This window comes from Elephas maximus, chromosome 1 (genome assembly GCF_024166365.1).
Source record: "Elephas maximus indicus isolate mEleMax1 chromosome 1, mEleMax1 primary haplotype, whole genome shotgun sequence".
Taxonomy (NCBI): Eukaryota; Metazoa; Chordata; class Mammalia; order Proboscidea; family Elephantidae; genus Elephas; species Elephas maximus.
This window is the reverse complement of record NC_064819.1, coordinates 115028145-115100233: the sequence shown is the minus strand read 5'-3', so window position 1 is coordinate 115100233 and position 72089 is coordinate 115028145. Positions and strand designations below refer to the sequence as shown.

The following is a 72089-nucleotide window of genomic DNA, read 5'->3' as shown; positions in this document are numbered from 1 at the left end:
CCGACCCATAGAGACACTATAGGACAGAATAGAACTGCCCCATAGGGCTTCCTAGGCTGTAATCTTTATGAAAGCAGATTACCATATCTTTCTTCCACAGAGTCACTGGGTGAGTTCAAACCACCGACCTTTCAGTTAATAGCTGAGCATGTAACCATTGTGCCACCAGGACACAGAATGATTTATTTATCTACACCCATTGCTAAACAGAAAGGAAAAAGAAAAGCAATCCTCATATATTTCTATACCCCAGTACATAGCCTGTTTCTGAGACCATGGTAGAAGCACAATATATGTTTATTCAGTAAACAAATCAAGGTGGAAGAAACTATATAGGGTAGCATATTTTTCCTGGAGCCCTTTAACTTATAGTTGTAGTAACTACCTAATTTACTTTCTACTACTTTCCTCAAAAGCTGGATCCACAAATTAAGGTATTTTTAAGCATTTATAGAGCAAAAAACCTGTCTTTTAATTTTTTGTGTTATTTTTATGCAATATACACCTAAGATTTTGGGGTTTGGGTTTAACATAATGCTATGAAACATTGATACTGAAATGGGCAGAGATCAACCATTTGTAATCCCAACTGTTTAAGGAAATTTGATGGTGAGAGTAAAGGGTCAGTTCTTAGAGGTCAGGGCCCTTATTCACGTTCAACTCTCTGTTAGAGCTCTCTAGTACCTAATATATGGTAGATGTGCAACCAAGTTTTGATGAACAAATGCATGCATGATGCATACATGAATGAGCTACAAATGAGAAATTAAACATTCTGAATAATGGGAGAGTTTCTTATAGGCTTACTTGACTACAGTTAGTTTTTGTTGCTTTGTTTTTTGTTTATTTGCTTGTTTCACATATAAGTACAGAGATAGCCTTAAACCCTCATTGCCAGGTTTGCAAAATAAGCATTTACAGAAGATAAATTTTCCTTTTACATTAAGGGATGTTGGATCATAACAAATTATGGGTAAAATTATGCAGAATGGGGATTCCAGAACACCTAATTGTGCTCACACAGAACTTGTACATGGATCAAGAGGCAGTCATTTGAACAGAGCAAGGGAATGTTGCATGGTTCAGAATTGGAAAAGGTGTGTGTTAGGGTTGTATCTTTTCATGTACTATTCAATCTGTTTGCTGAACAAATAATCTGAGAAGCTGGACTACAGTAAGAGGAGTAGGGCATCATGATTGGAGGAAGATTCATTTATAAACTGTGATATGCAGATGACACAACCTTGTTTGCTGAAAATGAGGATGACTTGAATGCGTGGTCAAAGTATGTATTCATGAACTTTGACTCAAGCCTCTAGAAGAGATCTTGGAACAATAAGTCTTTTCCTAAGTTTATGGGCCTGTTTTTGTATTATAAATATCTAACAAAATCCACGTGTTCACCAAAAACCACAAGCAAAATATTCGTGGCAGCATTTTTCATAGTAATAATACACTGGAAACAACCCATTTTTTTCCACAGTACAATTAACATATAAATGTATATACAGTGGTATATTCATACATATGAAAGTGTGAGTGACTAAACCATTGCTATATTTTTTATATACAATTTTTTTTTATATATAGACAACTATATGGTTAAATCTCACAAACATGATGTTGTATGAGAGAAGCCAGACCCTAAATCTTACATACTGTATAATTCTTCTTATATAAAATTAAGAAACCACAAAGCTAATCTATGGCAATAGAAATCAGATAGTAATTACCTTTTGGTGGAGATGGTTAAAGACTTGGATTTGGTAATTGTCTATCTCTTGATCTAGGTGCTGGTTACATGGGTTCATTTATCAAGATTTATACTTTGACCCTTCATTCAAAGACTAGACAGGCCCATAAAACAAAACGAGACTAAAGGGCCTAAGGGCAAGGACTAGAAGGCAGGAGGGGACAGGAAAGCTGGTAATAGGGAACCCAAGATCGAGAAGGGAGAGTGTTGACATATTGTGGGGCTGTTAACCGTTGTCGTAAAACAATATATGTGCTAACTGTTTAATGAAAAGCTAGTTTGCTCTGTAAACCTTCATCTAAATTACAATAAAAAAAGATTTATACTTCCAACTTGTGAACTTTTCTATATGTAGTTCTCCAACAAAGATTAACAGTAACAACAACCACCAAAAAAAACTCTTAAATATTCCCATGTTAACTATAAAATAAAATAGCTCTTTCAGATAGTTCTCCCATTCATGTATCTTCCTTTGAATCCTTCGCCTTTTATATTTTGTTGCATTTAGACTGGCATATGCCCATCTATTCTTCTCACATGAGATAATCATCCCTGCTTACAGCAACTTTGTGCTAATACTGTCATACATAGATCAGTCTGACTACCTTGCTACCAATGATCCTCTTTCACTCTTCTCTCTCTTGTTCTCTCTCTCATATAAACCCATACACAAACTGATAGAACATGAGAACATATATAAATATTTTGAAGTTTAAAAGAGGAAAAGAATTTTCTCAGTGTCCCTTACCAATATCTCGTCATTTCATGCATATGAATATAGCAACAGGAGCAATTCGATACATCATTTCTGAAAAATTAAAATTTGGAAACAGTTTTCAGATCAATACTTTATTTGTTGAAAACCGTAAATAATTTTAATGTCAATCTGAGTATCCTTTCTTGATTCCCAGTCAAAGGAAGGAGGGGCAATGAAGAGCAATATGTTAAAAATATGATAACAGAAGGGGTAGTGGGGAAAAGGGTAGAAGGAGCTTTTAGAATTGACAGAATATTTTGTGACGCCAAAATTATTCTAATGTCATTCAATTTTCAGTCAGGGTGAAGATTTGGGTCAGTTGCTCATTAATCCAATCTGGCTTTCGCTTCTAGGCTACTATTATTAACTTCTTTATTCAGATGTTATTCAAATGAGTCTCTCTATTAAAAGAAACGAACTGGTGCAGACAAAACATATTGTTAGTAAATCTTCCCCAGTTTGGCAACACATTAATGATAGATCTGGCATTCTCAGTGTCAAAAACTCCATTGGCATCTGTTAAAACAAAATCAAGATAAAGTGACTGAAATGAAAACAAGTGGAGGCAGGGAGGGAAGTGGTAAAAATTATTTGAAATGCTTCACTGATTCTTTGTCTCTACAGATTCTCTCATCTTTCATTAAATTGGTCAAGAATTTGATAACCAACATCATGTAGGTAATGTTACTAAGTAAATACAGATGAGTAAACATACAGCTGTGTGGGAAAACTGAGGGCAGACAGGTACAGCCATCTTAAAATATCAGAAAGGTGTCTTTGATGGACTCCTACTTCTCTTGCAACTCTCTTATCTCCATTTATATCCCTTGCACCAGGTATCTGCTGTCATCTTCTGCGCCTAGATGTTCAAGAGGTCTAGCAGACTGCTTGACCCAGTGCCTGGTCCAAGCATCAGAAAGGAGGCATTGTGCTATACCTTAGCTTCTTTGTTAAAGAAGCTATTAAAGTTCACCCGCCCTGAGTCCCTTTCTGGCAGAACCTTACCCTCCAAGCTCTTGTACTTAGCATGCCATCTAATTTGAATAAAGTAATTTTCATCCCAGTTAAGAAATTAGTAGTAGTCTAAATTAGTGGTTAGAATGTAGGCTCTGAAACCTGAAGATCTTGAGTAAGTTTCTTGACCACTCTTTCCTTAGTTTTCCTATTGTAAAAAGAGTGATTAAAAAAAGGTGGGTGGCGGGTTTGTTCTTATATGTAACTGCCAGTGTTATCTCTAATTTCATAGATGGGAAACTGAGCCTTTGTGCTGTTAGCTATTTTGCTAGTTTACAAAATAAGCAAGTAGCAGAGCCAGGATTGAACATAAAGTCTATCCCTAGCGCCTGTGTTCTTCATTATTTGACCCTAATACAACAATAAGAAATTCCCTCACTCCTTTATATAGGATCACTTAAATATTTCAAGATTTATATTGGCTTTTTATGCTCTATAGATTATATAAAGTAAATTTATAAAGACCTGGTCACAAAGTATGATTCAAGCCCTTCCTTGGAGCTCAATGTGTATATTCCCATCGACCACAAGAGGGCAGTCGTCATGTTTTTAGGGTGGATGAAGTCTAACTGGAAATGCTGACCTTGCAAAATAGGCAGCTACTTTTAGTTCTGAAAAGAAAATATAAAACCAATTTAATTATCTATGAATTCAACAAATATTTGTGTACGCCACATTGTGGACAAAGACAGAGACACTACTCAAGGAGTTTACAGTATATTCGGGGAGAGCTATGGTTGGAAGTTTGAGCCTACCCAGAGATAACTCAGAAGAAAGCCCTAGAGATCTGCTTGTACATATTCAGCCACTGAAAACCCTGGGCAGCACAGCTCTGCTCTGAAACACACCAGGTCGCTGTGAGTCAGTGTCAACTCCAGAACAACTGGTTTTTTATGAACATATAACAAATCTAAATAAGCGATGCAGACGGTAAGTTTTATAAGTTTAGAAAAGGAAATTATTATAGGCTAAAGAAATAATATTTCATGTTTATAGGGTGCTTTTAAGATTTCAAAATCTTCATTTCTGCTCACTTGATCCTCACCCCTTACCTGGACAAGTATAATGGCCTCCTCCTCATAGACGTGATCTCTGAGACATGGAGTTTAAGTGACTTGAGCCAGTCACAGGTTTGGAGATAACGTTGCTGCGACTCTTGAGAGTCTTCAAACCTCCTTTCAAGTCATTGTTCTCCTTGCCTTCACAGGACCTTAATGTGTGACTGATAAAAAATTGACCATTTCAATCAGCTTGGTGTTTTAGTAATTGCTCTTTTCTCCAATTCTTTCCATCTGTCTGGATTAGTTGAGTGTATTTCTTGTTGTTTGCAGAGTTTAAGCATAAAATGGCTGAATAGATTAAACATATGTGTGTGCTATTTTTTTTTTTTTTATTTCATTAAAAAAAAAAAATCAGTTGTATGCCTCAGACCTTGTTTGCCAAGTTTCAGCAAGGAGAGAATTTTTATGGTCAAATTATAAAACCCTGAAAATAGGACTTTATAATGGAAATGCTGATACAACCCCAACTATAGTATTGCAATTGCATCACTATAAGAAAATTGGTTTAGATAATATACCCTTCTGGAATGAATGCCATTCTAAATGATTGTGCATCTCCATAAATCTAAGCTAACTCAGTAATTCAAAATTACTAAGATTTAAGTTTAGTACCAATAAGCAATAAACTTATGGCTAGTGCTATAATAACTGTTGGTCGCTACACCCTTATTTCACAGCAGGTGGTCTGCTCCATGCTGGCTGCAGACTGAATGAAAGCAAGCAACTCTTCGAAACTAATTCCTGAAGTTGATGGAAGACTTCAGAGCCATTTCAACTGGTGAAATAGTGTTGTTGTTTTTGTGCACTTTTTTTTTTTCTTTTTAAATTACATGCTCTAAGACATTTGACCTTTCTGACAAAAGAAGGGCAAACACAGCTTTGTTCTCGTTTTGTGTCACAATTATGAGTCTCTGAGTCTCTAGATATTTGCAATTGCCTTGAGCAGACTGTTTTTAGTTCATAAGCCATTATTAACAAACCACCACTATTAAAAAGGGAAAACAACTCATTTGTCATTGAATGGATTTCCTTGAGTCAAAAATTTAAAAAGGGGTTAATTTAGTCCATCCTTATTTGACTTTAAGGAGCCCTGGTGGTACAGTGGTTAAGTACTCGGGTGCTTACCTATAAAGTCGGTGGTTCAAGCCCACAAGCACAAGCATTTCAAGAACTCTTGCTCCCTTATTCCTAATCATTTCATAAGGCCATCATACAAATTACTTAAAATATGTGCTCGGGGTCTCATGAATTAAAACGTCCAGTTGTAACTGATGAGATAGACATTTGGAGAAACCTTCCTTTTCAGTTTCTTAAACCTAGGAAATAAGAAAGAGTTCCATTTAAACAATAATAGGATTTAGCCCTCCTGGGTTTAGAATCTGAGGCTTTTTTTTTTTTTTTTTTGAATATTTACTGTTTTTCTGGGTTATATTTAAATTTATTAACTTTTTTTTTCTTTTAAACATCAGCAGTTTAGGGGAATTAGAGTTTGGCCTGATAACTGATGGCAGTTATTGAAATTAGTAAAGAACATAGGCTAAAACACTAAAGAAATACCAGTGTCAAATATGAAATAAAAATGTGTTTTATTTAGCATAAATTCCCATGAAACTGCAGGTATAGTGTGAAACAATTTTACAGAAAACTAGTTGAAAAGATGTTCCCTTAGCTAAGGTTTTACTTTAAATGCATATTTATATATTTTAATCAATTTAAATATAAAAATATTAAATGCATTATATAATTGCCCATATTCTTAAACTGGGAAGCATGTTCTTTTTTATATTTTGCTACCTTTGCCTTGAATATAATCGTCATAGAAGGGCCTAACAAGTGAACCCTCATAGACTTTTGAGCTATGTGTGGTTACAGGCACTTTTCAGAAAGTTCACATATTGCTGAGCTTGTTAACAGTTCATTGGTCTGCTTGTCGTTGTCTTATGAGGTCACACATTTATTTACACTGCACACACATATACAAGAGAATCTATTTTCTTTACATTTTGTGTAATGAATCCACTCTACTGGATAACAGAAAAATCTATTTCCCACTAATCTATTCAGATAACTCAGTACAAGATAATAATTTAGAATGTCCCTTTAGGTAAATGTTTAAACTTTCCGAGCAGCACCCATTTTGCCTATTCAATTCCAAGGTGGCATCTGAGCGCAGAGGCAAAGAGGGCTCATGTCACCCTATGTTGAAGAAGGGGTGGCCCTAGGATTCACAGTACCATCTTCTGTTCCCTCTGGTCTCTATAGTGATATCCTATGCCCACCTGGTCTGTTTGCCCTCTTGATTTTTGCATCTTAATTTGACTCCCATGGAACCGGTGGTTTGTTCTTTCTCGGCTTAGTGGAAGACCAATGGTCCTCTTCACTTGGCCCCACTAGGTTTCCACTGACACTGTGGATCCTCTGAGATAGCTGTGACTTCCATTTCATCTCTGGCAGCTCTTGAATTTGGGGTCAATTTGCTTCTATTAGGGCCATCTTTGAAAGGGGTTCTATTCTGTCCTATAAGGTCACTAAGAGTCAGAATCGATTCAACAGCAATGAGTTCATTTTTGTTTTGTTTTTGCTTTTTAGGGCTACCTTTTCTGGCAGCATCACAATCAGATTCCCAGCTCCCTTCTGTGCATCCCTCTTAGGTAAAAGGAATGCTGCGAGATGTGGTGTGCACATTTATCAGGCCCGGTTCATAACACGTCCAATACAACACTCTGCTTCTCTTCTCCTTTCTGCAGTGACCTTGGAACCCTCATGCTGAAGGTGACAGAATCCTAAAATGGAACAGGATCTGGGTCCCTGGATAAATGTTTGGAGGAGAGGCCCCTGTAGATCAGCAGTACCCATATTTGACATTACATGAACAAGAAATACATTTATATCATTTTTAAGGCATTATACATGCTTGGGTTGCTTTGTTATAACACTCGTTGTTCTTAGGTGCTGTAGAGTCTGTTTCAACTCATAGTAACCCTCTGTATAACATAAGGAAACACTGCCCAGTCCTGCACCATCCTCACAATTATTGATATACTTGAACCCACTGTTGCAGCAAATGTGTCAATCCATGTCATCGAGGGTCTTCCTCTTTTCCACCGACCGTCTACCTTACCAAGCATGATGTCCTTATAGCATGATGTCCTTATAGCGCTTAGCATACCCTAAACAATATGTCTTCTCTAAACTTAAGATTCCTTCTCTGTAAAACGGAGATAGCAGTAACCACCCGGCAAAGTTACATGGAATAGAGTGAAGTCTAAATGGCTAGTATAATACTAAGCATAGTGGTGCTCAGTAATATTTACCCTTTTTACTTTAGAAAGTCTTAGTACACGAAAGAGGCATTAGACTTCTTCCTACCTGATCTACCCCTTTACAATGAGAATATTGAGATGTATAGAGGATTATTGCGTATTTTTAACGTTGTTGTGTCCTGAGAGCAATAGTTTTTTCAATAGACTTACGTAACAACATTATGTTATAATTAAAAGAAAAATACAATTTTCATTAAGGCTTTTGATTGTCTCTCTGAAAGCAGCATGTATGAAAGGGAAAAAGGCTATCCTTTGGTTTCTTCCTTTTAGCCTTGAGTGGCACAGTTAAGGGAAAGGAAAAGGGAGTTGATCTTGCCTATTAATTTTTTTTTTTTAATTACTTTTCTGCTTCTACCCTGAACATTCTGGGACCTTACGCTGGTGAACAACTCCGATTGCTTGTGTCTTTGTGATCCCAAGCTGAGAGGAGCTGCAACATGTGGAGAATAAGGGTGATTCTTGGTGAAATATTAGCTGCACAAAGCAAAAATTTCAACAGTGCTCCCACTTATTCCGCAGTCAAATTCCTTCCACTTCTCGTATAAATTTTAATGGAATCTTTAAGTCAGAAAATGTTTCATAGCCCATAGGTTCAGGTCAGTTCCTACAGTTCTGTTTTCCTCTGTACCTTTGTGGTTTCACTGCTTCGATTTATCTCTCTCTCTCTCTTTTTTATCTTTCACAAAAACGTAACTTTCATTATTCCCACTATATAATAAAATTTTATCACTAATCTAATCACTATCGCTACTTAGAATATCAGTGGAGCATAGATTTGGATCAAAGGGAATTCAGCATTTTAATGAACAGTTTATTCTGAAATAGCCATATGGTCGGGTTGAAATGTTACACGTTGTTCGGTGGGAACTTTCCATCTCTCATTAATTTAGTTATCTGTGTTTGATATTACAAAGTGTTCTCAAGTCTTCAACCCCAGTAATTTCACCTTATGTTCTGCATGAGTATAATTTCCGATTTGGAGATCACAGGAAAGCATTGTTGCTTTAAGGTCACCTAAATGATACCTCTTTCTGCTGCATGAATTCTGGGAAAATTTTCCTTCATCTTCAACTTATTTCTCATTTGTTACTTTTTCCCTTAATTGCCTTATTATTGATGTACCTCCTTTTCTTTCTCCCAAATGATACCATATCTGTTCTAGCCTCTATCCAATGGAAGTTCTTCCTTCCCCATTTGCAGTATCTGTGAAGTTAGATAGAAGTCATGAATAGCTACTTATCAATTGACATTTGTATTTGCCAACACCCAATATGTACATCATATTCTTTTTTTTATTTTATTAATTTTGTTGTTGTTGTTGAGAATATCCATGACGAAAACATGCACCAATTCAACAGTTTCTACGTGTACTTTTTAGTGTCATTGATTACATTCTTCAAGTTGAGCAACCATTCTCACACATCGTATTCTTGATTGGTTATTTCCTTGAAAACTATTTCCTTCATTCAAATCTCAAAATCTGGCTCATAATTATTTTTCTACTTTTTCTGCCATCAACCTCAGAGGCTAGAAAACCCTGCAGATCATTTATAGAAATTTCAATTTCACAGATTTCCTCACTCTCATAGATTATGCCACCTTCCATTCTGCTTCCTGGGTTCCTTCTTAGAGAAATATAAGAACCTGAGCACCACAAGGCCCTTCCTCTCTGATAACAACATTCTCGCCCTTTTAATTCCTTTATTCCCATTGAAACTACATTTTCCTCTCACTGTGATTTTAATTTCAGAACTCATTGTCGTAGACTGAATTGTGTCACCCAAAAATGTGTGTCAATTTAGCTGGGCCATGATTCCCAGTATTGTGTGATTGTCCATCATTTTGTCACCTGATATGATTTTCCTAGGTGTTGTAAATTCTACCTTTATGATGTTAATGAGGTGGGATTAGAGGCAGTTATGTTAACCAGGCAGGACTCAATCTACAAGATTAGGCTGTGTCGTACGTAATTCAATCTCTTTTGAGATATAAAAGAGAGAAGTGAGCAGAGAGACAAGAGGAACTCACCACCAAGAATGCAGTGTGTCTTAGTCGTCTAGTGCTGCCATAACAGAAATACCATAAGTGGATGGCTTTAACAAAGAGAAATTTATTTCCTCACAGTAAAGTAGGCTAAAAGTCTAAATTCAGGGCATCAGCTCCAGGGGCAGGCTTTCTCTGTTGGCTCTGGAGGAAGGTCCTTGTCCTCAATCTTCCCATGGTCAAGGAGCTTCTCAGAGGCAGGGACCCCGGGTCCAAAGGATGCAGTCTGCTCCTGGTGCTGCTTTCTTGGTGGTATGAGGTTCCCCACTCTCTGCTTGCTTCCCTTTCCTTTTATCTCTTGAGAAATAAAAGGTGATGCAGGCCACACCCCAGGGAAACTCCCTTTACCTTGGATCAGGGAGGTGACCTGAGTGAGGGTGGTGTTACAATCCCACCCTAATCCTTTTAACATAAAATTACAATCACAAAATGGAGGACAACCACTCAATAGGGGGAAGCACAGCCTAACTGAGTTAATACACACATTTTTGGGGGGACATGATTCAATCTATGACACAGTGCCAGCAACATAATGCTTCCTTTGGAAGGGGGGTCCCTGTACTTCTCACTGAGAAGCTCCTCGACTGAGAAAGATTGATGACAAGGATCTTTCCCCAGAGCTGACAGAGAGAGAAAGCCTTCCCCCTGGAGTTAGCACCCTGAATTTGCACTTCTAGCCTCCTAGATTGTGAGAAAATAAATTTCTTTTTATTAAAGCCATCCACTTGTGGTGTTTCTGTTAGGACAACACTAGATAACTAAGACAATTTGGTACCGGGAGAGCAGGGTGTTGCTCTAACAGATATCTAAGTGTGGAAACAGTTTTGAAACTGTAAATGGTTAGAGGCTGGAAGAGTTTTAAAGTGCCTAATAGCCTAGATTACCTTGAAGAGACTGTTGGTGGAATTATGGACGTCAAAGACAATTCTGGTGAGGACTCAGAAGGAAATGAGGAAAACTGTTACACAGAAGATGGCGCAGATGGCAAAACAAAATGTAGCCCCAGAGAACTGTCAGTAGCAGAACCAGGAGACCAGTGAGAGACAGTGCTGGAACAGTGCCTTTGGCAGGAGGTTTCCTGGCAGAGTAGGGTGCCTTCAGGCACTTATCAGTGCTGCTAAAGAGCTTTGAAACACTCCAGCAGGGCAGACACAGGTGGTAAGGCCTGAGGGGCCGAGAGGCCAAGGAACCAGGAGGCTGAAGAGACAAGGAACTCAGGAAGCAGAGCTGCCTTGGTCTCAAAGGGTAGAGTTTCCACTCAGATGGACTAGAAGAATGGGGTTGCCCAAATTCAAGGGAGCAGAGTCGCCATTCCATGGGTCTGGAAGGTGGAGCTGAAGCCAGGGCCGTGGGGCCTCCACTCAAATACCAGAGAGTGTGACCAATACCTAGAATCTGGAGGGCAGGACCATTGTCTAAATGGTCTCAGAGAACAGAGTATTATTTTCAAGCCTTGAGGGCTAATGTAATGTGTTCTGCTGACTTGCTCTGTGCCTGTTATGTCTTCTTTCCCTTCAGTTTCTCCCGTTTGTAATGGAAATGTCTAGCTTGTGCCTGTTCTGCCATTATACTTTGGAAGCAGATAACTTGTATTCTTGGTTTTACAGATGAAGAGGAATTTTTGGATTTTAGACTTGGAGTTAATTTAAGAGTTTTGCTATAATGTGGTAGGGTGAATGTGTTTCACGTGTGTCAATGATGTGAATTTTGTGGGGCTAAAAGATGGAATATCATGGATTGAATTGTGTCTCCCCAAAATGTATGTCAACTTGGCTGGGCCATGATCCCCAGTATTATGTGATTGCCCACCATTTTGTCATCTGATGTGATTCTCCTAAGTGTTGTAAATCCTACCTCTATGATGTTAATGAGATGGGATTAGAGGCAGTTATGTTAGTGAGGCAGGACACAATCTACAAGATTAGGCTCTGTCTTAAATCAATCTTTTTTGAGATGTAAAGAGAGAAGCGAAGTGAGCAGAGAGACAGAGGACCTCATACCACCAAGAAAGCAGTACCAGGAGCATAGTGCTTCCTTTGGACCCTGGTGAGAAGCCCCTTGATTGGGAAAGATTGATGACAAGGACCTTCCCCCAGAGCTGACAGAGAGAGAAAGTCTTCCCCTGGAGTTGGCACCCTGAACTCAGACATCTAACCTACTAGACTGTGAGAGAATAAATTTCACTTTGTTAAAGCCACCCACTTGTGGTGTTTCTGTTATACAGCACTAGATAACTAAGGCACTCATCCATGTTATTAAGACCCATATCCCCTTTATAACCATTTTGTATTCCATGGTCAACTCATTCATGCTGCTTTTTCCAGTAATCTTAAACACTGTGGCCTTATGTTCTGCCACCAGATATGCTTGAGAGAAAATTATGCTGAACCAGAAAAGAGAGAGCATGTGCTTAAATTACCCCAGCTCCAAATAATAATCATATGCTATATTTGAATGGTGTTTTATGAATTACAAATTTTGACATATCCGTCCATCACCTACAAAATGCAAATAAAAATATTATCACAGCTTGGAAGTTGCAGAAACTGAAAGTTAAGCAAATTATTTAACTGTTTTCTTCATAAGGATATGCATGGCACATTTTAGCTTCTATTGCCTTTACTGCTGCACCTATATTTATTACTCCTGTTACAGAAAATGTTTAGAACTAAACAGAAATAACTGGGTAACAAGATCAAGTTCTCTAACATTCAGAGATGATGATTCTTTGGGGGCACTCATCACACTGGCTGTGTGAAACCTTGCCACACTCAAGCCTCTAACACATCAAGCCAGGTAGTGGCTTGATATGTTGCTTTCTGAGATGTATCTCCTTAAATCTTCCACTTTGGGACTCACTTCGTTCATATTGTGACCCCTTTTCTTAAAAGTTATTTAGCAACAAGTATCAGAGAACTGTTGTTCTAGTATATTACGATAGCATGCTCCTTTTTCCTTTCTTAAAATTTATGATCTAAGTTTATATCATAAGATAGTTTTCTCTTGAACGATACCAAAATTTGAATAGGATTCACTAGGTAAATGAGACTGTGATTATCACCTGGCCATCCGGAGCGGTACAAAGATCTAGGTACATCCTCTGAAGCCATTAAGCCTTTTTAGTATTTTAAAATAGTCATACTTGAATGGGATTCTGTTCTTGTTTCATTCATTAGTTAATTAGTTAATGTATTTATTCTGTACTTTCTCTAATCATCATTATGTCTTCAATCCTTAAAAATTGATTTAAACTCTTGGTTTAAACAAGGCCCAGTTTTATCCAGTTTTATGCACTGAAATATTTTCTGTTATAATTAAAATAAAATAAAGAGGCTAAATATATTTGATTAAACCTAGTTATACAGTACTCTCCATCAAGACCTAAATCTTCATTAAAGCAAATTATTTTTCTTTGTTTTATCTAGAATTACCAACATGTATTTTTTTTATTCATACTTATACCTGGCTACCTCTAAGAATTGTCGTTAGTGTTTTGTTACCCTGATAACTTTATTTTAATATTCTTTTCTTGGTGCCCCTGAATGAACTGCTACAACCTGTTGTTCATCTATTGGAATTATTATTACCTGACCATCTCTAAACACTGAGGCAGAAAGCTAAGTCATCTTGGACATGTGCTAATTTTACTCCCAGTGTTTTTTTTTTTTAAACTTTGCCTGCTTATTTGTAACTTTAAAATATTTTCAAAGAAAGAATAAAGGAAGATAGGAATTAAAGGCGATGAAAGGAGTGAAGAATGACGTTAATTGCTTTTAGTTGTTGCAGAGGTGGAGTAATTTTTCACACAAATTTTACACCTGATACTTTATTTAATCTTACAGCAGATTCATGAGGTCAGAAAAGCAGTGGTACCTTTCCCCACTTTTGAAAAACTAAGATCTATTGATTTTACCATCAAAAAGGTCCCCAAGTTCATTCAAACTTTTCTAGTCCCATTGTCTCTATGGTAATGCTGATCTACACAATTCCTTGCCTGGATTAAAGGAACAACCTTCTTAATTGATCTCTCTGTCTACAGGATCCTCCTCCACCACACCCCTATGGATCTCCAGGCTTTGCTGTTTTAATCTTGTTAAAGTGCAAAGCTCCTTGTTTAAGTTCCTTTGAAGGTTCTCTTCACTGCATAGGAAAAAAACCAAACTCTTTAGTATGGCGTGTAAGACTTATTATGATCTGGCCGAAGCCTAGCTCTCCAGTATCATCTGATATCACTTCTAAATTCATTAACTACATTCCAGCCACACTGGAAAAAAAAAAAAAAAAAAAAGACTGTTTTCTATATTTTAATCTCTTTTTTCTGTTTCTGAGTGAGAGTACAATTAAATGCTTTAGCTAGTTTAACTAATTCATGAAACGAGGAAGTGCGATTGATCTGCTAAGTCAGAGCTATCCACATATTCTTATATACTTCTGTACATACATGCTGCTTTCTCTTTCTAGTTCATTCTCTTCCTTACTCCTTCTTTTCCCGGCAAACTATCACTTCTGCACAACTCAGTCCATAGGTAATATTCCCTGGGAAGCTTTCTCTGATTTCTCTTCGGTTATATGCCCCTACTATGTGCTGCAATATTAACGTGAACTTGCTCTTATGTTGTTTATAGGAGCTATTACATGTCTTATTGCAATTATATGTTTACTTCTCTGCCCCCTCACTTGTCTGTAAGATTCTTGAGGATAGGGACTGTGTCTTTTATGTATTTTGTCAATGTCCTGTAGAATGGCAGAATGTATGGTGACAATAACCGGCACATAAAATTGCTTCCTCTAGGAAAGAAGCAAGAAACGAAGGATCAAGGGAGAAGAGATGGAGTAAAGGACGGGGAAAAAAGAACAATGTTATTAAATTTGTGTTTAATGGATTTATTTCAAAGATATTTCACATTTAATCTTGAAAAACCATCATGAGGTTAGAAGATCTTTGATTCTTTTCCTTTTTAACAAATTGAGGCTTACAGAGTTATCCATGTTCTTAGAGCTTGGAAGACACAGCTCTAGGACTAGAGTTTACAAATTTTTGACTCAATTTGGTATATTTTACACAATGTTGGTGAATGAAGTTAGGGGAATTAACATAAAACTCTTGGTACTTAATTAGCACCTGTTGATTATTTCTAGGTTTTGGGGACTTGTTGTTGTTATTGTTAGGTGCCATCAAGCTGGTTCGGACTCACGTACCACAGAATGAAACACTATTTGGTTCTGCATTATGCTCACAATCATTGTTATGCTTCAGCCTATTGTTGCAGCCACTGTGTCAATCCACATTGTTGAGGGTCTTCCTCTTTTTCACTGACCCTGTACTTTACCAAGCACAATGTCCTTCTCCAGGGACTGATCCCTCCTGACAACATGTCCAAAATATGTAAGATGCAGCCTCAGCATCCTTGCTTCTAAGGAGCATTCTGGTTGTACTTCTTCCGAGACAGATTTGTTCATTCTTTTGGCAGCCCATGGTATACTCAATATTCTTTGCCAACACCATAATTCAAAGTCAATTTGGGGACTTAGACTTCTCAAAATTTTCATGAATTTCCAAACCCAAGTCTAGAACATAGTGTTAGTATCATAAAGGAGTTGGCTGGTTGCATTTTTCTTTTATTATGTCAGCTAACGATACAATAATATTTTTATATCTTTTAAAGAAATTCTATCTGAATTAGGTTTCCATTGAACAACACTGGACATAAACTATGGACCACATCAAAAAAAAAACATTGCTGTTGAGTTGATTCTGACTTATGGCGACACTAAAGGACAGCGTAGAACTGCCCCATAGAATTTCCAAGGAGAGCCTGGTAAAGTCAAGCTGCCAGCCTTTTGGTTAGCAGCCTTAGCACTTAACCACTATGCCACCAGGGTTTCCAGTGGACAACATATACAGGTTTAGAGAGGCAGCAACATTCTGCAATACACAATGAGGAAGAGGGAAAGTAGTAATTGTGATTAAAAAAAAAAAAAAAAGTCAGATTACTTACTAGGTCTATTATTTTTCCCAAATCTCTTTACCTTTCTGAAGTTTTCCTCTATCTGTGAAAGCGGATATTAAAACCTACCATACAGGGTTATTTTAAGAACAAGCTAAGATAATGTACTTGGTAGGTGCATGTTGGTTTTCCACAAAAATACCTAGCAATAAAGTTGGAACTAATATGAAATCTGAACTGTCTCTCTTTCCTCTACACTATGTTTAGATAAAGAAGAAAACAAACCATTTCTTTTCTAAAAGGACATGCTTCCATTTTATACCTCGTATACTATGTATTGAATACGATTTTAATTCCAGTTATTCTTTTCTTATTTCATCCAGAAGTACAGAGTACCTTATTGTGGCTTGGACTTCAGTTCAGGAGGCTTTGCCATGATTCTGAACATCTTTATGTGTTTTGATAGCAGATACCTCTGTAAATAACATTCCTGTTGCTGTAGAATAAAGATGAGTAATATTCATTGGGACTCCTTTATACCCAGACTCTTGGTGCCCGCAGGGTATAGTAAGAGAGAATTCATGGACCATTTCTCTAGCATAGCTTATGGGGCTTGGAAACAATTTCAGCCCTTCTTCACTTATCTAAAAAAAAAAAAAAAATTTTTTTTCTCTTATCTACTCTAATAGACTATGAAAAACTTGCAGATTAATTTAGAAATAATGCTAAGCTACAAAGAAAAAACAAAATAAACAAAACTGGAGAAATGAAATCTGACTTTATAAAGTGGAATGTTTATGTATTGACAATTCATAAATTCTACTCGAGGCGAAAGGCCTGGACCTCAACATTTTTCAGAGTAAAATTAAATACTCTCAATGGTAATTTCAGCCTAAAAGTCTGTGATTTGGATTTCTCATTACATTGAAATTCATTGTTGATATTGGAGACATTAAAACAGTAAATGTAATTAAAGAAAAGACAGACTTCCAGACTATTGAGTGAATTGCAGCACCATTTTAACTTTGCTCACTCAGCAATTTAGACCTACCTTCCTGTAACTGTAAAATTTTATACTTACATTCTTGTAACTGTAAAATTGTCTTAAAGAATCTGCCTCTAGGAGAAATGGGCAGATGGCATTTTTGTGTGACAAGGCACCAGCTTTTTCTAGCCACCAGTTCTTTAAATGTGGCACTATTCAACCAAGCATAGAAATGGTCTTAATAAGCCTCAACAAGCAAAATACGCAGGAGAGTTCTATAAATGAAAGGGTTCTTTCTTTTTTTATTTCAATAACATCTGGCCTAAGGCAGAAGAGCTGAGGGTGATTTTCTCCTAAGAAATCATCTACCATGAAAATTCTTCTCTTTTTCTCTACCTTGCTCTTCACTGGTGTCCTAATGCCACGAGGTAACAGGAACGTTATTGCCGGGGTGGGGTGGGGAGAGGTGGGGAAGGGTCAGTGTTAAAGGAGGGAAGGGTCATGATTTTTTTAGTTATACTTTACATTGTAGGATGTACTAATATCACTATCCTCATCTCCAGCCCAGGTTTATTTAAAATGCTGTACTTCAGGACACAACTCCCAGCACTTTCATTGATCCCTGAAAGATGTGTTTATTCAATATTCAAATGCTGCTGAATTTCATATACTAACAGATTTGGGGGTAAAATGAGAAGGGATGAATTTATGTTTGGAAATCATTCATTCCCACGTTTATAGCAGAGGTTAAGTGAGGTAAAATGGCTTGGTAAAACTCTAATTTTATTATATTCATAACTGAAACTACTAGACACACATCCACCGACTCCCAATTAAAATCTTCTTCTTTATCTGGCTGCTGTCTCTGGATCACCAAAGTATCTGTCATTACTGAGATCAGAGGAGTCACTACGAAATAAATCTTCAGTGTCCCATTCTCTCACTACTACTCTAGCTTGACTGAAACATAAATTACTCTTTAACTGACATTTTCTCACCAAAAGAGGACAAGTAGATAAACTTCAAATTATTATGTAACACAAAGAGTTGGAGTTACTTTAAATAAGAGAATAATTTTCTCCATCATCTTCGCAAAAATTCATCAGAGCATGCTCTTTGAAATTCCCTCTCTTTCCAGAAAAGTCCTGATAGAAATTATTTAGAATTGGATAGGTTTTACTACATGCTGATGCTTTCTCTTTTTAATACTGATTTTAATAGCTTGTATTCTCTTCTGTCTTATACCTCCATTAATTTATTATTCCTTCCTACAGCCACGTGAGGTAACCCTATTAATAGCCAAGTCAGTCATTCATTTTATCCAACACAGTTTTAAAGAAATATGTATGTAGATTTATCATTTTTTTTAAAAGCCTCTAATACTGTAATGAGATATTGGATAATGATGAATGTGTTAGAATCCTTATATCTAGAAACATTTTTTTCTCATACTTTTGGAGTTTTTTTTTTTTTTTCTTCACAGTGGGCTCTGACCAACCTGTTAGCAATCCTGTGCCATTATTTACAACCATGTGTATATGGAAGTTTGAGAAACTATCCTCAAAGACACATAACTCTTCCACAGTATTTGACAAGGGACGCTATGAGACAGAGGAAAGGAACACAGGTAAAATAAAACAAGTAGAATTGTATCTTTCATATTTTAATCAGTATTTGCCAACTGAAATTTCCTAAGTATGTTCTCCTCCACCTCCTACTCTTCACTTATGTAACTGTTCTTATTCTTTGTCTTCTAGCTTTACGAAGGCTGCAATTCACACTCAAAATGAGAAAGAAGCCTTATTTTAAAGTTATAGGGATTGGCTTTTGATGGAACCCTGGCTAGATATATGTCCTTAATATTTCCATCTGGAGGAAATTCTCTGACCATTGTCTCCAGCATTGTTAGTTTTCTAAACATTGTTGGTGCCATTTTGCTTAGGAGTCATGCTATTGTCTCAGTTTCCTTTCTGTCAGACAGGTGGAAAAATTTCTCTTTGTTGGTCACTACTGTCCATAACCCTGATACCTTTTAGATGTAGAAAAATGTATTATTGGGTTGAAAGAGTGATTAAGATATTTGCTAAGATAACTTGAAAATGCAGTTGAGGGAAAAGTTGAGACTGCGATTTGAAAATTGGTTTAGGAAATAATTTTTTCCTGCTTTAGTCTTGATCAATAACTTAGAATATTGTTTAACAAAACATATTTTCAAGTTATAACATTATAAACACCATGTGAGTGATACATACGCTATGGAGGAAGGGGGTGGGCAAAAATAGGTAGTAAAAATTATGATGGTATTCAGAAAGAGACTTTAATGATGAGCTCTTTGGACAATTTAATATATACAGGAAACAGGAATCACTTCTTTTTTATTTTTTCCTTGTCCATCATATTATCCCTACAACCTAGCACAGTATCTACTATATAGGAGGTGCTCAATAAAAATTTAATGAATGAATGAATGAATGGGACCATGGATAGAGAGACAGAGGAGAACCAAAGCAATAGTCTTAAGGAATGTACATATTTAGAAAAAAAAAAAAGAAGACAAAGATATTTTGAGAACAAATGTGTACAGAACTATTTAAGAGATTGCCGATTTGTTGTACTCTAAAACCAAATATTGAGGAATATTCCCGGAAGGTGAGGTAGTATTAACTAAATAGGACATAACTCATATTTCTGAGCTTCAGAAGATTCCAAATGGGTTTGGTTAGAGGATACTGCAAGAATTCAGTCATAGTTATAAGAACTTATATTTAATATTTAGTGCCTAAACCACATAAAGAGATAATTTGTTCTTTTGTTATCATATTTGTTTAAGTTTTGTCATACAATGCAGTATGTCAGTTATGGAGTGAATCTCAATATTAAAAAAGAGAGGCAACCAGTTAAGTGCTTGGCTGCTAACCAAAAGGTTGGAGGTTTGAACCCACCCAGCAGCTCTGTGGGAGAAAGACCTGTTGATCTGCTTTCATTAAGATTATAACAAAGAAAACCCAATGAGGCAATTCTACTCTGTTACATGGGATCGCTCTGATCCCTAACAGCATCTAACACCAACATACTTTACCTCAGTTATCAACATCTAGTAATCACTTTTGCTTTGAGTCTTTTTTTTAAGTAAATACCACTAGTCACTATTTGTTGGCTACTAGATATGTTATCACCTGAAACCCTGGTGGTGTAGTGGTTAATATGTTATCACCTGAAACCCTGGTGGTGTAGTGGTTAAGTGCTACGGCTGCTAACCAAGAGGTTGGCAGTTCAAATACACCAGGCGCTCCTTACAAACTCTATGGGACAGTTTTACTCTGTCCTATAGGGTCGCCATGAGCTGGAATCGACTCGACAGCAGTGGGTTTGTTTGTTTTTTTTTTTTTTGGTTAGATATGTTATCAGAGTGTAAGTGGAAAGATCCAGCACTTAAGATACGAAACAACTGAAAACGGCACAGTCACTAAGACTAGCATTCAAAGGTTTGACTCTTCCCTTGGTCTGTAGTATGCAACTCTTAAGTTCTTTTCCCTAAACACACACACACACACACAAAATCTCTTCGTTATGCTATACCAAAAAAAACAAACCTGTTGCCGGTGAGTCAATTTCGACTCATAGCAACCCTACAGGACAGAGTAGAACCGCCCCATAGAGTTTCCAAGGAACGTGGTGTATTCAAACTGCTGACCTTTTGGTTAGCAGCTGTAGCTCTTAACCTTTACACCACCAGGGATATCTATATATCTGTCTTTCTTATTCATATTAATATTTTACTAATGTACATTATCTCTGGTAACCTTCACCCCAAGCCTAGGCTTCAAGACTCATAGCCTTCAACGGCCCTTCTGTCTTGGCAATGACACCACTTGACCAATAATAACCTCAAAGTGCAAAACTTTTTTTAGCTCTTGAATACAGCAAAGCCATAGAGTGGAATATAAAAATTGCAACACATGTAACTAGAATAGGGCTTATCTAGAATATATAAATGATTCAAATAAATCAATAAAAAGATAATTCAATAGAAACAATGAGGTAAAGGCTTAAAGATGTAATTTTAAAAATTAGATACACAAACATATTTAAAATGCTCATCCTAATTAGCAATCAGCAAAATGCAAATTTAAACCATAATGAGATACCACCACACATTCAACAGAATATTTAAAACTTTTAAAAGTTAGACAATAGAAAGTTTTGGAACACATATGGTGCAAAAGAGTTTCGTATACTGCTGAACACATTGAAACTGATATGGCTTTAGAATACAATTTGTCATAAAGTATTATAGTTGAAGATCGTTATATTCTATTACCTAGGATTTCCATCCTGTGTATATCTACCTATGTATATCTAGGAGCCCTCGTGGCAGCAGTTTGAAATCATCAGGGGCTCTGCGGGAGAAAGATGCGGCAGTCTTCTTCTGTAAAGATTTATAGCCTTGGAAGCCCTATGTGGTTCCTATGAGTCAGAATAAACTAGACAACCATGTTTTTTTTTTAAATCTACCTAACAGAAAATGGCATACAAGTCCTCTAAGAGACAGTAGAGAGTATATACAAAGACCCTAATAATAGATTTCAAATTCTGAAATCAAAGATGTGATGCAGTTAGAAATCTTCTGCTTTTCACTCTGGGAATGATAAAATGTTGATTGAAAAGGCAAAAATAAGTTCAATTAAGTGCAGTCCATCTGACTGCACTGGAAGGTAAAAAAAAAAAAAAGTACACTGGAAAATCAAGAACCTTCCTGCGTGTTCGCTGTGCCAACTTCCATTTATTGACTATTTCATTATATTAATGTCCCATATATGTCTGTTTTTAAGCAGAACTTTTCCTGGGGTTGGGTGAGGTTTCTAGATCCAAGGATATCTGAGGTATTTGGAGTAAATAACATAGCATCTTTCAACATGTTAGAACTTGTGAAATCAGACTACAATGAGAGACAAAATCTTGTGTAGTGGGAAAAAATTCCCCATAGGACAGCACTGAGTGTGAATAATACATGAGAGAAAAGATAGAGATGGACCCACACGTATTCAATGATTCTAGGGGATGAACAAGACATACAGAGGAGGATATTTAATAAATTACAACCCCTCCAGGTATCCTTTGTTGAGTCATAAGCTAATCAACTGAAAGGGGTAGGTGTGGGGGAACCATCTTAGGGATTGGATACTTGCTGATTTCCTTGATTTTCCCTGATACAGATAGAGACACAAAGATTCCTATGAAAGAAATAACTAAAAGAATTTTTTTTTCACCTCTGTTGTCAGGGGAGCTTGGCATGTCCAACCTGAATTATTACTTCCAGCTATTTTTTCCTTCTTCCAGACAGAAGTAAAGAACATCATGCTGTCTTTAACATGTGGGATGCATGTATAAAGCTCAGTGGTCAGTGTAAAAGACATTGTGGTGAAGATCAATATAGGATTGCGTATTGTGCAAGACATACAGTTGATTGCTGCATGAAAAGATGTAAACCTGTGGAGAAGTAATAAAAGAGAACCAAACACAAAGAGAGGACCCATCTTAACTAAGCCTTCTCGTTATTTCTTTACTTTTCATTTCTTCATACTTAGTCCGGGATTTCTATCCATGCATACAAATAATGAATAAAGAATTTAAAAAATATATTTTTAGGGGAAGTGTTCTTTTAAGCGGAACATTGTTCAGCTTGGAAGCAAGGGTCAAAAAACACAGTAGAGCTTAGATCTCCGTAATAGAAGGAGAACGAGAGAGAAAGTACATGGGTGCCTGAACTGCTACGTTAAATGAGATGCCGGGGCCAAGTCTATGATTAGTGTGAAAAGAATGTTGTAGCTTATTAGTGACTTGGAGGCCTGGTGGCATACTGGTTAAGAGCTCGGCTGCTAACCAAAAGGTCAGCAGTTTGAATTCACCAACCACTCCTTGGAAACCATATGGGACAGTTCTATTCTGTCCTATAGGTTGCCATGAGTTGGAATTGTCTCGACGACAGCAACAGGTTTGGCTTTTGGTTTTTATCGGTGACTTATGTTAAGCATTTTTTGGGGGAAAATCAACAGTAGGGGGAAGGGAATTGATAAAAAAATGAAAGGTATCTTTTGTCCCTGAACTAGTGAAAGTGCAAGAGCTTTGATGGGTTGGTTATACTGTTATACTATCATAGAACTCTTAAAACAAAAACTATCCAAGTGCATAGACATTTTTTGAGAAGAATAACTGCAAAAAGTGGAACAGAAGGAGACTACTTTGAGGAGGAAAAGGAAGTAGGATGAATTCCTGTAGCTTGTGGTATAAAAGAGAGAGAGAATGGAAAAAAAAGGCCTGTATGTAAGAGGGTATGTGTGGGTATGTAAGAATTAGCCTTATAGTTTAATATATGAAAAGACCCTAATAGATTTCCAACTCTAAAATTGAAGATGTGAAGCAGTTAAATATATTCCATTTTTCACTTTGGGGATGTTAAAAATGTTGATTGAAAAAGGCAAAAATAAGTCCAGAACTAAGTGCTGTACATCTGACAGTGCGGGATAAATTGGGTTCTCTCTCTCTTCAAATAATGACTGGATAATGAGAGTCTCTTGGGCTGTGGCCAATGACCTTGCTGTTAGATCAGCAATTCAGCCCCATATGATTGACAATTAAAAACACCTCCATGTTTACAATTACAGAAATTCCTACGAGAATTCTGAGGGAAAAGTAAAATGGGCTACAGTGGTTAAAGTGATTGACTGCTAACCAAAAGGTCAGCAAGTGGAAACGACCAGCAGCTCTGAGGGAAAAAAATGTGGCTCTCTGCTTTTACAAAGATTTACAGCCTGGGAAACCCTATGAGTTGGAATCAACTCAATGGCAGTGGGTTGGTGCATAAATGGCATGAAATACAAATACTATTGCCCTAGTTGGGACCCTAGAAACCCTGGTGGCGTATTGGTTAAGTGCTATGGCTGCTAATCAAAAAGTCAGCAGTTCGAATCCACCAGGCACTCCTTGGAAACTCTACAGGGCAGTCCTACTCTGTCCTAAAAGGTCGCTACGAGTCGGAATCAACTCGACGGCACTGAGTTTGGTTTTTTTTTGGAGTTGGGACCCTGAAGTTAGCCACTGTGCTGAGTATGTACAGAGCTGCTGAAGGATGAAACACCAGGCAGAATGATGGCATAGTCTACTTTTGCCTGTTGAAGCTACTAATGTGATAAACTGTGCTGAACACTAACAAGAATGAAATTTTCTTTAAAAAAGATGTCTTTGGATAAGATTTCCTGAAAACAGAAATCGTATCATTGACAGGTAGACTAAATCAGACCTCTACAGGTAGCCCCTGATACCTTCAAAAAGGTTCTGACTAGACTATTATTACGCTACTTTGGACCTTGTTTACTCCATAACTAAACCACTCTTGAAGATATTCTTAATGAACTGGGATAATGGATTTTATACAATTTTGTATTCCTTTGCTTCATTTCATGGATAAGGTAATCATTTCACCACAGCTAATATATATATATATATATAAAAAGCTAAAAACAGAATATTAACATATTTTTTTCCACCCTCAGATTAGTAGCTTACTTGAAAATTCGAAAGAAGTGGTAAAAGTGTGAAATATCAGCTCTCAAATGTTGCTGAATATTAACTAAAACTAAATAGGGGGACAAGAAAAGGAGAACTCCTATAGGATTTCTTGAAACTAGAAGTAGGAATGAGGAGGCAGCATGTAAAAGACATAATACCAGTACACTTTTTGCCTAATCAAGTGGTACAGGAACCAGGATTCTACAAGTGCTCTCCAACCAAGGGAGTAATCTCTTCATAGACATTATTTCATATCCTTCATATTTAATTGGAAACCGTAGTGGCATAGTGGTTAAGTGGTACAGCTGCTAACCAAAAGGTCAACAGTTCAAATCCACCAGGTGCCCCTTGAAAACCCTATGGGGGAATTCTACTCCATCCTATAGGGTTGCTATGACTCGATGGCAATGGGGATGGGAGTTATATTTAATTGCATATATTTTTATGGGAATAAAATACTAGAAAACATCTTATTCTGATGGCCAGAGTCTGCAGTGTCAGTACTGTTGCATTGGATTGCCCTTTATACCCCTATCGTCCTTCACATTCCTAAACCTGCTTTCTTTCCAGGAATGGACAAAAAGGAAAGCTCTTTCAAGTCTATTTTATGTCCTGTGGTTGGGCAGAGTGGCCCAACTTAAGATTTTCTCTTGAGGAGACCCAACATGAGCTAAGACTGGAAAGAAGGAAATGTTATGTATGGTAAACAGAATGGAAACATATAAATGGGTAATGACATCCGGGAAGATACCATCACTCTTAAAACAAGAGAATTATACTGTTGGCAATTTCTCTCAGATATGATGCTGAGTGATGGCTGATACTGGGAGAACCTGCAGCTTTGTTCTTTCAGGAAGGAAGAATTAGACTGACATCAGCTTACATTGACTATCTACAGACACTACATGGGAGATCTGAGGAAACGATATTAACTAACCAAGTACCCTCTACCCCTGTGCTTTACCTTAATGATTACAGGCTGAAATTTTCATTTGGGGTGCACTTCATTGTTGATGTTTGTTTGTTCTTTTGTCGATTTGAGAATGAAAGAGAGAGACATCCTACCATTGAATTAAATTGGCTTCATTGTGGCTGGCAGCGACAGCAGCTGCCCTGTGCCTCTGTAAATCGAGATGACCTTTTGCTGTGAAAACTAGGAGTATGTATGGGGAAATACATTGCTGCCTCCTGCCCATTTGCTCAAAGATTATTTTGGAATGCCATAGAAATAGGTATTTATGAAATCAAAACGATGTCCAAGCGGCTAACTACTGATGTGAAATAGAGGCTACATGTCACCGATGATTCCATTCTGCACATCGAAAACAATGGAATATTCATACCAAACTGGGCCTAGGTGTTGAGTATTTACAATTAACTATCTCCTATTTCTGAACGCACACAATACATTTGAATCCGTGCCGTAAGTACCAAGGGGCAATAGGTCTTGTGGTGACTTAATCCACATTTGCACGGATGAGTCAAAAGAGGCTCAGGAATCTTTGAAAAATGACTAAGTGTGCTGAATACAATGCACATGGCTTTCCTAAAGGCTAATCACAATGAAAAATATTTGCTAACCCAATTGGAACAGTAGAGGGAGATGTCGACCAAAAATCCTGCCACGACTTACACTCCATGTAGAAAGACAATAAAGCAGTCCAAACAACGACTGGGCATACCACCAGATTAATGGAGCATGGAGTTTAGGAGCAATATTGGGAAAATGTATGTATCCTGAAAGACATATAGACTTATTAATTACAATATAATCTGAAATATTTAAAAGGTAATGATGTAATGGAGATACAAGCTGGGTGGTGTAAATGGGTAACACATTCACGTGCTAACCAAAAGGTTAGCAACTTGAGTCCACTCAGAGCACCTCAGAAGAAACGCCTGACAATCTAGTCAAAATACCAGCCATGGATATAAACAGTATTATAGCGCAGTTCTACTCTGGTGCACACAGGGTTGCTGTGAGTTGGAATTGACTCTATAGCAACTAATTTTTTGGTTTGGATTGGGGCACTACTTCAAATATAAATTGTGGCAGGATGTCACCTGACAATGCGTTTTTCACTGTTCCTTCATGGTCAGCATCCCATGGATAAAAAAGATTAAGTTCCCCGTAGTACAACTGGTCAGGGTTATACAGATTAAAGATCAACGTTGTGCCATGCTCATGGAAGGTAGTTGATGAAGGAAGCTTGATCCTCATATATATTCTTATGCCACAAGGAGATAGAACCCAAATTTTACTGAGCAATGACTTCAAACAGCTATTGTTATTGTAAGTATATAGTATATATGAAAATAACATTTCTATTAGAAAGGGTAGAAATTGCTGCTATAATATTAACTGATGTGTGGCATGATAAACATTAGTTGCTATAGCTACAAGACTTCCAGATTTCAAATGTTGGCTCTTCCATTTATTAAGTGGTAACCCTAGGTAATTTGCTTAAATTATAATGCTTTTCGGTTGGCAGCCAAGCACTTTAAACCACTGTACCACCAGGGCTTCTTATAAAATGTGAAGAATTATAGTATTTACCACATAAAAATTGTATCTAAGAAGGGCATAGCATACATTACTTTTTCTATAAGCATCATCGCTGTTGTTGCTGGTGATGGTAGGTGTAGTGCTAGTGGTAATAGTATAAGCTCGTCTATACTTGAAATCATGAATAGATATGATGTCTTTAGTGTGGTTGGACGGCATAATAGCAATTAATTACTTGAATCAAATTAATAAATAAAATACAATAAGATTAATAAAAATCAAATAATAGAAGCCTTATACTCCTTGGAACCAAGATTTCTAATAATTATGAGTCAAGTTGAGGTAAATATGGAAAAATACATTTGGAAATACATTCCCCCAACACACACACATTGAATTGTTACTTTTTAAACTTATAGATAATAAATAGATGATCAGACAATGTAGCCATGTGTCAGCATTATGTTATCTATGAAGAAGAAGTCATTTGAAAGGGAGCATAGTATGAACACACACGTACACATAGTCACACATAGCTACACGTGGTGGAGGAGCACCAGCTATATATATATACACAGGATCAGGACCCACATCATCTCCTTAGGTTCTGCCACTTTTTATACTCACTTATTTGACAAATATCAATGAAAAAAACTGAGTGTTATCTCACCACAATATGCTATTGCTTTGCAAGAGCAGAGATGAAAATGACAGAGTCCCTAACTTTGGGAAGCTCACACTTTAGTGAGGGAAAAAAAAAATGAAAATTTTAAATATGTTGTAAATGATAATATTATATATGGTAACAAAAGAAAATAGACGAAGCCGGTAGTTGGAAGGTTCCACACATACTGCCAACTTTTATTTTGAAAAATATGGAACCTACAAAAAATTAAAAGACTAGTATAATAATGAATACCCATACACCCTTCATCTAAATATGCTAATTGGTAATATTTTGTCATTTTGGCATGTTTGTACATATGTATGTGTGTGTGCAGGCATGTCTGTGTTCTTCTTTTCTCTTGTTTCAAAATTATTTGAAGGTAAGTTGTTGATGTAATGACAATTTATTGAATACTTTGGCATGTATTCCTTAAGTTCAAGGATACCTTTTTTCGTGATCACAATACCATTACCATACAAAAAAAAATGAAATAGATGAACAGTATTATCTAAACATAGTCTGTATTAAAGTTTCACCAGTTTTTTCCATAATGTCCTTTAAGGCCGTGAGACTTTTACTTCTTGAAAAGTGGGAAAAATACAAAAGAAAGATAGTAGTTCGACCTTTTCTTTGTTTTCTGTACAAATTTTCCCAAGCCCTGGGCGTCAGTTTTCTGAGCTTCTGAGACATGACTCTAAAATTGTAAATAGTATGTTTCTGAATGTTTTTGTTACCAACTGAGTACAGACACTACGGTTGTGCCCAGAAACAAGGATATTTAATTTAACCTCTTAAGCCAACCTATAAAATAGGCGTGATTAAAGTATTCTTTTTTCTTACGTGTAAAACACTGAAATTCAAAACAGTTAAATAACTTTTCCAAGGCCACCCATTTAGTTAGTGAGTGAAATGTGGAACAAGATAGGACTGATTCTGAAGTCTCTTTCTTTTCTTTTTTGAAAACACTACATATCAAAATCTGTGGTGCTTCAAGGGAAATTTATACTATCAAAATGTTATATTTTGAAAAAGAAAAATAAAAGATAACGAGCTAAGTATCTAAATTAAAAAGTTAAAGAAACCGTGGAATAAACCAGGGAAGTAAAATGAAAAACAATGAAGATGTGAACTGTACTAATGAGATAACAAATAGACAAGATGCAATGGAGAGAGGATTAACAAAGCCAAGCAATGTTTTTTTTTTTTTTTAAAAGGACTAATACAATTTATAAATTCCTGGTAAGCCTGATGTCTTAGTCATCTATTGCTGCCATAACAGAAATACCACAAGTGGATGACTTTAACAAAGAGAAACTTATTTCCTCACAGTAAAGTAGACTAAAAGTCCTCATTCAAGGTGTCAGCTCCAGGGGAAGGTCTTCTGGCTCTGTCGGCTCTGGAAGAAGGTCTTTGTCCTCAATCTTCCCATGGTCAAGGAACTTGTCAGGTGCAGGGACCCCAAATCCAAAGGATGTGGTCTGCTCCTGGTGTTGCTTTCTTGGTGGTATGAGGTCCTCAAGTCTCTGCTTGCTTCACTTTCCTTTTATCTCTTGAGAGATAAAAGGTGGTGCAGGTCACACCCCAGAGAAACTCCCTTTTGGATCAGGGAGGTGACCTGAGTAATCTTTTTAACCACAGTCAGAGATTATGATTTATAACATATAGGAAAATCACAAAATGGTGGGCAACTACACATGGCCTAACCAAGTTGACACATATTTTGGAGGAACACAATTTAATCCATTACGCCCAATTTAAAAAAAAAGAAGAAGATGCATTTAGATATTAAATGTTCTTTGAGTCTGTGATTTTTATTCCTGTTACTACTTAGCAAAAAGGATACGGTTTGCTGAAAAAAGCATTTAGCTAAGGCTCTGAATTCTCTTTTAGAGTGCTAATTAGTGAAAATTAATGAACTATTGTTTTCAGTATCAGATTCTATTGGCTCAAAAATTTTAGTTCTTCATATGAGAATTTTGGGGACGATACCAAATTAATTTATTGAAAGAATGGTACAAATGCAAGAAAATATATGTGGATGACTTGGTAAACTTACAAAAAGGGGAACAGTAAGCCCAATATGCATGCACCGCACTTCAAAGTTATGCTAATGGCTATGGGACAACAACATAAGGATGAGTTCTTATTATTACCATCTCCCTGGGTATGCTTGCCAAAGAGACACTCTCCTATGACAGATTCCTGGTTTCCATCTTGAAAAATCAGTTATATGGCCACTCAGTTCTTTGACGGATTTCACGTGTTCTTTCAGGTAATAAGTCTCAAGGAGGTCATATAAGTGATTATCACTTTTACCAGTGGCTTGTTTGTACAGTTCCAGTAATATGTGATTTACATGGTTTTCCAAGTATAACGCATGCCATGTTGAGTGCTGTGGAGTTGAATTCAACTTATAGCAACGCTGTCAGACAGGGAGACCTGGTGATGCACTGCTGGAGCAGTGGTTAAGCATTTGGCTGCAGACCAAAAGACTGGGGTGGTTTGAACCCACCAGCTACTCAGAGGAAGAAAGATGTGGCAGTTTGCTTCTGTAAAGATTATAGCCTTGGAAACCCTCTAGGGCAGTTCTATACTGTTCTATAGGGCCACTGAGTCGAAATCTACTGGACAGCAGTGGGTATGAAATCTTTACAGAATCAGGCTGCCACATCTTTCTCCCACGTAGCAGTTAGAGCTGCCAACATTTAGTTAGCAGCTCAGTGCTTAACCGCTGAGCCACCAGAGCTCCTTGCATTCAGCCTACTCTCCTCAGGGTCATGGTCTGATTTCTTGATATTATGAAGTAGGATTTGACCACCTTGCTGGTTCTACAGCTTCTTCAATTTCTCAGCATGTTTTCTCCCCTTGTAACGTTGGTAAAGAAAACAGTTGCCCAGGTTCTTCCACACCACATGATTATGGTCAAAGTAGAAAGACAGACATGGGAAGCACAAAACGCCTGGTTGATATGGCAGTTGATGGTGGCCCCTGAGCCCTGTGATTAGTTCTCGTGTATTAGTTCCTGTATATTAGTTCTTAATCCAACAAAGGATAAACCATCATCCATCATCCTCTAATATGGATAATGGTTTATCTGCAGACTGGATCAGAAATACCTTTGAGATAATCCAATGAAAATCACAGCACAGTATTGAGCTTAATAAAATAAGATTTTTACGTTATGACATGGATAATCCTGCTTAAAAGGTACACATGATTTGGCTAGGATGACTTCTGGAGTTGTTAGTAAATCCTTATTCTTCTTGTTCATAAAAAAAAAAAAAACATTTTAAATTAATACACATAAAATCTGGACCCCAGTGTTTTTATCTGTAGAATAAAATAATATTTCTGGTAAATTCCAGCTTTAAATTTCTGCCTCCATTGATGTGGGTTTTCAGCTTCTGATTTTTTTTTAACTATTTGTAGCCATTCTATTAGATTTTACACATCCATACATTCCTCTTAAACTTGTAAGTAAAGGCACTTCTCTCCACTAGACAAGAAAATCAATTTTTAAAACACTCTCATACTCTGTACTTTTTGGCTTGCATTGCTATTTTTGCTAGACACAATCTCCTCATGCTAATCTATAACTAATATCATAAACAAAAAATAACTTAAAACTGGTCAGAGACCCAAAAATAAAAAGCTAAGCCCTAAAACTTCAGAAGGAAACATAGGTGAAAACCTTTACATCCTTAGCTATTCCATGGAGTTCCACAGAACAAACCACATTACTCTTCAAGACACCAATCCTCCTGCAAGAGTCAGAAAGCCATCATATCACATCTTTAGACTAAAACAAACTCAAGGTGGGACACTAGTAAGAAGTGCAAAAGTTTAAAATGATTGATATAAACAACAATGACATGATCTAGAAACTTGGATATCCTATTGCATAAAAACCACAACTTGATGTTTGATACATTTTGGAATGACCAAATAAGGAGAGTTTTGAAGAAAAGCAAGAGGCACATAAAAGAAAAAATTAAAAAAAAAAATTATCTTAACTAAGGTATCTTAGTTGACAGACTCAATGAGATGGATTAACCCAGTGACTGCAACAATGGGCTCAAGCATAACAACGATTGTGATGATGGCACAGGACTGGGCAATGTTTCATTCTGTTGTATGAATTGGAACCAACTTGACACACCTAACAACAACAACATAAGACATCTTATACTATCCTTCGAAGGACTTCTGTTCATGTGTTACTGTAACAAATATAAAATAAAACAAAATACTGTAGGCTGAACCATTCTACAGTAGCTCTCTATCACACTTAATGGAGTGTATTTAGAATGCAATTCTCATCAGACACGTGACTCCAGAAGTCAGACAAGGCTGACCCCATGGCAGTGCTTTCAGAGTACTTTTACCTGTTTATAAAATGTGACTATAGATAGATCAAAAAATTAGAGGGGCATAATTCTGAGCCAAGGTCCCTGGGTGGAGCAAATGATTGTGCTTGACTACTAACTTACAACAAGTGTACTGTAAAAGACCTCTTTAAAGTGTTACAAAGCAAAGATGTCATTCCGAAGACTAAGGTGAGACTGACCCAAGCCATGGTGTTTTCAGTCCTCTCATAAGCATGTAAAATCTGGACAATGAAAAGGGAAAACCAAGGAAGAATTGATGCCTTTGAATTATGGTGTTGCCAAAGAATATTGACCATACCATGGACTGCCAGAAGAGTGAACAAATCTGTCTTCAAAGAAGTACAGTCAGAATGCTCCTTAAAAGTGAAGATGGCGATGCTTCATCTCACTTATTTTGGACATGTTACCAGAGGGGACCAGCCCATAGAGAAAGACATCATGCTTGGTAAAGTAGACGGTCAGCGAAAAACAGGAAGACCTTCAACAAGAAAGGCTGACAAAGTGGCTGCAACAACGGGCTCACTTAAACATAGCAAGGATTGTGAGGATGGCACAGGATCAGACGACATTTTGTTCTGTTATGCATAAGGTAGCTACAAGTTGGAACAGACCAGACAGCATCCAACAACAAGAACTGACTTCAAAGTTGGCAGTTCAAATCCACCCAGCAGCACCACAAAAGTCCTGACGATCTGCTTCCAGAAGGATCACAACCAAGAATACCCTACGGAGCAATTCCACTCTGTAACACATGTGGTCATCATGAGTCAGAATCGACTTCATGACAACGGGTTTGATTTGGTTTTGGTTAATTATGAGCCACAGATGTTTAATAGAAATGTCATGATAATTGTTCTATTAAAAAAAAATAGTTAAAGTATTTTGGAAGCTCAAAGTAAAGTGCAGCTTATTCTATTGGAGGGATTTGGCAATATCTCCAAGGACAGTTAGGAGGTGGGTGAAGAAATATCTGGTTAGGCAAAATGTGCAACATATGGTGCAACAAGGTTTTGACAGAAAAAAATCTGATCAATAAGTCAATTAGAGTAAAAAAAGGTTTTATTGAGTGGAAAATATTCGATGACAGGGAGCACCCCTCTGAACAGGTGAATTCATAACATTACAATTTTGACAGGCTTATATAAGGTGCAAATCATTAGGAGATTTCCCAAAAGGGAAATTTAAAATGATTGGTTGTCATTCACTTAATTGGCAGGAGGCAGCTTGGACTGGTTTATTAAGTTTGCGTAATTGTACTCCATAGGCTAGTTATGGGTTATCTAAATATTTAAACGTTTCCCCAGAACTGTCTTTATCACAAATTTTTAGTTTCTCTGAAGGGTTAAGAATTAGCCCAAAGGACTAATGGAACACAACTACCACAGCCTCCAGCAGACTGAATCCAGCACAACTAGATGGTCCCCAGCTACCACCACCGAGCACTCTGGCAGGGATCACAAAAGAGGGTCCCAGACAGAGCTGGAGAAAAATGTAGAACAAAATTCAAACTCTCAGAAAAAGACCAGACTTACTGGTCTGACGGAGACTGAAGAAACTCCAAGAGTATGGCCCATGGACACCTTTTTACTTAACTCCCGAAGCCACTCCTGAGGCTCACCCTTCATCCAAAGATTAGACAGTCCCATAAAACAAACAATAATACAAGTAGCTCTACCATGTATATGAACTAAATGGGCACACCAGCCCAGGGGCAAGGATGAGAAGGTGGGAGGACACAGGAAAGCTGGACAAATGGAAATGGGGAACCCAACATCAAGATGGGGAGAATGTTGACACGTCACAGAGTTGGTGACCAATTTCACAAAACAATATGTATATTAATTGTTTAATGAGAAACTAATTTGCTTTGTAAACCTCCACCTAAAGCACAATAAATAATAATAATAAGTTTAAACAAGGTGAGGGGGGTATTTTCTTTAACAAAAGAATTATTAGAGGGCAGACAAAAAATAAAGAACTAATGAAAATAATTTTCAGCTAGGGCAGACAAAAAAATTAAAGAACTAAGGAAAATAATATAGCATGCATGAAGGGTCAGGTGATAAAACAGCCAAGGGCTTTAATTACTGAATATTCTATTGAGGAAAATGTACATACAAATGATATATTTGGAGAATGCGCAACAAAGATTCTTTTACTGATTTTACTAAATACCTTTTACAGAAAAAGATAAAAGAAACGAAAAGGAGTTGAGAAAAGGTTTAATCACTACAACGTTTGATACACAAGCAAAACATAAGATATATTAACTTTTTTAATCATGATGAAATATTCCTCATTTAATCCTGATGCTCATCTGGGTGAAAGAGGCAGACCAGGAACAAAAAAAGATGAAAATATGCATCTTTCTTTTTTCCAAAATGACCAAATAAATAAATAAAATAAAATAGATAACTTTGGGTGTAATGAAAAAAATGTTGTCGGGCATTGTTGGGGAAAAGGTACTACAAACCAAAACTACTCTCAACCCAGAAAAACTCTTCACAAAAATATGAGATTTATTGTTGAATAAGCATTAAATCAGAATGTGATACATCACAGACAATCAGCTAAAGAGACTGCAAAGATAAAAGGAATCTGACGCTTTATATAGCTAAGTGGGTACAACCCATTTCACTCACATTTCAAGATAAAATTGCTAATTTTTTAATATATTCATGGTAGGAGGTAGATTTGCAAACTCAAGCCTAGGCCACCTTAGGTTATGCTAATCTCCTTCTAGGAAACAGAAAGGTAGAGGATTACCTGAAAAAAAAAAAATATATTCATGGTAGGAGGTAGATTTGCAAACTCAAGCCTAGGCCACCTTAGGTTATGCTAATCTCCTTCTAGGAAACAGAAAGGTAGAGGATTACCTGAAGTCACATTTTAAAGAGGTGGCTGCTAGGTCCTTAAGGAAAAACCTTAGATTTACCTATTTTTCAGAGATGGAGAAAAAACTTTGCATTTTTCAGAAACCGGGAAAAAAATTTGCATTTATAAGTTTTCAGTAGTCAAGACTTCATCCTACCCAAGTTCTATAAATGAAAAATTTCTCCTAGTTACAAACTGCCCTAAGGATTTTCCTCTTTTAATTTATTCTGCCCTTCTTGGGAGCCGTAATTCCTCCAGGTAACAGCCATTTTTATGGGTGGGTTTATAACTTTTCATTGGAGAATATTCAGGATTTTCTTGTAAAAAGAAAAAATAATATTGTTGGCATTAAAAAAATACTTAGAGGGCAGGAAGAGAAAAAGAGAAGAGACAAAAAGATTTCAAAGACATAAAATAGGAAAAGGGATAGAAAACCACACACTAAATATGAAAGCGTGTCGGACAACATTTTCTAAGCAGTACAACAGTACTACTCAAAGTGTGGTCTTCAGAGCAGTAACATCAGTATCACCTGGGAACTTGATAAAAATGAAATTCCTTGGGTTTACCCCGGTCTGGAAAAATCAGAATCTTGTGGGGTGAACTCAGGAATCTGTGCTTAACAAGATCTTGAAGTGTTCCTTATGCACACTTGAGTTTGAGAAACAAGATAGAAACATATTTCTGCAAGATAGGGTGCTACTGGCATAATTCACATTTCTCTTTCTGAGAAAGTTTCAAGGGGCAAGGATGATTCTAGGTTCCTTCCAAACCTGAGTTACAGAACAGGTATTACATTAAATTCGTAAAGTTTGAACACACAAGTGAACAGTTTGTTTTGTGCTTTATTTCTTAAAATCTTTCTTATAATGTCTCACCTTAGTTATAGTGCGAAAGAAGGAAGCAACATTAGCTTTATTCATTTAACCATTAAAGACTAGTCTACTCAGATTTAGTATCAGACAACACAGTTTACTGTCAGTTACAGAAAATAATTATAGAGTCTAGTTGAAAGGGCTTGTCTTTTATAGTTATTGACTAGAAACTACAGAGTTAATGATAGAAAAAATTATGCGTGCCTTGGTTCAGGTAACTTGAAAATTTTGAATTCTCTCTCCCCCTCTTCTCAAGGCCAGCATTAAAATCATTTAATAATCACTTAGTCATGCATGACATTTTATAAAATACTGTTGTCGTTAGGTGCCATTGAATCACCTCTGACTCACAGAGACCCTATGTACAACAGAACGAAACACTGCCTGGTCCTGCACCATCCTCACAATCATTGTTTTGCTTGAGTGCATTGTTGCAGTCACTGTGTCAATCCATCTTGTTGAAGGTCTTCCTCTTTTTTACTGACCTTCTACTTTAGCAGGCATGATGTTCTTTTCCAGGCACTGATCCCTCCTGATTACACGTTAAAAGTACTCGAGACAAAGTCTCGCCATCGTCACTCCTAAGGAGCATTCTGGCTCTATTTCTTCCAACACAGATTTGTTCATCCTTCTGGCAGTCCATGGTTTATTCAATATTCTTCTCTAGTACCATAATCCAGAGACGTTAATTCGTCTTCTATCTTCCTTATTCATTGTCCAGCTCTTGCATGCATATGAGGCAACTGAAAACACCATGGCTTGAGTCAAATGTACCTTAGTCCTCAAAGTGGCGTCTTTGCTTTTCAACACTTTAAAGAGGTCTTTTGCAGCAGATTTGCCCAATGCAATATATCGTTTGATTTCTTGACTGCTGCTTCCGTGGCTGTTGATTGCAGATCCAAGTAAAATGAAATCCTTGACAACTTCAGTCTTTTCTCTGTTTATCATGATGTTGCTTATTAGTCCAGTTGTGAGGATTTTTGTTTTCTTTATGTTCAGGTACAATCCATAGTGAAGGCTGTAGTCTTTGATCTTCACCAGTAAGTGCTTCAAGTCCTCTTCACTTTTAGCAAGCATGTGAAAGACTAGACAGAACAAATTATGGCCATGGTCTTCGTACCTTTCAATTTTATATTCAGAATTGCATCTAAATCATAACCCGATGATATGGTAATGGTATAGTCAGGCAAATCCTTAGCATAGTCTCATAAAAATTAAAATAAAAATTTTGTATTGTAACCGCCGAAAAATTCTATTAATTGGTTATAAATCAACAGATCTTAAGAATAAATCTAATCTTTGGACACATTTCTCCCCTTTGATCATACGATTGCCTTTGTCAGGTTATTATTTATATTTTCAGAAAATAAAACTGGCTTCAGAAGTATCTCTGAGTCTTTTAGGCTTTACTATGCTGGGCATTTTTAGATTGCATGGTAGTCTAGAGTCTTTCCACCTAATTTTTTTTTTTCTCTGTGCCTCACGCAAGCCTGATGGCTCTTCCAACCTTGCATGGGTCCCTCCCTTGCTTCTCTCCTATAGATATTTCCCATAATAAAATCCTTGCACATTTAATTCTGTCTAGACATTTATTTTTTGAAAGTCCTGGACTGCACACTTTTCACAATACTGCACCCAGAACTGCTTCTGACTTTATAGTCTGTCTTAGTTACCTAGTGCTGCTATAACAGAAATAATACAAGCAGATGGTTTTAACAGAGAGTTTATTTATTCTTTTTTTTAGTAGGCTAGAAGTCCAAATTCAGGTGCCAGCTCCAGGGGAACTCCTGGTCTTTTTGGTCAATCTTTGCCTGGACTAGGAGCTTTTCTGCTCAGGAGGCCTGAGTCTAAAGCACACGTTCTACTCCCAGAGCTTCTTTCTTAGTGGTATGAGGTGCCTGTGTCTTTCGCTTGCCTCTCTCTTTTATGTCTCAAGAGATTGCCTCAAGACACAATCCAGTCTTGTAGTCCTGCCTCACTAACACAACTGCTGCTAATCCTCCCTCATTAACATTATAGAGGCAGGATTTACAACATATAGAAAAATCACACAATACCCAGAATGATGGCCCAGCCAAATTGATACACACATTTTTGGGGGCACATAATTCAGTCTATGACATAATCCATGAAGTTTATGTTCCTCTTAGAGAGGGATCGCTAAGGGTAAAGATGGAGACAAGGATTTTTTAAAAAATGTTGTTGATTAACTCTTTATAGAAAGTTCTTAGCTTACAAATGCCTTACTAATAAATGGATGAAGTGGACAAATAGCTATGTCTTTTCTTTGAACCTTTTTTTCATGGAAGAGGAAATTAAATGGAACATGACCATGAGCACACGTACACACGCACAAACACCTTATACAGAAACATACACAGTGACACCCATCTGCCTACTCACATGCAGCCATACACACAAACACACATGCGTGCACATACACTGAGTGAAGAAGAATCAGCTCCATATAAAACCATTACTTTTTCCAGGCTTCATTCCCTTCTTCCCTTTATCAAGCAATCGTTTATTGAGTACCATCCCTGTGCCATGTGTTAGACGGTATGAGATGCCCAGAGATAAATAAAATACATGCCCTGATATTAGAAGACTTAGAAACTATCATGGGAAATATATCTCAAAACAATGCTTAAGCTGTATTAATAATTGTCATGGAAGGTAAGAAAGGCATATTCAAATAATTTTGTAGTATGAAGAGCTTTATTCCCTGAAACAGAAGATGAAGTAAATAGTTTTACCCTCTCTTTGCTAACCATAAGCAATAACTCAGCATCAGCTCTCCTAAAATGAGAAATGTGAGCTTAATCTCAAAGATGACTACTGAAATTTGGTATTCAGGAAAGATAAAGAACCCAGAGCTGGTAGCCTCAAGGCAAAGGAGGTGAAGCCTTAGAGAAGGCTGCTGAGGGCCTGTTGCTATCCTCCTGCTTCCATGTGGAATGGTGTGACTCTTGGTTTAGCAAAAGTAAAGAGAAGATAAGTAACACCTGCCCCTGCCCTCTGACGAACAAACTGGACACTATAACCCTAAAGTAAACCATTACATTCTCTCCTTAAATATCTATCATTTCACAGCAGACATCCTGTTCTGAATATGTTATATCCTCTTACTGACTCCTCCATCTGCAAAGTTTGCTGAAACCTAAGGTTCATATTTTCAGGGGAGAGGGGATCAGAATAAAAACTTCTGAGGTGAAAATAAAATGGCAGTTTTGTGAACATGTGAATTTATTACCTGGATCCTCAATGTTGTTAAGTAATAACAAACCATGTCTCTGAATACACGTGTAGAACAGTTTTATTTCTATGTTTTAATAATTGAGCTAGTTTTGATAAGAAATAGCAAAGAAATATAAACATTTAAATAATCATAGAGGAGCTTATCTGACTTCAAGAACAGAACTAATATGCTAAATATTGTATAAAACAATACAGTATTATATACAAGTAAAGGATAAATTATGTTATTCTTTCAATAAGTGTCAGTTTAGTTTGGTGAAAAGTACAAAACTCAATGTTCTAGTATAATAAGAAAGTTCCATGAAAGAGGTAGATCCTGGAATGGATAATGACGAATTGGATAAACAGACAGAACAGGAATGTGCAGTGAGTAAAATAAAAGAAACTTCAATGTAAAGACAGAATAAATTGAATTTAGCAAGGTTTTATGATAGAACTCAATATGCAAAAATCAATTGTATTTCTATATACTAATAAAATAATGGAGACTTGGTGGCGCAGTGGTTAAGTGTTTGGCTCCTAACCAAAAGGCTGGCAATACAAATCCACCAGCCACTCGTTGAAAGCCCTATGGAACAGTTCTACTTTGGCCTATAGGGTTGCTCTGAGTCAGAAGCATCTCAACAGCAATGGGTTCAGGTTTTTTGTTTAATAAAGAATAACTGATAAATAAAATAAAAATAACACATTTAATATTAATAAAACATGAATTATATGAGAAAAATGTACAAAATATATGTAAGACGTGTATACTAAAAATTACAAAATAGTGACTTATTCCAAATTAATCTGTAGATATATCACAGCCTCACTCAAAATTCCAGCATAATTTTTTGTAGATGTCAGTAATACGATTTTCTAAAAACTTATATAGAAAGGCAAAGAACCTAGAATAGTTAACATAATTTTATGAAAGAACAAAGATGGAAGATCTACATGACCTGATTTGAAGACTTACCGTAAAGCTATGACACTTTAACTATTAAATTTATAGAAATAAACAAAAGAGGAAAATATTTACAAACTTCCAGTAGACAATGATTACTTAAACAGGACAAAAGAGAGATTATACATTGAGCTTCATTAAAATTAAAAACTTCTCTTTGAAAGTTATTATTATGAGAATAATAAGGCAAGTCATCAATTGGGAGAAAATGTCCATAACACATATATCTGGCAAAGAAATGATGTCTACAATATATATTTAAAAAATCCTTATAACTTAATAAGAAAAAGAGAGCAAAAGATTCAAACATCCGTTCACATAAGAAGTTTGATAAGGATGGCAAACAATCACAAAAAATATTCCAAACATCAGTCAGGTGACTTAGAAACCTGCAATGCAAAGTGCCAATTGACTCATAGTAATCATCCATGAAGCAGAGTAGATTTAATAACACTAGAAATATATATCTACCGCACCAAGGGGGTTGGGTGGGTTTGGAATGAGTATTAATTGAAGGAAACCATCTCAACTATACCATCCATCCAGGACCAGAATAATCTTTCCCCTCCAAAAAGCCTTTCCCAAAATTCATAGTTAGAATACTTCTGTAGTATATAAAATACGTATTTTCAGTATTAGTTTTCTACTTCCTCATAGATCTCTGTTTACACCCTTGTTGTAATTCCTAGAGCATTTTGTATTATACACACTTAGGTCCATGTCTGTCATTTTTATTAGGTTGCTTTTGAGGCATGTATGATAATTTTTCTTTATATTTTGCAAAGTGCCTTAGTCAAATATTTTAGACAAAACAAATATTAAAAATATTTTTTTCTTTCAACTTTATCATCAATGAGTGTTCCTTGAAGGAGCCTAGATGGTGCAACTGTTAAGTGCTCGGCTACAAACCCACCCAGAGCCTTGATGGGAAAAAGACCTGGAGATCATCTCCCACAAAGATTACAGTCAAGAAAACCCTATGGGGCAATTGTACTCTGTCACATGGGGCCACCAGTGTTAGAATCGACTCAATGGCACTCAATAAGTGTTTCTTAAATCACTGTATTTAAATATAATTTGTTGTTTCACATTTTTACAGACTGCCGTTGGTTTCTTGTTGGTGCTAAGCAGAATTATATATATATATATATATTTTTAAAGTATCATAGAATGTTAGAAGTATGGACAACCACTGAGATCATAGAAATCATCTTACTAATGCCTTATGCAATAAGTACTGTTTAAAAATAAAAGCCAAGCTACATAAAGATATAAAGATAATTTTCACAAAATTAGGATTTTTTTCTATATTTACTAATTTTGCCTTATATTCATGTTATCAACTTTTACCCTAAATTATTATCATAAAAAATAAACAACAATTAGCTTGATGAGTTCCTATGCATATACATAAGTCATTATAATATAGATTATTTTGTAAAAATAATATATTAATAATACACAGTGGCATTTTATGTATTAGTGAATATATAGCAAATACTTGAAAACGTGAACTTTTTTAGCAAAAATTCGATTCAAATTCTGGCTCTGTCATTTCCAGTTGTATAACCTTGAGGGCTGTATTTGATTTTTTTCTCTCTTAGTTTTTCCCCTACAAACAGGAATAGTAATACCACTACATTATATACTCCATAAAAATTTTTAAATCCCTGATAAAATAAATGATTAAATTAGATAAAATCTGCATATCTTAATTATCTAGTGCTGCTATAACAGAAATATCACAAATGGGTGGCTTTAACAAATAGAAATTTATTTTCTCACAGTTTAGGAGGTTAGAAGTCCAAATTCAGGATGCTAGCTGTAGGGGGGGTAAAGCTTTCTCTCTCTGTTGGCTCAGAAGAAAGGTTCTTGTCTCTTTAGCTTCTGTTCGTGGGTGATCTTCATGTGGCTTGTCATCTCGTCTTCTCTTTTCCCCCATCACTGCTTCCCTTGGTTGTTTGTTTAATCTCTTTTATATCTCAAGAGATTGATTTAAGATGCGCCTTACACTAATCCTGTCTTATAAACGTAACAAAGAAAACCCACTCCCAAATGGGATTATAATCACAGATACAGAGGTTAGGATTTACAATACATATTTTTTTGGGGGGGAACACAATTCACATACTATGTGGCCAACCAGTAGTGGTTACTTTAGGTAGTAGAATTTGAATTAGTATTAGCATCATTGTATTAAATAAGGTTCCAGAAAACTTAATTGAGCTCATGAGGAATCTTTACATAGATCAAGAGGCAGTTGTTCAGACAGAACAAGGGGATATTGATTGGTTTAAAGTCAGGAAAGGTGTGCGTCAGGGTTGTATTCTTTCACCATACCTATTTAATCTGTGTAAACTGAGCAAATAATCTGAGAAGCTGGACTACATGAAGAAGAGCGGGGCATCAGGATTGGAGGAAGACTCACTAACAACCTGTGTTATGCAGATGACACAATCTTGCTTGCTGAAAGTGAAGAGGTCTTGAAGCACTTATTAATGAAGATCAAAGACCACAGTCTTCAGTATGGATTGCATCTCAAAATAACGAAAACAAAAATCCTCACAACTGGACCAATGAGCAACATCATGATAAATGGAGAAAAGATTGAAGTTGTCAAGAATTTCATCTTATTTGGATCCGCAATCAACAGCCACGGAAGCAGCAGTCAAGAAATCAAAAGATGCGTTGCATTGGGTAAATCTGCTGCAAAGGACCTCTTCAAAGTGTTGAAGAGCAAAGATGTCACCCTGAAGACTAAGGTGCGCCTGACCCAAGCCATGGTATTTTCAGTCACATCATATGCATGTGAAAGTTGGAAAAAGAATAAGGAAGACTGAAGAAGAGTTGACACCTTTGAATTGTGGTGTTGGTGTAGAATATTGAATATACCATGGCCTTCCAAAAGAACGAACAAATCTGTCTTGGAAGAAGTGCAGCCAGAATGCTCCTTAGGGGCAAGGATGGCGAGACTGCGTCTTACATACTTTGGACATGTTGTCAGGAGGGATCAATCCCTGGAGAAGGACATCACGCTTGGCAAAGTATAGGCTCAGCGGAAAAGAGGAGGACCCTTAACGAGGTGGATCGACACAGTGGGTGTAACAATGAGCTCGAGCATAACAATCATTGTAAGGATGGCGCAGGACCCAGCAGTGTTTCAGTCTGTTGTACATAGGGTTGCTATGAGTCAGAACTGACTCGACAGCATCTAACAGCAACACAACAACATTAAATAAGGTAAGCTTCACACACTGTGCCAACTGATATTGGGAGTGGAAGATGAATAGAGGTCTGTCCCACAATCTTCCAAAGTTTGAGTCCAAAATACAAATAGAGGCCAACACATTATATTTGTTGGTATTTAAAAGTGATAAATCAAGTTACACCCATTAGCCAGCCCATGATTCTACCCAGGGCCCCACAGCCCATAGTCTCAGTGTTGCCTTCACTAACCAGAGGCTAAAGAAGCTATGTTTTCCCCAGGGCCAACCCTGCCACCCGATATCTGAATGGTAAAACAAATCTGCTGAGATGAGCAAAGGGTGGGAACTGGGCTCAGGCACAGGACCTTCTGAAGAGGACTGAAAATTCCTGAACTAATATGGATACTGACCCAGTCAAACTCCCCTAGAAGCCATGATGGACAGATAATCTCCCCATGTCTCACATTTATGATTTGGAAATTTTAGTAAGGCCATTCCAGAACCCTACCAACTAGCAGAGCATAGTGAAGGAGCACAAGTGTTTGAGGAACCCAGTCTGTATAGGCACCCTCTTTAGATAATTAGAGAGTCAGCTTTAGAGAAGAACAACTGCTTTTTCTGTGGTTTCCAGGGCTGAAGCTACACTCTCTCCCAGACACTTATGCTTGGCTTCCAGCCAGTTCGGCACAACCAGCTCCTAGACTTTCAAAGAACTTTCTGAGGCTGGACAAACAAACAAAAAATCCCAAGAGGTCTTTGCATTTCAGTGTGTGGTAGGCTAGGAATTCTAAACCCTGGGACCTAGTTTCAGAGCCATTCCTGCTAGGGTCTAGGGTTACTGCTGGGTGAGTAAGCTACACTCTCTGCCCTGTGGCAGTCACCAAAGTTCAGTGAGAGAAGATGCACGGAACAAGGTCCTAAATGTCCCAACAGACCAAGATGCTTGATTATGAGAACAGTTTCCCAGATAAGGAGCCACTTAAATTCAACCCCAGATAAAAACTGTGGCTGGTGTGGTAGATAAAACTCTGGGGGAGAAGGAGGCAGTATATGTTAATGCAAAGAGATGTGAAAGGACAGTATATTTTTGGTAACTAGTAAGAAGTTTGAGCTCTGAACTCCTCTGCTAACCAAAAAGTCAACAGTTTAAATCTACCAGTCACTCCTTAGAAACCGTATGGGGAAGTTTTACTCTGTCATATCAGGTCACTATGAGTTGGAATCAACTAAATGGCAATGATAGTAAGAAATTTACTTTAGGCTGCAGCAAGAAGGTCAAGGGGTAGATGAGCAGAAGAAAAACATATATTGCTAGAGGCCTTATTGTAGTTACTGGATTTTATTATAAGGTTCATCTAGGAGCCCTGGTGGTGCAGTGGTTAAGCACTCAGCTGTTAAGTGAAAAGTCGGTGATTGGAATCCACCAGCCACTCAGGGGGAGAAAGATTTACAGCCTTGGACAACCTGTGGGGCAGTTCTACTCTGTCCTATAGGGTTGTTATGAGTTAGAATCCACTTGATGGTAATGGGTTTCAGTTTGGTTTTTAAGGTTTATGTGTATTATAGAGACCAAAGGAAGGCCTGATAGGTTCTATAATAATCTATTTTGATTAATCATCTCAGATAGTAAGAATTCTTAAAGTGTTTGTGTCTAACCTTCCTCAATACAGTAAAAAAAGAACCAATGAATCAGATGTAAATACTGTAATCATTGCAAACCTCCATAATTAGCCACAATCATTGAAATAGTTAAATCTTCATTATGGCAAAATATGTATTTCTTCAATTCCAACATTCATCCAGATTAAATAGACTCATCAGTACCAGCAAAGAAAAAAAAAATTTCTTTTCAAAACTCTTTAATAAGTAAGAATGTTCATGTGTCAATTTATGGTTATGCTAGCATTTGGATAAGTTAATCCAATTTTAAACAGTTTTATTGGACATTTTAGATATTTACTATAGTTCACATACTGCAGGAGATAGAAAGAAATTTAAGGTCAGGTTTCTGGCTTTTACTAGCTACTATTGCATGGTAAGAAAACAGAAATACAAAGAAACAAGAAGATTTATTAAAACTCTAGTGATTCCCAACTCTATTACTACATGATATTGGGAGAATTATTTAAATCGTCTATTCTTCAGTTTTTTAATCTGTAAGTAGAGAAAATAACACCTCATTATAAGGTTCTTTTGAGTTTTAGAAGAGATAGTATATGTAAAAGTCACACCATCTGGCTATAACTTAACAATAGATAATTACAAGTATTATTATTTATAATCAACTGACACTAAAACTCATGCTAGTTTTTCAGAATAAAGGGTAGCTAGAGAATGCACCAAGGTTGAGAGCTACTTCTGCTAACCAAAAGGTTAACAGTTCAAATCCATCAGTTGCTCCTTGGAAACCCTATGGGGCAATTCTATTCTGTCCTACAGGGTCCCTATGGGTCAGAATCAACTCGACAACAATGAGTTTTGTTTTGGGTTTTACAGAGTGTTGTAGCAGAACATGAAGACTTGAAAATTTGGTCAAGCACCAGCCAATCTTTACATTCAATTTAGGGAGAAATTTCTAAATTATTTGCGAATTAAGCCAGTCACAAATATTCTGAGTCACTGAATAGATGTGCTATATTTTGTTTATCATTTTATCAGATGATGGTCATTTGTGTTGTTTCCATGTTTTACTTATTATGAATAACATTACTATTAACATTCATAAGTAAGTTTTTTTTTTTTTTAAATATATGATCTCATTCTTTTGGGTGTGTTTACCTAGATATTGAATTGAGTTATAACATAGCTTTGTATTTAACTTTTGAGGAACATAACCCCTTACTGCAACAAGATACCTGTGTCTGGTCCAATCACCCCTGTGTAGCTCTGCCCATCTAGGACGGTAGGTGAGAGCCTCCACCAAGCACTTGGTGACCAACAACCTGGAATCCACATAAGAAAAGTAAAAGGATTCCTAGGCTTACATACCTAGTAAAACTTCTAACTACCTGGTGCCAGAAGGTGAGAGCTTCAAAGATGCCAATAATCGAAGCAGCTCACAAAACCAGCCTATTTGGGCGTATTGAAACAAAACAAAACAAAATGCTAGGACACAGTAAGAAAACATAAAATAAGTACATGTAATAACTTATTCATGGCTCAGAAACAATAGTCAGTGTCAAATCACATAAAGATGCAGACCACAATGGCTTCAGCAAGCAACCAAAGCAAAGATTCAGGACACCTCCCAGAGGAAGAGAATGTCTCAGAATTACTGGAGGTAGAATTCAAAAGATTAATATACAGAGCTCTTCAAGAGATCAGGAAGGAGATAAGGCAAAATGCAGAACAAGCCAAAGAACACACAGACAAAGCAACAGAGGAAATCATGAAAGTTATACAGGAGCAAAATGACAAATTTAACAAGCTGCAAAAATCCATAGAGAGATCCATTAAAAAACCAAACCCGTTGCTATCAAGTTGATTCCTACTCATAGCGACTCTATAGGACAGAGTAGAACACTCCCATAGAGTTTCCAAGGAGTGCCTGGCAGATTTGAACTGCTGATCTTTTGATTAGCAGCTGTAGCTCTTAACCACTAAGCCACCAGGGTTTCTAATAAAGAGACAGCAAACAGAAATCCAAAAGACTACTGATAAACTTTCAGAAATAGACAACTTAGTAGAAAGTCACAGGAGCAGAATTGAGGCAATGGAAGTCAGAATTAGTGAGACTGAAGATAAAGTACTTGACACCAATTTATTTGAGGAAAAGTCAAATAAAAGAATTAAAAAAAAATGAAGAAATCCTAAGAATTATGTGGGACTCCATCAAGAGGAATAATCTTTGAGTGATTTGAGTACCAGAATCAGGGCAGGGGGAGGCAGGCTGATTAACAGAAAATACAGAGAGAATTGTTGAAGATTTGTTGGCAGAAAATTTTCCTAATATAGTGGAAGATGAGAAGACATCTATCCAAAAAGCTTTTCAAACCCCACACAGGGTAGATCCCAAAAGAAAGTCACCAAGATGTATTATAATCAAACTTGCCAAAGCCAAAGTTAAAGACAAAATGTTAAGAGTGGTTAGGGATAAAGGAAAAGTCATCTACAAAGGAGAGTCAGTAAGACTAAACTCTGACTACTTGGCAGAAGTCATGCAGGCAAGAAGGCAATGCAAAAATATAAAGTCTTGAAGAAAAAAAATTGCAAGCCAAGAATTATATACCCAGCAAAACTCTCTCTCAAATATGAAGGTGAAATTAGGGCATTTCCAGACAAACACAAGTTAAGGGAATTAGTAAAAACCAAACCAAAATTACAGGAAATACTAAACGGATCCCTCTGGTTAGAGAATCAATAGTACCAGATAACAACCGAAAACTAGAACACGAGACAGAACAAACAGATACCATCCCAGACAGGGAAGTCAAAAAAATAAGTCAAAGCTAAAACACTAAAAATAGGGAAACAGAGACTTTGATATGTAAAAGCTGACAACATTAAAACAAAAAAAAAGAGGGACTAAATAATGTAGTCATAGAACTTTTGCATGGAGAGGAAGCTAAGGTGGGATCAAGAAATAAAAGATTGGTTTAAACTTAGAAAAATAGAGGTAAATTTTAGAGTAACCATGAAGGAAACTAACAATTCTACACATCAAAATGAAGAAGAAGAACATGAAGACTCAGCAAATACAAAACCAACAACAATGAAAAAGATGAAAAGAAAATAAATAAATAAAAATGACTCAGCACAGAAAATTAAGTGGAACAAAGAAATTGTCAGCAGAAGAAAGGGCTAAAATCAAAACACTGACCCTACAACTCAAGGAAATAGAAAGCAGCAAAAGAAGTCCTCAGGCATCAGAGGAAAGGAAATAATAAAAATTAGAGCAGAAATAAATGAAATAAACAAACGAAAAACCGAACCTATTGCCATCAAGTCAAATCTGATTCATAGCGACCATAAAGAACTGCCCCATACAGTTTCTATGGAGTGCCTGGTGGATTCAAATTGCCAAATTCTTAACCACTATGCCACCAGGGTTTCCATAAATAAAATAGAGAATAGAAAAACAATTGAAAGAGTTAACAAGACCAAAAGCTGGTTCTTTGAAAAGATCAACAAAATTAATAAACCATTGGCCAAACTGACAAAAGAAAAAACAGGAGAGGAAGCAAATAACCTAAGTAAGAAATGAGTTGGGTGATATCACAACAGACCCATCTGAAAGAAAAAGAATCTTAACAGAATGCTATGAAAAATTGTACTCCAACAAATTTGAAAACTTAGAGGAAATGGACAAATTTCTAGAAACACACTACCTACCTAAACTAACACAAACAGAGGTAGAAAAACTAAATAAACCCATAACAAAAGAAGAGATTGAAGAGGTAACTAAACCTCCCCCCCCCCAAAAAAAAGCCCTGACCCTGATGGCTTCACTGGAGAATTCTACCAAACTTTCAAAGAAGAGTAAACACCACTACTACTAAAGGTATTTCAGAGCATGGAAAAGGATGCAATACTTCTGAACTTATTCTATGAAGCCAGCATAACCTTGATACCAAAACCAGGTAAAGACACCACAAAAAAAGAAAACTACAGACCAATACCCTTCATGAACATAGATGTAAAAAATCTTCAACAAAATTCTAGCCAATAGAATTCAGCAACATATCAAAAAAAATAACTCACCCATGACCAAGTGGGATTCATACCAAGTAAGCAGGATGGTTCAACATTAGAAAAACAATTAATGTAATCCATCATATAAATAATGCAAAAGATGAGAACCATGTGATCTTATCAATTGATGCAGAAAAGACATTTGACAAAGTTCAACACCTATTCATGATAAAAACTCCCAGCAAAATAGGAATAGATGGGAAATTCCTCAACATAATAAAGGGCATTTATACAAAGCCAAAAGCCAACTTCATCCTAAATGGAGAAAGTCTGAAATCATTCCCTTTGAGAACAGAAATCAGACAAGGATGTCCTTTATCACCACACTTACTCAACATTGTATTGCAGGTCCTAGCCAGAGCAATAAAGCAAGAAAAAGGAATAAAGGGCATCCAAGTTGGTAAGGAAGAAATAAAAGTATCCCTATCTGCAGATGATATGGCCTTATACAGGGAAAACCCCAAAGAATTCACAAGAAAACTACTGGAACTGATAGAAGTTTCCAGCAAAGTATCATGATACAAGATAAACATACAAAAATCAGTTGGGTTCCTCTACACCAACAAAGAAAACTTTGAAGAGGAAATCACCAAATCAATACCATTTACGATAGCCCCCAAAAAGATAAAATACTTAGGAATAAATCTAAACAAAGATGCACAATACTTATACAAAGAAAACTACAAGATGCTACTGCAAGAAACCAAAAAAGGCCTACATACGTGGAAAAATTTACCTTGCTCATGGATAGGAAAACTCAACATTGTGAAAATGTCAATTCTACCCAAAACAATCTACAGATACAATGCAATCTTGACCCAAATTCCAACGACTTTTTAACAAGGTGGAGAAACAAATCACCAACTTCATATGGAAAGGGAAGAGGCCCTGGATAAACAAAGCATTACTGAAGAAGAAGAACAAAGTGGGAGGTTTCACACAACCTGATTTTAGAACCTATTATACTACCGTGGTAGTCAGAACAGCCTGGTACTGGTACAGCAACAGATACACAGACCAATGGAACAGAATTGAGAATCCAGATGTAAATTCATTCACCTATGAGCAGCTGATATTTGACAAAGGCCCAAAGTCCGTTAAACGGGGGAAAAACTGTCTCTTTAACAAATGGTACTGGCATAACTGGATATCTATTTGCCAAAAAAAAAAAAAATTGAAACAAGACCCATACCTCACACCATGTATAAAAACTAACTCAAAACGTAAAATCTAAAACAGTAAAGATTATGGAAGAAAAAATACCGACAACTCTAGCAGCCCTAATACATGGCATAAATAGAATACAAACCATAACTAACAATGCATAAACACCAGAAGAGAAACTAGATAACTGGGAGCTCCTAAAAATCAAACACTTATGCCCATCAAAAGACTTCACCAAAAGAGCAAAAAGACAGCTACAGAGTGGGAAAAAATTTTTGGCTACAACAAGACCGATAAGGGTCTGATTTCTCACATCTACAAGATACTGCAAAACCTCAATAACAAAAGACATATAACCCTACTGAAAAATGGACAAAGGATATGAACATATGCTTCACCAAAGAAGACATTCAGGTGGCTAACATACATGAGGAAAGGCTCACGATCATTAGCTATTAGAGAAATGCAAATCAAAACTACAATGAGATACCATCTCACCCCAACAAGGCTAGCATTAATCCAAAACAATAAATATTGGATAGGTTATGGAGAGACTGGAACACTTATACACGGCTGGTTGTTGTTGTTGTTAGGTGCCGTTGAGATGGTTCCGACTCATAGCAACCCTATGCACAACAGAATGAAACACTGCCAGGTCCTGAGCCATCCTTACAATCGTTTTTATGCTTGAGCTCATTGTTGCAGCCACTGTGTCAACCCACCTCATTAAGGGTCTTCCTCTTTTCCGCTGACCCTGTACCCTACCAAGCATGATGTCCTTCTTCAGGGACTGATCCCTCCCCTCCTGACAACATGTCCAAAGTATGTAAGATTCACTCTTGCCATCCTTGCTTCTAAGGAGCATTCTGCTTGTACTTCTTCCGAGAAAGATTTGTTTGTTCTTTTGGCAGTCCATGCTATATTCAATACCCTTCGCCAACACCCCAATTCAAAGGTATCAATTCTTCTTCGGTCTTCCTTATTCATTGTCCAGCTTTCACATGCATATGATGTGATTGAAAATACCATGGCTTGGGCCAGGTGCACCTTATTCTTCATGGAGACATCTTTGCTCTTCCATGCTTTGAAGAGGTCCTTTGCAGCTGATTTGCCCAATGCAATGCGTCTTTTGATTTCTTGACTGCTGCTTCCGTGGCTGTTGATTGTGGATCCAAATAAAATGAAATTCTTGACAACTTCAATCTTTTCTCTGTTTATCATGATGTTGCTCATTTGTCCAGTTGTGAGGATTTTTGTTTTCTTTATGTTGAGGTGCAATCCATACTGAAGGCTGTGGTCTTTGATCTTCATTAGTAAGTGCTTCAAGACCTCTTCACTTTCAGCAAGCAAGATTGTGTCATCTGCATAACACAGGTTGTTAATGAGTTTTCCTCCAATCCTGATACCCCATTCTTCTTCATATAGTCCAGCTTCTCAGATGATTTGCTCAGCATACAGATTAAATAGGTATGGTGAAAGAATACAACCCTGATGCACACCTTTCCTGACTTTAAACCAATCCGTATCCTCTTGTTCTGTCCGAACAACTGCCTCTTGATCTGTATAAAAGTTCCTCATGAGCACAATTAAGTGTTCTGGAATTCCCATTTTTCGCAGTGTTATCCATAGTTTGTTATGATCCACACAGTCGAATCCTTTGCATAGTCAATAAAACACAGGTAAACATCCTTCTGGTATTCTCTGCTTTCAGCCAGGATCCATCTGACATCAGCAATGATATCCCTGGTTCCACGTCCTCTTCTGAAACCAGCCTGAATTTCTGGCACTTCCCTGTCGATATACTGCTGCAGCCATTTTTGAATGATCTTCAAAATTTTGCTTGTGTGTGATATTAATGATATTGTTCTATAATTTCCACATTTGGTTGGATCACCTTTCTTGGGAATAGGCATAAATATGGATCTCTTCCAGTCAGTTGGTCAGGAAGCTGTCTTCCATATTTCTTGGCATAGATGAGTGAGCACCTCCACCACTGGATCTGTTTGTTGAAACATCTCAATTGATATTCCATCAATTCCTGGAGCCTTGTTTTTCACCAATGCCTTCAGAGCAGCTTGGACTTCTTCCTTCAGTACTATCAGCTCCTGATCATATGCCACCTTTTGAAATGGTTGAACATTGACTAATTCTTTTTGGTATAATGACTCTGTGTATTCCTTTCATCTTTTTTTAATGCTTCCTGCCTCATTTAATATTTTCCCCATAGAACCTTTCACTATTGCAACTTGAGGCTTGAATTTTTTCTTCAGTTCTTTCAGCTTGAGAAACACCGAGTGTGTTCTTCCCTTTTGGTTTTCCATCTCCAGCTCTTTGCACATGTTATTATAATACATTATAATATTATTATACATGGCTGGTAAGTATGTAAAATGGTACAACCAGTTTGGAAATTGATTTGGCACTTCCTTAAGACGTTAGAAATAAAAGTACCATAGGATCCAGCAATCCCACTCCTTGGAATATATCCTAGAGAAATAAAAGCTGTCACAGGAATAGATACATGCATACCCATGTTCATTGCAGCACTGTTCACAATAGCAAAAAATGGAAAGAACCTAGGTGTGCATCAGCAGATGAATGGATAAATAAATTATGTTACATACACACAATGGAATACTACCCAACAATAAAGGACAATGACAAATCTGGAGAATATCTCACAACAGGGTTGAATCTGGAAGGCATTATGCTGAGTGAAATTAGTCAGTCACAAAAGGGCAAATATTGTATGAGATTACTAGTATAAAAACTCAAGGAAAGATATAAACACAGAAGAAAAAATTCTTTGATAATTACAAGGGTAGGGAGGGAAGGTGAAGGGAATTCACTAATTAGATAGTAGATAAGAATTATCTTAGGTGAAGGGAAGGACAGCGCACAATACAGGTGAGGTCAGTGCAACTGAACTAAACCAAAAGCTAAGAAGTTTCCTGAACACAATCAAACACCTCAAGGGACAGAGTAGCAGGGGCTCGGGTCCAGGGACCATTGTTTTGGGGGACATCTGGGTCAATTGGCCTAACAAAGTTTATTGAGAAACTATTCTGGGGGGCCAAGATGGCTGACTAGGTAGAAGCTACCTCGGATCCCTGTTGCAACAAAGACTCAGAAAAACAAGTGAATCGATCACATACAGGACAATCTACAAGCCCTGACCATCAAACACAGATCTAAAGAGTTGACCTTAGTGACAGGGGAGTGAAAAGCTGTGATCTGAAGCAGCAACTGTTTCTGGAACCGGTGTCCGGCTCCACAGTCTTGAGCCTTCGCAGTTCCTGGGTGCCGAGTGGCGGGGCTGATTGCGGCTTGCTAAGGTGGGGCAGGCACGGGACACAGCTCTGGCCCCTAGCCCCCTGGGGTAACCTCGGTAGAGACTCAGCCAGTGCAAGCAGGCTGCACACTGACGCGGCTAACAAGAGAACGAGCAACCACGAGGAAGGATCGACTGTTTTCAGAGCCTGGAGCCAGCATCCCAGTCAGAAAACCTTGGTGCTGGGCTTTGAACTGGGCACAGGGTTGCTGAGCATGGCTTCCTGAGATGGTGCAAACCAAGGACACAGCCCTAGCCCCCTGAAGTGACCTCAGGGGAAGCCTAGCCAGCTCATGCAGGCAGTACAATGACATGGCTTACAGGAGGAGAAGTCACTGGGAGGCAGCAGCCGGTTTTGGAGCCTGGAGAGTGGCATCCCAGCCGGGGAACCTTGGTGCTGGGCTTTGGACAGGGAGCGGAGGAGCTGACCACAGCTTCTGAGACAGCACAAGCACGGGACAAGGGTCTGACCCTCGGGGGCAATCTGAACCCAGCAGGCACACACAGGCTACACGCCCCTTGGGAATCTCAGATAAAACATCCATCACCAAGCAAGATAAGTAACTTTGTCTATATTGCTGGGTGCCTCTCTCTCCTATCTGATCCCTCCCCTCCCTGCCCCAGGTGGCTTCATTAACATTGGAATTTCCTGGGCCAGGGAGTGAAGTGCTCTGTGGTTTTTTGTTTGTTTGTTTGTTTTCTTTTCCTAACCTCTTCTCCTGACCTGAGAGAAGCAGCTACTAAAAACCCAGGAACGAGAAATCCTTCCCTGACTTCACTAAACTGGAATAACAATACAGAACCAGCTCCAGCCAAGTATATAAGATCCACAGTCTTTGGCTTTCATCCCTACAGGGAACAAGGTGGCTATTATAATGCAAATGCAATTCTGATAGAGATCTGACTGTAATTGTTTTAGCAGAGCACTGGAAAAACAAGTTTTCCGGGTCTGATATCTCTACCTATTTAACAGAGCCCTCACTGATCCACAACGGGGAACTGAGGGCTGAAGTTCCTCCCAAACCACCTAGCCACCTGCCAAAGGGGTCTGAGGATACTGACACCTACCAATCTTTAGAGGTACATGCATTGGGTGCCTAAGGTACAGCTGCAGAGCCCACCCACCAAAGTGCCTTAGGAATAGAGACACACCTTCCTCACTGGCACGTGCGGGAAGACAGACAGCATCCTGCCATCCCTGGAGTGTGACCCCCTGCTGCTACTAGAATCTGGTGCACACAAGTATCACTACTACTCCTCTAAGTGAATAGGTGACAATCTACACCACACACTTGGTGACCCAAAATCAGAACACCTAAGCTGATTCTATTCAAGAACAGTGAATGGACTCTTAGGCTTATATATTTGATAATAGCCTAAACCAGCTGGTGATAGGACATAAGTGATTCGAAGGCTACAACAATCAAGACAGCACAATCTAGTAGCCCATCTGCATATATTGAAAGAAAACAAAACAAGATAAGACTCAGTGAGCAAATATGAAATAAATCATTACAATATCTTACAGATGGCTCGGAGACAACAGTTGATATCAAACCACATAAAGAAGCAGACCATGATTGCTTCCACAAATCCCCAAATTAAAGAATAAAAATCTTTCCCAAATGAAGATGCAATCCTGGAATTGCCAGATGCAGAATATAAAAAACTAATACACAGAATGCTTCAAGATATCAGGGATGACCTCAGAAATGAAATAAGGCAATCTACAGAAAAAGCCAAGTAACACACTTATAAAGCAGTTGAAGAACTCAAAAAGATTATTCAAGAACATAGTGGAAAAAATAATAAGCTACAAGAATCCATAGAGAGACAGCATTCAGAAATCCAAAAGATTAACAGTAAAATTACAGAATTAGACAACTCAATAGGAAGTCAGTGGAGCAGAATCAATGGAATTGGAATGCAGAGTGGGGGAGTTGAAGGATAAAGCAATTGACACAAATATAGTTGAAGAAAAATCAGATAAAAGAATTAAAAAAAAATGAAGAGACCCTAAGAATCATGTGGGACTCTATCAAGAAGAATAACTTGCGTGTGATTGGAGTTGCAGAACAGGGAGGGATAACAGAAAATACAGAGAGAATAGATGAAGATTTGTTGGCAGAAAACTTCCCTGGTATCATGAAAGATGAAAGGATATCCATCCAAGATGCTCGTCGAACCCCATATAAGATTGATCCAAAAAGAAAATCACCAAGGCATATTATCATCAAACTTGCCAAAACCAAAGAAAAAGAGAAAATTTTAAAAGCAGCTGGGGATAAAAGAAAAGTCTCCTACAAAGGAGAATAAATAAGAATAAGTTCAGGCTACTCAGCAGAAACCATGCCGTCAAGAAGGCAATGGGATGACATATATAGAGCCCTGAAAGAGAAAAACTGCCAGCCAAGGATCATATATATAGCAAAACTCTCTCTCAAGTATGAAGGTGAAATTAAAACATTTACAGATAAACACAAGCTTAGAGAATTTGCAAAAACCAAACCAAAGCTACAAGAATTACTAAGGAAACTGGTCAGAAAATCAATAATATCAGATACCAGCACAACACAAGGTCACAGAACAGAGCATCTCGATAACAACTCAAATAGGGAAATTACAAAAATAAAATAAGATTAATTTTAAAAAGAAAAAAATGCTCAAAACAGGGAATCATTGAAGTCATGTCAAAGATCACAATGATCAAAAAGTACTAAATACAAGAGGCATAGATCTTCCATATGGAAAGGAAAGCAAGGCAATATAGGACGATACAAGTTAGGTTTTTACTTAGAAAAATAGGGGTAAACATTAAGGTAACCACAAAGAGGTCTAACAATTCCATAATTCAAAATAAAAACCAAGAAAAACATAAGACTCAGCAAAAATAAATTCAACTACTATGAAAATGAGGAACACACAATTTACAAAGAAAAACATCTCAGCACAAAAAAGTAAGTGGAAAAATGAAATTGTCAACAACACACACAAAAAGGCATCAAAATGACAGAACAAAACTCATACTTATCTATAATTACACTGAATGTAAATGGACTAAATGCAGCAATAAAGAGACAGAGAGTCTCAGACTGGATAAAGAAACATGACCTGTCTATATGCTGCCTACAAGAGACAGACACACCTTAGACTTAGAGACACAAAAAAACTAAAATGCAAAGGATGGAAAAAAATATATCAAGCAAACAACAATCAAAAAAGAGCAGGAGTGGCAATATTAATTTCTGACAAAATAGACTTTAAAGTTAAATCCACCACAAAGGATAAAGAAGGACACTACATAATGATTAAAGAGATAATTTACCATGAAGATATAACCATATTAAATATTTATGCACCCAATGACAGGGCTGCGAGATACATAAAACAAACTTTAACAGAACTGAAAAGTGAGATAGACACCTCCACAATTATAGTAGGAGACTTCAACACACCACTTTCGGAGAAGGACAGGACATCCAGTAAGAAGCTCAACAGAGACACCGAAGACCTAATTGCTACGATCAACCAACTTGACCTCATAGACTTATACAGAACACTCCACCCAACAGCTGCAAAGTATACTTTTTTTCTATTGCACATGGAACATTCTCTAGAATAGATCACATATGGTCATAAAACAAACCTTTGCGGAATCCAAAGCATCAAAATATTACAAAGCATCTTCTCAGACCACAAGGCCATAAAAGTAGAAATCAATAAGAGAAAAATCAGGGAAAAGAAATCAAATACTTGGAAACTGAACAATACCCTGCTCCAAAAAGACTGGGTTACAGAAGACATTAAGGAGGGAACAAAGAAATTCATAGAATGCAACAAGAATGGAAATACTTTCTATCAAAACCTCTGGGACACAGCAAAAGCAGTGCTCAGAGGTCAATTTATATCGATAAACACACACATACATAAAGAAGAAAGAGCCAAAATCACAGAACTGTTCCTACAACTTGAACAAATAGGAAGCGAGCAACAAAAGGATCCATCAGGCACCAGAAGAAAACAAATAATAAAATAAAAATTAGAGCTGAACTAAGAACAGAAAAACAATTGAAAGAATTAACCAAGCCAAAAGCTGTTTCTTTGAAAAAATCAACAAAATTGATAAACCGTTAGACTGACTAAAGAAATACAGGAAAGGAAACAAATAACTCAAATAAGAAATGAGATTGGCCATATCACAACAGACCCAATGAAAATTAAAAGAATCATATCAGATTATTACAAAAAATTGTACCCTAACAAATTTGCAAACCTAGAAGAAATGGAAGAATTCCAAGAAAAACACTACCTACCTAAACTAACACAATCAGAAGTAGAACAACTAAATAGACCCATAACAACAAAAAAAAGAGATTGAAAAGGTAATCAAAAAATTCCCAACAAAAAAAAACCCTGGCCCGGACAGCTTCACTGCAGAGTTCTACCAAACTTTCAGAGAAGAGTTAACACCACTACTACTAAAGGTATTTCAAAGCATAGAAAATGATGGAATACTACCTAACTCATTCTATGAGGCCACCATCTCCCTGATACCAAAACCAGGTAAAGACATCAAAAATAAAGAAATTTACATACCTATATCCTTCATAAACATAGATGCAAATATCCTCCACAAAATTCTAGCCAATAGAATTCAACAATATGTCAAAAAAATAATCCACCACGACCAAGTGGGATTTACACCAGGTATAACAAAAAAAAAAAAGGTATATATATATATATATATATATATATATATATATATATATATATATTTTATGCAAGGTTGGTTCAATATACAAAAACCATTAATGTAATCCACCATATAAATAAAACATGAGACAAAAAAACACATGATCTTATCAATTGATGCAGAAAAGGCATTTGACAAAGTCCAACACCCATTCATCATAAAAACTCTCAGCAAAATAGGAATTGAAGGAAAATTCCTCAACATAATAAAGGGCATCTATACAAAGCCAACAGCTAACATCATTCTAAATGGAGAGAGAGTGAAAGCATTTCCCTTGAGAATGGGAACCAGACAAGGATGCCCTTTATCACCGCTCTTATTCAACATTGTGCTGGAGGTCCTAGCCAGAGCAATTAGGCTAGACAAAGAAATAAAGGGCATCCGGATTGGCAAGAAAGAAGTCAAATTATCTCTATTTGCAGATGACATGATCTTATACACAGAAAACCCTAAGGAATCCTCCAGAAAACTACTAAAACTAATAAGAGTTTGGCAGAGTTTCAGGTTACAAGATAAACATACAGAAATCACTTGGATTCCTCTACATCAACAAAAAGAACATCGAAGAGGAAATCACCAGATCAATACCATTCACAGTAGCCCCCAAGAAGATAAAATACTTAGGAATAAATCTCACCAAAGATGTAAAAGACCTATACAAAGAAAACTACAAAGTACTAGTGCAGGAAACTAAAAGGGACCTACATAAGTGGAAAAACATACCTTGCTCATGGATAGGAAGACTTAACACAGTAAAAATGCACTTCTGATCCAAATTCCAATGACATTTTTTAAAGTGTTGGAAAAACAAATCACCAACTTCATATGGAAGGGAAAGAAGCCTCGGATAAGTAAAGCATTACTGCAAAAGAAGAAGAAAATGGGAGGCCTCACTCTTCCTAGTTTTAGAACATATTATACAGCCACAGTAGTCAAAACATCCTGGTGCTGGTACAACAGGCACATAGACCAATGGAACAGATTTGAGAACCCAGATATAAATCCATCCACATATGAGCAGCTGATATTTGACAAAGGCCCGGAGTCAGTTAATTGGGGAAAAGATAGTCTTTTTAACAAATGGTGCTGGCATAGCTGGATATCCATTTGCAAAAAAATGAAACAGGACCCATACCTCACACCATGCACAAAAACTAACTCCAAGTGGATCAAAGACCTAAACATAAAGACTAATATAAATATAAAGATCATGGAAGAAAAAATAGGGACAACGTTAGGAGCCCTTACACAAGGCATAAACAGAATACAAAACGTTACTAAAAATGACGAAGAGAAACCAGGTAACTGGGAGCTCCTAAAAATCAAACACCTATGCTCATCTAAAGACTTCACTAAAAGAGTAAAAAAGACCACCTACAGATTGGGAAAGAATTTTCAGCTATGACATCTCTGACCAGTGCCTGGTCTCTAAAATCTGTATGATTCTGTTAAAACTCAACCACAAAAAGACAAACAACCCAATCAAGAAGTGGGCAAAGGATATGAACACACGCTTCACTAAAGAAGATATTCAGGCAGCTAACAGATACATGAGAAAATGCTCTCGATCATTAGCCATTAGAGAAATGCAAATTAAAACTATGTTGAGATTCCATTTCACGCCAACAAGGCTGGCATTAATCCAAAAAACACAAAATAGTAAATGTTGGGGAGGCTGGGGAGAGATTGGAACTCTTATATACTGCTGGTGGGAACGTAAAATTGTACAACCACTTTGAAAATCTGTCTGGCGTTTCCTTAAAAAGTTAGAAAAAAACAAACAAAAAAGCACAACCCAGAAATCCCACTCCTCGGAATATATCCTAGAGAAATAAGAGCCTTTACACAAACAGATATACGCATGCCCATGTTTATTGCAGCACTGTTTACAATAGCAAAAAGCTGGAAGCAACCAAGGTGTCCATCAACTGATGAATGGATAAATAAATTATGGTATATTCACACAATGGAATAGTACGCATTGATAAAGAACAGTGACAAATCTGTGAAACATTTCATAACATGGAGGAACCTGGAAGGCATTATGCTCAGTGAAATTAGTCAGTTGCAAAAGGACAAATATTGTATAATACCACTATTATGAGATCTTGAGAAATAGTTTAAACTGAGAAGAACACATACTTTTGTGGTTACGAGACGGGGGAGGGAGGGAGGGAGGGTGGGAGAGGGTTATTTGCTGATTAGATAGTAGATAAGAACTACTTTAGGTGAAGGGAAGGACAATACTCAATGCAGGGAAGGTCAGCTCAACTGGACGGGACCAAAAGCAAAGAAGTTTCCGGGATAAACTGAATGCTTCAAAGGTCAGCGGAGCAAGGGCAGGGGTTTGGGGACTATGGCTTAAGGGGACTTCTAAGTCCATTGGCAAAATAAATTCTATTAAGAAAACATTTTGATTCCACTTTGAAGTGTGGCGTCTGGGGTCTTAAATGCTAACAAGCGGCCATCTAAGATGCATCAATTAGTCTCAACCCACCTGGATCAAAGGAGAATGAAGAACACCAAGATCACACGATAACTATGAGCCCAAGAAACAGAAAGGGCCACATGAACTAGAGACTTCCATTATCCTGAGACCAGAAGAACTAGATGGTGCCCGGCCACAACCGATGACTGCCCTGACAGGGAGCACAATGGAGAACCCCTGAGGGAGCAGGAGATCAGTGGGATGCTGACCCCAAATTCTCATAAAAAGACCAGACTTAATGGTCTGACTGAGACTAGAGGAATCCCGGCGGTCATGGTCCCCACACCTTCTGTTGGCCCAGGACAGGAACCATTCCCGAAGACAACTCATCAGACATGGAAGGGACTGGACAATGGGTTGGAGAGACATGCTGATGAAGAGTGAGCTACTTGTTTCAGGTGGACACTTGAGACTGTGTTGGCATCTCCTGTCTGGAGGGGAGATAGGAGGGTAGAGAGGGTTAGAAACTGGCAAAACAGTCACGAAAGGAGAGACTGGAAGGAGGGAGTGGGCTGACTCATTAGGGGGAGAGTAAATGGGAGCATGTAGTAAGGTGTATATAAGTTTATATGTGAGAGATTGACTTGATTTGTAAACTTTCACTTAAAGCACAATAAAAATTATTTAAAAAAAAACTACTCTGTATTCCAATTTGGTGAGTGACATCTGGGGTCTTAAAAGTTTGCAAGCGGCCATCTAAGATGCTTGAATTTGTCCCAACCCACCTGGACAAAGGAGAATGAAGAATACCAATGACAAAAGGAAAATATTAACCCAAGAGACAAAATGGCCACATAAGCTACAGACTCCATCAGCCTGAGACAGGAAGAACTAGATGGTACCTGACTACTACCAATGACTGCCATGACAGGGAACACAACAGAGAGTCCCCGATGGAGGAGGAGAAAAGTGTGGTGCAGAATTCAAATTCATGTAAAAAGACTAGACTTAATGGTCTGACTGAGACTAGAGAAACCCCAGAAGACATAGCCCCTGGACTCTCTGTTAACCCAGAACTGAAAACTTTCTCGAAGCCACGTCTTCAGACAAAGATTAGACTGGGCTATTAACCATGAAATAATACTCATGAAGAGTGTGCTTCTAAGTTCTAGTAGATAAAGGAGACTAAATGGACAATTCCTATAGGGAGGCAGGATGAGAAGGCAGAAAGGGATAGGAACTGGTTGGATGGACACCGAAAAGGCAGGGTGGCAAGGGGGACTGTGCTGTCACATTTTAAGGATTGTAGCTAGGGTCACATAATAATATGTGTATAAATTTTTGTTTGAGAAATTAACTTGAGCTGTAAGCTTTCATCTAAACTCAATAATAAATAAATATTTGATTACACATGTATGGGTTTATTTCTGGACTCTCAATTCATTTCCATTAATTAATGTCTCCTTTTTTTTTTTTTTCTTATGCCAGACAACACTGTCCTGATCACCGTTGCTTTGTAGCAAGTTTTGGAATAAGTTAGTCCTCTGACTTTTTTCTTTTTTAAGATCATTTTAGGTATTTGGTGTCCCTTGTATTCTTCTGCTGCATTTCATAAATTTGGATTTGTTGTGTTTTTATTTTTGTTGACCCGAAGTGTTTTCTTTCTTTTGAATCATTGATTATTTAGGTAAGTATTGCATAATTTCCACATATTTGTGAAATTTCCCTGTTACTGATTTCCAGTTTGATCCCATTGTAGTGAGAGAGAGCACTCTATATGATTTCAATCTTTTAAAATATATTGACATTTGTGTTTTAGCCTAATGTGTGGTTTATCCTGGAGAATGTTCCATGTTTACTTGGGAAGAATGTGTATTATGCTTTTGATAGATGAGCTGTTCTATAGATAACTATTAAGTCTAGTTCATTTATAGTGTTCAATTTTTCTCTTTCCTTACTGAGTCTCTTTCTCGTTGGTATATCCATTATCAAAAGTGGAGTATTGACATCTCCAACTATTATTGTTAAATGTTACAATTCTGCCTTCACCTTCACTTCCAGCTTGTGCAGCCTCAAGGTCAGCCAGGGGTTAGTGCTTAGGTCTTTCTCAGGTCTTTCCTATGCATGTGAACATCCCTGGGCCTGCACAGAGCCCTGTATCTGAGTATGCATGTGACCTTCTAGTAGCGTGTAAGTTTTTCAAAGTCCCTGTGGACATCTCATTCTCCAACCTTTCTGTCCACGCTCTTTGGTTAATCTATTATTTGTTCCAGTTGTTATTCATGCCACAGGCAAATGGCTAAAAGCATTTGTGTGTAAATGTTTTCAACAAAACCCCACTGTAGAGCATCTTTAGCCCTGGGAGAGCTCCTCATCCCTTTGGTGAAACAAAGGCAAAACATTCAAGTGGGATCCTCCAGGAAACCTCAAGACAGTTTAAATAACGATTGCCCTTTGGGGAAGAGGCTTTGAAAGAGTTCGAGCCCTCTCTGCTCATTCTAGTACCAGGAACATAAGGTTTATTTTTCAAGGCTTTTTTTTCTCCTGAGCTGAAGACCAGGGGATGGGACTGGGGTAAGTTAAAACACCACAAAGCTCACTGTTCTTAATGTGATTCATTGATTTTTTTTGAATTAGCACTCCCTGTGTTGTTGCAGGAAACTCTGGTGGCATAGTGGTTAATTACTACGGCTACTAACCAAAAGTTCGGCAGTTCAAATCTGCCAGGCGCTCTTTGGAAACTCTATGGGGCAGTTATACCCTTCCCTGTTGAGTTGCTATGAGTCGGAATCGACTCGACCGCAACAGGTTTAACGGTGTTGTTGCAAGTCTTTGGTTACCAATTTTCAGGTTTCTGAAAAAGTTGATTGTGACAATTTTTTTCTAGTTTAATCATTACTTTTACGATAGGGCAGATCTTCAAAAGTCCCTACTCTACCATTTTACTGACATCACCCTCCAGATTGAGGATTTAAATACTCTGTTTTATTCCCTGATGTCCCATCAGTTTCTAGCAAATGCCAACTTGATCGAATTTTGGTACTTAAAAAATATTTGTTGAATAAATATTATAGAGTGATGTCTTGAAGTGGTCTTCCTTTCAGCTGATGATGAATTCTCCATTTTTTTCTTTCCCAGGGAGTCAGTGTAGCTGAATCAAGTTTCCCACATTTGATTTTATCCACAGTTTCCATTTGTACTTAATAATTTGAAGCCTTTGTTCTAAAGGATACAATCATTAGTCAGCTAAGTTTATCATCTTTGGTCTCACTTTCTTCTTTCATAACATGAGGGTATTTGATTAGCATCTCTAAGCATTCTCACATGCTTTATTAATCTGTATCATAGATTGTATCACTCTATAATTCATTTTTTTTTGCTGTTTTGTAGAATGAATGAGTCAAGTTTCCTAAGCAGAGTGTAATTCCCCTTTCAGCATTATTAGTATTCCAGAATCTTTTTATAAATACAAATTCTTAAGCTTACTTAAATCTTAAAACCTACTGAGTCAGATAACTGAAGGTGGGGCCAGCAATCTGTTTTTTACAAGTCTTCTATAAAGCCATTGTGGTCAAGTCGATTCCAACTCGTAGCAATTCTATAGGACAGAGTAGAACTACCCCACTGGGTTTCTAAGGAGTCCCTGGCAGATCTGAACTGCTGACCTTTGGGTTAGTAGCCGTAGCACTGAACCTTCTATGCCACCAGGGTTTCCAAGTCCTCTGTAGGACCCTGGTATATCTAAAATTTGAGAAACACTGCCCTAGAAGTTCTCTTGATTCTGTGGTAGGAGAGAGAATAGATTAATTGTTCTCTGTCTAAACCATCAGGTTTTGGGCTCTTCCTTATGCGTCTGAAAAAAATAGCCTTTGCAAGGATGAAAATGGATCAGAAATCCCTTTGTTACATAAGCAGAATTAAAATCATAGTACCTAGAATTGTGAAATAAGATGGTTAATTATAGGAAATTAGTAAATCATACTTGAAAACCTGTTTGTAGATTCATTTATGTTATTTATTTATGTCTACGATCTTTCCCATATTCAATGAATGTAGACTTTTCAGATCATGTTACATTTAAATAACGACAAACTATGTAAATTGGAATAAATCATTTAAACTCCCTGGCTCTCATTGTTTTCATCTGTAAAACAAAGTAAGTGGAAACTCAGTGGAAACTTCTAGCAGTAAAATACTATAACTCAGTCATTCAACAATTTAATACTAGGGACATTAGAATATTTAGCATTACATTTAAAACATAATAGAGGATCTGGTTACTATAACAACATTTTCAACCTAATGTGTTAGCAGTTCGAATACATATCCCCTATAAACTATGAAGTCCCTCAAAGGTAATGTCTTCATGAGAGTCTATCTAAGGTAATGCAAGCAGATTTTGACTTTTATGAAAAAAATTTAATAACCTTTTTGTGACCACCGCATCAGTATTCAACGAAGCATAGAAATGTTCTCACTTTTGATAAGCCTCAGTAGTTAAAACCACTTCCCAGGAGAATCTATAAATAAAAGCGTTCTCTGTTTCCTTATTTCAAAACTCCTGACTTGGGAAGGAAGATCTGTTGGCACTTTTTCCCTAAGACACTCTCTACCATGAAGATTCATCTCTTTTTATTTATTCTACTCTTCTTTGGGGTCACAATTATACCAGGTAACATGAAAATATTTATGGGACATTTTATACGACTGAATTTGAAGAAACATCAGGTATTTCTTGCTAAGATTATGATAATATGTAGGAATTTAAAGATCATAACACTAAATGCAATGTCATATTCTGGATTGGACCCTAGAACAGAAAAAAGACAATGGTGAGATGCAAATAAAGTTTGTAGTTTAGTTAATACTATTGCACCAATATTAATTTATTAATTTTGATAAATATACCATGGTTATGTGAGATATTGACATTGGAGGAAGCTGGGTGAAGGGTATATCAAACTCTATTATCTTTGCAAATCTTTGTAAAGCTAAAGTTATTTCAGAATGAAAAGTTTTTGAAAAGATCATAAAGCCATTGCCACGGAGTCGACTCCAACTCATAGTGACTCAATAGGACTGACTAGAACTACCCTATAGGGTTTCCATAGCTATAATCTTTATGGAAGCAGGCTGCCGCATCTTTCTTCTGTGGAGCTGCTGGTGCATTTGAACTGCTGACCTTTTGATTAGCAGCCGAGCTCTGGACCACTGCACCACCAAAAAAAAAAAAAGTATGTGTTAAATAGTCCCACCACCTTCATCCGGAACAATTATTTATAATCTGTTCTTGCTGAATGTTAGATCTTGCTAGGAAAAACAAATAAACAAACAAACAAACAAACAATTTAACACCATCAACTGGTATGGGGTAGATGACTCTGTTTTAGAGAGTGATCTCTTTACCTTTTCCTTCCCTTTAGCCTATGCAGTGGGCTACTTCCCATTACATTCCTAGAATTCTGTTCTCAGTACTGCAGGCAAATGATGCACATTGATGGTCTTTATTTAAATATGTCTGGTCACTACCCTTCTGTCTTTGAGTGCCACAGATCACATGAACAATGAGCCTTGTACATAAACTATATTTTTGGTGAGATTTTTCCCGCCTTCACATCAGATGTGTAACAAGATTCTCTCACCCTGAATTAGTGGGTAAGTATCAGTTGTACAGAGTTAGAATAACAAGTTTTAGAGATGGAGAGACTACTGTGTTCAGTTTCTTATCCTTAAAAAGCTTGAGGCGAAACGACTAGTTCAAGTCTACCCAGTTTATTATAAAACCCCAAAACTCATTGCCATCCAGTAGATTCTGACCATCCCATAGGGTTTCAAAGGAACAGCTGGTGAATTTGAACTTCCAGTCTTTTGGTTAGCTGTCGTAGCTCTTAATCTCTATGCTACTAAGGCTTCTAAAAAAAGAAAAAGTCCCATTGTGTCCAATCTATTCCAGCTCATAACAACCCTATAGGGTTTCCAAAGAGCATCTGAGGAATTCGAACTGCCGATCTTTTGGTTAGCAGCTGATTGCTTAACCACTGCACCATGGATTGAAATCATGACAATTCTCTTTTTCAGAACCTGGCTGATGTTTCTTGGAGGTAAAAATATAGGCCCAACAGAAATCATGGCAAAGGCCTAAGAGAATAAATTAGCTTATTCTCTGCTTGGAAATATTACAGAACCCAATTATGATCCCCTAAAAACAATGCATTATAAAATGACAAATTTTCATGTAAAGGATACAAGTGGATAAAATTCTATTTAGAGGCCAAACCTCAATGAAATAACAAAGTAATGCAATTAATTTAGCTAACAGAATATCTTCCTTCCTCTCCATTAAAAAATTGTTAGAAAAGGATCTTTAGATTTTTTTCCAGCTCTAGAAAGTATCAAAAAGAAATGCTATACAGATTCATATAGTTTCCAAGCTGTACTAAATAGCTTTATTTTTCAACAACAGACAAATTTATAGATCACTATGCTAAGTGTGTTTTTCTCCGCTAACTTACTTTTTCCTTTTAACAGTCATTAGCAGCTGCCCCTACCAATATTTCAAGTGTTTCATGCATTCACTCAAAAAACTTAGACAATCAGGTACCCTGTAGACATAGCAAATCTTAAGCTACTTGGGGGATAAAGAGACAAAAAATGAAGATTATGCTATCATTGTTTTTTCCTTACATATATATTTTTTCTCATATTTTCAAAGTGAAGCCATCATTATTTATTTATGTATTTATTTCTTGGTCAAATGTGACCAAGCCTTTAGAGAGCTCCTACCATTACTGACAAAAAAGTTTTTAATAAATACCAAAATAAAAGAAATATGTCCTGATACACATTTTCCCTACAAAGTTAAAAGAGATGTGATATAGAATAAATAATTTAAAAAAATTAATGCAATTAGAATGATGTCTTTCACATTACAGATCACTAACACCTGGTGGTTGAACTAAAAAGAAATGCCGTATGTCTGACTCTTCCAATGCCTCAGTTGTTTTCATATCTCACCTTCAGTTTTCTAAAAAAAAAAAAAAGTAGAGGGTGAAATTTCCTACTCTAAAAGGAGGTAGAAAAACTCATCTTCTTTCACTTAGACAATCACATATGAAAAATGTCTAGATAAGAGTACCTAACTTTTCCATGTAGGGAGATTTCCATTAAAGTAACTTAGCTTTCTTCTTCATTTTCTAGAAGTTATAAATGCCAAAGATATCTGTAAATGGATTACTGCATCATCTTCTCTTTCCTTTCACTTTATCTGCCATATGGAAAAATGACATATTGCCAATAATTAGGTTTCTTTAAATCTGACATGTACTTTGGATAGTAGAGTTTCCTGCTGGGAGAGCAGCCATGATTTTTCTTCCTGAGGTGGTATAATGGTAGCCAAAAAGATAAAGTAGCAGATGAGTAAAAATAAAATGAGATTGTGGACTTAAAGGTCTAAGAACCATTTTGCCCAGTTATGGCTTTGATTTTAAGACGTAGTATATTATTTAGAGAAACTCCCTAGCAAGTTAGAATATTACAGATGCCAAATGAAGAGCTATGAGAGAGCAAGGGAAGGAAGGATCACTTTCCTGAAAGTAGTCAGCAGAGACTTTAGAGAGGAAGTAGTATTTGAATATATTACTTGAGGACAGGAGTCAGAACATGTGTTGCGCTTATCAAAGTAACTGGAGCAGTGGTTCTCAATGTGGGGGTAATTTTGTTCCCAGGGCACATTAGACAATGTCTGGAGGCATTTCCAGCTGTCACAACTGGTGCTACTGGTATCTAGTGGACAGAGGCCAAGGATGCTGCTAACTCTCCTACAAGGCACAGGACAGCTCCTCAGAACAAATAATTATCTGGCCCAAAATATTAATGGTGCTGAGGTTGAGAAATCTTGTCCTAGGGCCTGACATAGAGCTTGACAAGGAGTAGACTTAATAGGTGCTAGTTAAATGAATAGATAGATGCATGCCAAGATGGATATTGGCAATCCAAGGACACAGTCTTGGGAAACACTCACATTTAGAGGTCAGAATGAGAAGAAAGAGAAAAAAAAAAAACATTTTAGAGGGGTGAAATAAGACAAAGAAAGAATAAGAGAAGGCATGAAATCAGGTCAAGGGAGAAGGTTGGACGACAGTGTCAAATGTGACAGACCACTTGCCTAAAGTGAGTTTAACCCAGGTTTCTGTCACTAGGGAGTCACAAATGAGTTTGATAATATTAACTCCCCAGATATTATTGAATAAAAAAAAATTATTGAATGGTAACATTTAATAGTTAACATTTAAATAGTGCAAGGTAATATTTTTCTTCTGTGCTTTTGAATCTTTTTGTCCTATTACACATTGCTTCAGTTATACTGAGAAGAAAGCCAACGTTAATTAAAAAAACTAAGTTTTATATCAGATACGTAGGCCAACGACAAGGATAATATAGCTCTTAGTCTATGTATCCATTATAGTTACCACTTCTCACCACTTACCAGCTGTTGGAAATATGACCAGAGTGTCTATGTGGAAAGACCTGGCCTTTCAAGGTACTGACTGGGACACCAAATTCTAAATAATGACAGAAACCAATTTGAAATGTATTTGCATGCATATTACAAATGTATGAAAAGATCTGAATCTGCCTATTGGTCAGCTCTTTGCAAAAATTAAAATTCTTCCCCACCAACATAAAACAAACAAACAAAAAACCCAAAGCCATTGCTGTCAAGTTGATTCCAATTCACTGGGACCTTTTAGAACAGAGTAGAGCTGACCCTTGGGGTTTCCAATGCTGTAATCTTGATGAAAACACACTGCCACATCTTTCTTCCATGGAATGGCTGGTGGGTTTGAACTACGAACATTTCAGTTAGCAGCTGAGTGCTTAACCATCGCATCATCAAACCAAACCAAATCATTTGCCATCCAGTCAATTCTGACTCTTAGGTATCCCATAGGACAGAGTAGAACTGCCTCATAGAGTTTCCAAGGAGCAGCTGGTGGATTTGAACTATTGACCTTTTCGGTTAGCAGCCAAGTTCTTAACCATTGTACCAATGGGGCTCCACCGCACTACAAGTTCCCCTTAATTTCACCATGGGATAACGACTTATTAAAAGTTATGTGTATCTAAAAAAATGACTCCAAAACAATGACTTCTGAAAACACCTGGGCCAGTGCATAGTTTTAAATACAAAATTAAAAAAAAAAATTTATAAGGGATCTTACAACCTATCAAACCAATTTCCTCAAACTTCCCAAGTATCTCTAAAGCTTCTAAATAATAAACTTCCAGTGAATGTCAATCTCCACGCTACAAGACAAAACATGTACCTTTTCTTACATTGACTGTTACAAGTTCAATTTGTTATATTGGGCCAAATTTTGTAATTCTTACAATGCGCAAACCGTAGTTGTAGTCTTGCTTTTCTGAATATGTAAAAGACCAATGCCTTCTTCTACATGATAGCCTTTCCAATATTATCAGGATACCCTCGTGCCCTGAGCTACAAATTCCTTACTCATTCCTTTGTGATTGATTGACAAAAGGAATTAGGAGCAGAGGTTATTTTTCTAGAAATGAGCCAGATAGGTAATATTTTAGGCTTTATGGACTATATGATCTCTTCTATGTCACTGTAGTGTAAAAGCAGCCAACATGTAAATAAATGGGTTTAACTTCATGCCATTAAAACTTTATTTACAAAACCAGATGACAGGCTGGATTTAGCCCCCTGGCCACAGTTTGCTGACCTCTAATCAAGAGGATGGAAATTCTGGCGGTGTAGTGGTTAAGAGCTACGGCTGCTAACCAAAAGGCTGGCAGTTCGAATCCACCAGGACCTATTTGGAAACCCAGTCCAACAGTTCTACTCTGCTCTTTAGGGTCACTATGAGTCGGAATTGACGGCAATGGTTTTTTTGTTTTGTTTTGTTTTTTAATCAAGAGGATGAACAATACAAACAAGGATTGTTAGAAATTCATTTTAAGTTACTTCTGAAACTTCATGGTGAAATAAGAAAAGGTAGTACTGGAAATTTTAGAGATCATGTAATGGCCAACAATGGCCAAATCCAGTCAATTCTCATTATCATATTAGTGCTAGCATCACATATGTCTAAGTTAGAGCCCGACTTTTGAGAAGTGAATCCCAAAATATCCAGGGGAGTTGTGGGAATTCAGGTACATTGCCTAACACTGCCTATCTCTCAACATTGCAGAAAAGTAAAATCAAGCTGCAATGGAAATCTCCTGAAAAGAATTCACAAAAGTATAACATTCAGTCTAAATAATGTTTGTCAGAGCCAAAAGGGGCAGCCCAAATGCAATTAGATGATTCTAGAGACTGAGCATGACAAAAGATAAGTTATGAGAACTTTTTTACTGTCAACTTTGGGAATCATCCCTGAACCATTGTCCAGTAATTTGTAAGGAAGCAAGATGATACTCTAACTAAAGTCCAAGATACTTTCTGATTTCCAGGGACATTAAATTTACCAAGGGATAGTAAATTCGCTTAAACTTCCTCCAATAAACAAAGATGTTCACAATCAGGAATTAGGAAGGGGACTTTTTCTTTTGGCCCACTCTATTAACGTTCTCTTCTTGGGGTTTCTCCTTTTAAAACCTGAGCATATTATAGCTAGACTGCTAATTCTAGCCATCCTTTCCTTCTTACAGCCAAAAAGAAATATCCCCACTATGGTAGTGTGGATTTAAGGAGAGAGTGCATAAGGGGTAATGGTCAATGTAAACTTGAGTGCCATAAAAATGAAGTTAGAATTGCTTACTGCATGAGACCCGCAACTCATTGCTGCCTACAGCCGTAAGAATGGCAGAAGAAAAAGACACATACTCCAAGAAGAGAGGACCTGTGTTACTATGACTTCTCAGCACATCCTTCAAGACTTTTGTTTCTCTGTAATATATAAGGAATTAAATAAAGTTTAATATTATGTCTTGAACCACTCAAGTCGTTTTATGTCACACACACACACACATACAACTGCTGCTTTTATGTTGCATTTTTCTTTTAATTTCTTGGTGCCAGAAGGAAGCAGGATTTTATTCCATGGCAGTTCCTTGAGAAGCAGTCTAAATTCTACCTGCCTTATTTTAGAATATAGGTAATTTGTGGGAAACCATAGGTCAAAGAATAGGAGAAGCATTATTCTTTTGTTTGTTGTTTGCTTTGAACATTTTATTGTGCTTTAGGTAAAAGTTTACTCAGCAAATTAGTTTCCCATTCAATAACTCATACACACATTTTTCCATGATGATGGTTGCAATGTGTCATTTCCACACTGGATTCCCCATTTTCCAGCCCATTCCTGCCTTCTCCTCTTTGTTTTTGGACAAATGTTGGTTTTGTATAGTTGATTGTTCTAAGGAGCACATTTATTACTGGTGTTATTGTTTATTTTATAGGCCTGTCCATGATTTGGCTGAAAGGTGATCTCTGGGAATGGCTTCAGTTCCGAGTTAGAATGGTGTCTTAGGACTATAGTTTCAGAGGTTCCTCCAATCTGTATCAGACCAGTAAGTCTGATCTTTTC

The 72089-nt window shown here is 37.1% G+C and overlaps 1 protein-coding gene across 1 annotated transcript; it reads left to right on the top strand.

The window, feature by feature from the left end:
- Positions 1-65154: 65154 nt before the first annotated feature.
- LOC126069948 (beta-defensin 110-like) lies at positions 65155-71363 on the top strand. The gene is made up of 2 exons (XM_049873636.1): positions 65155-65212; positions 71215-71363. The coding sequence occupies exons 1-2, from the start codon at positions 65155-65157 to the stop codon at positions 71361-71363; spliced, it is 207 nt and encodes a 68-aa protein (XP_049729593.1).
- The last annotated feature ends 726 nt before the right edge of the window (positions 71364-72089 follow it).

Bases quoted from the DNA above. Each gene is read 5' to 3' on its own strand.
- LOC126069948 (XM_049873636.1), top strand. From the start codon at position 65,155: ATGAAGATTCATCTCTTTTTATTTATTCTACTCTTCTTTGGGGTCACA. The intron at 65,213-71,214 runs GTAACATGAAAA...TCCTTCTTACAG, and splicing joins TGGGGTCACAATTATACCAG to CCAAAAAGAAATATCCCCAC.